General features: G+C 56.4%; 3 protein-coding genes across 5 annotated transcripts in view; all 3 read left to right on the forward strand.

The window, feature by feature from the left end:
- Window positions 1-2851, forward strand: part of IFT81 (intraflagellar transport 81) — a 58656-nt gene extending 55805 nt beyond the window's left edge. Inside the window, exon 15 of the mRNA XM_078882951.1 lies at window positions 2066-2851. Coding sequence (XP_078739077.1) covers window positions 2066-2338 — 273 coding nt within the window. The 3' untranslated portion in view covers window positions 2339-2851. The remainder of the gene's footprint in view (window positions 1-2065) is intronic.
- Window positions 2852-12966: 10115 nt separating this feature from the next.
- On the forward strand, window positions 12967-45840 carry LOC144952568 (1-acyl-sn-glycerol-3-phosphate acyltransferase alpha-like). 3 transcript variants are annotated; one of them, XM_078883035.1, is made up of 7 exons: window positions 12967-13048; window positions 19219-19450; window positions 32814-32947; window positions 33556-33734; window positions 36910-37005; window positions 39629-39701; window positions 43232-45840. In XM_078883035.1, exons 2-7 carry the CDS (start codon window positions 19236-19238, stop codon window positions 43369-43371), a joined length of 837 nt encoding a protein of 278 aa, XP_078739161.1. In that variant the 5' UTR covers window positions 12967-13048; window positions 19219-19235; the 3' UTR covers window positions 43372-45840. The 3 variants fall into 3 exon arrangements, with proteins under 3 accessions (XP_078739161.1, XP_078739160.1, XP_078739158.1); XM_078883034.1 differs by lacking the exon at window positions 12967-13048 and adding an exon at window positions 13072-14264; XM_078883032.1 differs by lacking the exon at window positions 12967-13048 and adding an exon at window positions 14724-14757.
- A 13396-nt stretch (window positions 45841-59236) lies between these two features.
- Window positions 59237-72089, forward strand: part of LOC144952525 (ecotropic viral integration site 5 protein homolog) — a 50716-nt gene continuing 37863 nt past the window's right edge. Inside the window, exons 1-7 of the mRNA XM_078882973.1 lie at window positions 59237-59619; window positions 60890-61398; window positions 61964-62150; window positions 62929-63153; window positions 67179-67253; window positions 68921-69046; window positions 71006-71149. Of these exons, the coding sequence (XP_078739099.1) occupies window positions 59338-59619; window positions 60890-61398; window positions 61964-62150; window positions 62929-63153; window positions 67179-67253; window positions 68921-69046; window positions 71006-71149 (1548 nt within the window). The 5' untranslated portion in view covers window positions 59237-59337. The remainder of the gene's footprint in view (window positions 59620-60889; window positions 61399-61963; window positions 62151-62928; window positions 63154-67178; window positions 67254-68920; window positions 69047-71005; window positions 71150-72089) is intronic.

Here is a 72089-nt window from a genome sequence, read left to right on the forward strand (position 1 = left end):
ACCTACACACACCACACCCCACACACCTACACACACACCTACACACACACACACCTACACACACCACACACCTACACACACACCTACACACCCCACACACCTACACACACACCTACACACACACCTACACACACACCTACACACACACCTACACACACACCTACACACACACCTACACACACACACACCTACACACACACACCTACACACACACCTACACACACCTACACACACACCTACACACACACACACCTACACACACACACCTACACACACACCTACACACACACACCCCTACACACACACACCCCACACACCTACACACACACCTACACACACCCACACCCCCACACACACACCTACACACACCACACACACACCTACACACACACCTACACACACCACACACACACCTACACACACCACACACACACCTACACACACACACACCTACACACACACACCTACACACATACCTACACACCCCACACACATCCCTACACACCCCCTGCACCTACACACATACCACACACCCCACACACACACCTACACACCCCACACACCTACACACATACCTACACACACACCTACACACACCACACCCCACACACACACCTACACACCCCCTGCACCTACACACATACCACACACCCCACACACATACCTACACACCCCACACACCTACACACATACCACACACCCCACACACACCCCACACACACCTACACACCCCCTGCACCTACACACATACCACACACCCCACACACCTACACACACACCTACACACACCACACCCCACACACACACCTACACACCCCCTGCACCTACACACCCCACACACCTACACACATACCTACACACCCCACACACACCCCACACACACCTACACACCCCCTGCACCTACACACATACCACACACCCCACACACACACCTACACACCCCACACACCTACACACATACCACACACCCCACACACACCCCACACACACCTACACACCCCCTGCACCTACACACATACCACACACCCCACACACATACCTACACACCCCCTGCACCTACACACATACCACACACCCCACACACATACCTACACACACCACACCCCACACACACACACCTACACACCCCCACACACCTACACACATACCACACACCCCACACACATACCTACACACCCCACACACCTACACACATACCACACACACCACACCCCACACACACCCCACACACATACCTACACACCCCACACACCTACACACACACCCCACACACCTACACACACACCCCACACACATACCTACACACCCCACACACACACCCCACACACACCAAACACACCTACACACCCCACACACATACCTTGACACACACCTACACACCCCACACACACACCCCACACACCACACACACACACCCCACCCCTACACACACAACGCAAAAGACAAAGGTTCCCCGCGTAGCCCACGTCAGCCTATCAGGGCAAGTGCCGTTAGCTAAGACGCAAACTCTCACTTGTTTCCTATCTACTGCAGCAATCCGTGCGGTTTGGTTCGTTGGGTAATTAAGTGACGTTGAGGTATGAAATAAGATCATAGATGACGACGTTTCGGTCCGTCTTGCGACCACCATCATCACCATCATCACCATTACCATCACCACTACCACCACCATTATTATCACCACCACCACTACCATGACCACCACATCATTACCATCACCATTACCACCATTACCACCATCATCATCACCACCACATCATCATCACCACCACCACCATTACCACCATCATCATCACCACCACATCATCATCACCACCATCATCACCACCACCATCATCACCATCATCATCACACTATCACCACCATCATCATCATCACCACCTCCGCGTACGTGCGACCCCCCCCCCACTCCCCCCCACCCCCCTCCCACCCATCCCCCTTCCCCACCCCCCCTTCCCACCCCCCCTCCCCACCCCCCCCATCCCCCACCCCCGCCACACCTCCCCCCCCCCGTCCCCCCCCCTCACCCCCACCCCCCCCCCACACCTCCCCCCCCCCCCAACAGAAGCTGCGTGAGCTGCAGCGCTCTGTGCGTGAGAGCCACGCGCCCAGCCAGCAGCAGGTGCGCGCCTGGCGCGACACGGAGCGCCTGCTGCTGCACAAGCTGCAGCAGGCGGCACAGGTGCAGCAGGCGGCACAGGTGCAGCAGGCGGCGGCCTCGAGCCCCCAGCAGCAGCAGCGGCGGTGGCGCTCCCCGCCGGGGCCACGGCAAGGCGGGAGGCGAGTAGCGGCGGCGCTAGCGGGGGAGGTCCAGGAGGAGAGGCTGGTGCTGGCCTGAAGGGCGCGGTGTGATGTCGTGTAGCACCGCGCACGTGTGTGTGCGTGTGTGTGTCACACGTGTGTGTGTGTGTGTAGCACCGTGTGTGTGTGTGTGTGTAGCACCGTGTGTGTGTGTGTAGCACCGTGTGTGTGTGTGTGTCACACGTGTGTGTGTGTGTGACACTACACTACACACTACACTATACACCACTACTATACACTATACACTACACTATACACTACACTATACACTACACCACTACTATACACTACACTATACACTACACTAAACACTACACTACACACTACACTACACACTACACTACACTATACACTACACTATACACTACACTAAACACTACACTACACACTACACTACACACTACACTACACACTACACTACACACTACTACTATACACTACACTACACACTACACTACACACTACACTACACACTACACTACACACTACACTACACACTACTACTATACACTACACTATACACTACACCACTATACTAAATAAAGAACTCACGTCTTCACAACACCGTGTTCTTTAGTTTGTTGGCGAGGTTGGCTGGCACGAATCCAGGGCGCGTGACTCCTTGCAGTCACGACAACGTCGCATCTAGAACATTCGTCGCAGCGCCGCGACTCAGAGGCGTTCTTACTCGGCGGTTTGTGAAATTGTGCACGTGGTGAGAGTGGTTGAGGTGATATAAAGGTTGTTGTTGGTGGTGGTGGTGGTGGCTATGGTGGTGGCGGTGGTGGTTGTGGTGGTGGTGGTTGTGGCGGTGGTGGTGATGGTGGTGGTGGCTGTGGTGGCGGTGGCTGTGGCTGTGGTGGCTGTGGTGATGGTGGTGGTGGTTGTGGCGGTGGTGGTGATGGTGGTGGCGGTGGTGGTGATGGTGGTGGCGGTGGCGGTGATGGTGGTGGCGGTGGTTGTGGCGGTAGTGGCTGTGGCGGTGGTGGTGGTGGCGGTGTAGTCATGGTGACAGAAGAACAGGAGGGAGATGATAAGGAGGATTAGGGGGGGTAGTCATGGTGGTTGGAGTGGTGGTGGTGGCGGTGGTGGCGGTGGTGGTGGTGGTGGCGATGGTGGTGGCTGTGGTGGTGGCTGTGGTGATGGTGGTGGCGGTGGTGGCATCACTGACTCTGCCCACGGTGATGACATCCGGACCTTGATCCTTTATTTGAATTTCGATGATGCAGCACTCACTGATTCAATCACCCACCCACTCACCCAGACACTCACTGATTCAATCACCCACCCACTCACCCAGACACTCACTGATTCAATCACCCACCCACTCACCCAGACACTCACTGATTCAATCACCCACCCACTCACCCAGACACTCACTGATTCAATCACCCACCCACTCACCCAGACACTCACTGATTCAATCACCCACCCACTCACCCAGACACTCACTGATTCAATCACCCACCCACTCACCCAGACACTCACTGATTCAATCACCCACCCACTCACCCAGACACTCACTGATTCATTTACCCACCCACTCACCCAGACACTCACTGATTCAATCACCCACCCACTCACCCAGACACTCACTGATTCAATCACCCACCCACTCACCCAGACACTCACTGATTCAATCACCCACCCACTCACCCAGACACTCACTGATTCAATCACCCACCCACTCACCCAGACACTCACTGATTCAATCACCCACCCACTCACCCAGACACTCACTGATTCAATCACCCACCCACTCACCCAGACACTCACTGATTCAATCACCCACCCACTCACCCAGACACTCACTGATTCAATCACCCACCCACTCACCCAGACACTCACTGATTCAATCACCCACCCACTCACCCAGACACTCACTGATTCAATCACCCACCCACTCACCCAGACACTCACTGATTCAATCACCCACCCACTCACCCAGACACTCACTGATTCAATCACCCACCCACTCACCCAGACACTCACTGATTCAATCACCCACCCACTCACCCAGACACTCACTGATTCAATCACCCACCCACTCACCCAGACACTCACTGATTCAATCACCCACCCACTCACCCAGACACTCACTGATTCAATCACCCACCCACTCACCCAGACACTCACTGATTCAATCACCCACCCACTCACCCAGACACTCACTGATTCAATCACCCACCCACTCACCCAGACACTCACTGATTCAATCACCCACCCACTCACCCAGACACTCACTGATTCAATCACCCACCCACTCACCCAGACACTCACTGATTCAATCACCCACCCACTCACCCAGACACTCACTGATTCAATCACCCACCCACTCACCCAGACACTCACTGATTCAATCACCCACCCACTCACCCAGACACTCACTGATTCAATCACCCACCCACTCACCCAGACACTCACTGATTCAATCACCCACCCACTCACCCAGACACTCACTGATTCAATCACCCACCCACTCACCCAGACACTCACTGATTCAATCACCCACCCACTCACCCAGACACTCACTGATTCAATCACCCACCCACTCACCCAGACACTCACTGATTCAATCACCCACCCACTCACCCAGACACTCACTGATTCAATCACCCACCCACTCACCCAGACACTCACTGATTCAATCACCCACCCACTCACCCAGACACTCACTGATTCAATCACCCACCCACTCACCCAGACACTCACTGATTCAATCACCCACCCACTCACCCAGACACTCACTGATTCAATCACCCACCCACTCACCCAGACACTCACTGATTCAATCACCCACCCACTCACCCAGACACTCACTGATTCAATCACCCACCCACTCACCCAGACACTCACTGATTCAATCACCCACCCACTCACCCAGACACTCACTGATTCAATCACCCACCCACTCACCCAGACACTCACTGATTCAATCACCCACCCACTCACCCAGACACTCACTGATTCAATCACCCACCCACTCACCCAGACACTCACTGATTCAATCACCCACCCACTCACCCAGACACTCACTGATTCAATCACCCACCCACTCACCCAGACACTCACTGATTCAATCACCCACCCACTCACCCAGACACTCACTGATTCAATCACCCACCCACTCACCCAGACACTCACTGATTCAATCACCCACCCACTCACCCAGACACTCACTGATTCAATCACCCACCCACTCACCCAGACACTCACTGATTCAATCACCCACCCACTCACCCAGACACTCACTGATTCAATCACCCACCCACTCACCCAGACACTCACTGATTCAATCACCCACCCACTCACCCAGACACTCACTGATTCAATCACCCACCCACTCACCCAGACACTCACTGATTCAATCACCCACCCACTCACCCAGACACTCACTGATTCAATCACCCACCCACTCACCCAGACACTCACTGATTCAATCACCCACCCACTCACCCAGACACTCACTGATTCAATCACCCACCCACTCACCCAGACACTCACTGATTCAATCACTCACCCACTCACCCAGACACTCACTGATTCAATCACCCACCCACTCACCCAGACACTCACTGATTCAATCACCCACCCACTCACCCAGACACTCACTGATTCAATCACCCACCCACTCACCCAGACACTCACTGATTCAATCACCCACCCACTCACCCAGACACTCACTGATTCAATCACCCACCCACTCACCCAGACACTCACTGATTCAATCACCCACCCACTCACCCAGACACTCACTGATTCAATCACCCACCCACTCACCCAGACACTCACTGATTCAATCACCCACCCACTCACCCAGACACTCACTGATTCAATCACCCACCCACTCACCCAGACACTCACTGATTCAATCACCCACCCACTCACCCAGACACTCACTGATTCAATCACCCACCCACTCACCCAGACACTCACTGATTCAATCACCCACCCACTCACCCAGACACTCACTGATTCAATCACCCACCCACTCACCCAGACACTCACTGATTCAATCACCCACCCACTCACCCAGACACTCACTGATTCAATCACCCACCCACTCACCCAGACACTCACTGATTCAATCACCCACCCACTCACCCAGACACTCACTGATTCAATCACCCACCCACTCACCCAGACACTCACTGATTCAATCACCCACCCACTCACCCAGACACTCACTGATTCAATCACCCACCCACTCACCCAGACACTCACTGATTCAATCACCCACCCACTCACCCAGACACTCACTGATTCAATCACCCACCCACTCACCCAGACACTCACTGATTCAATCACCCACCCACTCACCCAGACACTCACTGATTCAATCACCCACCCACTCACCCAGACACTCACTGATTCAATCACCCACCCACTCATCCACCCACTCACCCAGACAGTCACCCACTCATCCACCCAGACACTCACCCAGTCACTCACCCACTCACCCAGACACTCACCCAGTCACTCAGTCACCCACCCACTCACACAGACATTCACCCACTCACTCACCCAGTCACCCACTCACTCACCCACTCACCCAGACACTCACTCACCCACCCACTCATCCACCCACCCAGACACTCACCCAGACACTCACCCACTCACCCAGACACTCATCCACCCACCCAGACACTCACCCAGACATTCACCCACTCACCCAGACACTCACCCAATCACCCACTCACCCAGACACTCACCCAGTCACTCACCCACTCACTCACCCAGTCACTCAACCACTCACTCACCCAGACACTCACCCACTCACCCAGACACTCACCCAGTCACCCACTCACCCAGACACTCACCCAGACATTCACCCACTCACCCAGACACTCACCCACTCACCCACTCACCCAGACACTCACCCAGACACTCACCCACTCACCCAGACACTCACCCAGTCACTCACCCACTCACTCACCCACTCACCCAGACACTCACCCACTTACCCAGACACTCACCCAGACACTCATCCAGACACTCACCCACTCACCCATACACTTACCCAGACACTTACCCAGACACTCACCCAGACACTCACCCACTCACCCATTCACTCACCCACTCACTCAGACACTCACCCAGACACTCACTCACCCACTCAGACACTCACCCAGACATTCACCCACTCACCCAGACACTCACCCAGTCACCCACTCACCCAGACACCCAGACACTTACCCAGACACTCACCCAGACACTCACCCAGACATTCACCCACTCACCCAGACACTCACCCAGTCACTCACCCACTCACTCACCCAGTCACTCAACCACTCACTCACCCAGACACTCACCCCCCCTTCCACTAACCCAGTCACTCAGTCACCCACTCACTCAGTCAATTACCCCTTCAAACCACGGTTCACCACCAGGGTCTGCCCCGTGACCTCCTGCACCTAGCCTGGCACAGTAGGGGAGCACAGCTGGTGGTGCATCTGCCAGCCAACTCAGTCGGTCAACCCACGGGCACCCACTTGGCTCATTGCGTGCGCTGCGGATATTAACAGCACTTGCCCCGACACTCCGTTGAGGCTACGTGGGGGATCTTTGTCTTTGTGATCTTTTTTTTGTATCGCACGGAATAGGCGGTGGTGGTGGTGTGGGTGGTGGTGGTGGTGTGGGTGGTGGTGGTGGTGGTGGTACGGGTGGTGGTGGTATGGGTGGTGGTGGTGCGGGTGGTGGTGGTGGTGGTGGGGGTGGTGCGGGTGGTGGTGGTGCGGGTGGTGGTGGTGGCACGGATGGTGGTGGTGGTACGGATGGTGGTGGTGGTACGGGTGGTGGTGGTGGCACCTGGTACAGCTGTCTGAGTGTCTCTGCGATGTCTCTGAGTCGTCCTCTCTCTCTCTACGAGTCGTCCTCTCCAAGTCACTCTCTGAGTCGTCCTCTCGTCACCCTCCCCATCTCTCCACCTTCCACGCGACCCATTAGCCAACTCCCTCCCCCCATGCCGACCTCGTGGTCGGCCTTGAGGAAGGAATGGAGCTCACGCACTGATGCAAATCTACGTAGCAGGGAGGCAACGTACCGTCCTCCTCAGTCAACAATCTGCACCGTGTCCCGGTACAGAGTCGGGAAGACCTCGACCCTTGGTGTCAAGTTCAAGTTCATGTATTAGGTATATAGCCCCGTGAGCCGTTCGGCTCTTGAATCGGGTGCAACGGCAACAAACAAAAAAACAAAAACGTGAACAAGAAAACATCTTAAAGTGAATATGTGACTGAGTGCAAACAGAAAATCCAAGAAGAGACGGCAAAATATTGCAGAAAAAAACACCGTACACCAACGCTGTGTGCACAAATCCCAGTGGGATGCAAGTCAAACAACAACAACAACCACCACAAGACAACTTAGATTAAGGCGATCAGTCTAACTCTGTACTACAACAACACAAACGTGGCTAAACCAATACACTTTTCGAAATCACCAAAATAAAGCCATGAAAGTCAAACAACAACAACCACAAGACAACTTAGATTAAGGCGATCAGTCTAACTCTGTACTACAACAACACAAACATGGCTAAACCAATACACTTTTCGAAATCACCAAAATAAAGCCATGAAAGCAATGCATTTTCAAGTTCATGTATTAGGTATGTAGCCCTGTGAGCCATTCGGCTCTTGAATCGGGTGCAACCGCAACATACAAAAAACAAAAACGTGCACAAGACAACATCTTAAAGTGACTATGTGACTGAGTGCAAACAGAAAATCCAAGAAAAGACAGCAAAATATTGCAGAACACCCTGGTTCAGCACAACATCAACAACAACCCTCTACAGGGGAGGAGAAAAATTAACCCGTAAAAACAAAGTGTTTCACTATAAATCCTTTATATGCGTGGCATCGGTTTTATTTTATTATTCATTTATGTTTTTTTCTTGAGTAAGAGTTTCATTTTTATCACATTGGTATTTTAAATTAAATATAAAAAAAAAAAATCCTAAAAAGTGGAAAATTTTGGAGAAAACATTTTCACGAAAATAAATTGTCACGCACAACGGAGTCTGTGTGCAAAATGTCAGCTCGATTGGATCACGGGAAGTGGGTTAAAAAAACGACCGAAAGATTTGCGTAAGCAAGCAGATTTGCGTAAGCAAGCAAGCAAGCAAGTGAACTTAATATAAAGGATTTAAAAAGTATTTGATCCCCTGATGATATTGTACGTTGGCCCACTGACAAAGAAATGATCAGTCTATAATTGTCATGGTAGGTTTATTTGAACAGAGACTGAATTACAACAACAGAAATCCAGAAAAACGCATGTCAAAAATGTTATCCATTGATTTGAAAAAAGTGTTTGATCCCCTGATGATTTTGTACGTTGGCCCACTGACAAAGAAATGATCAGTCTATAATTTAAATGGTAGGTTTATTTGAACAGTGAGAGACAATAACAACAACAAAAATCCAGAAAAACGCATGTCAAAAATGTTATAAATTGATTTGAAAAAAGTATTTGATCCCCTGATGATTTTGTACGTTGGCACACTGCCAAAGAAATGATACAATTTCGATTTAAAGCTTTCGTGACTGCAGGGGGTTCATCTTCTTGGTTCTTTCGGTAAAGTCACGTAGAAGGGAAATAATAAAATAATAAAAATAAAACTTCATAAAATAATTCTCACGACGTTTCGGCCACAACGCAAGCAGCCGTCTTCAGGTGGAGACTCTGCCTTCTCGACAGACCTGTTCTCCACCTGAAGACGGCTGCTTGCGTTGTGGCCGAAACGTCGTGAGAATTATTTTATGAAGTTTTATTTTTATTATTTTATTACTTCCCTTCTACGTGACTTTACCGAAAGAACCAAGAAGATGAAAGAAATGATCAGTCTATAATTGTCATGGTAGGTTTATTTGAACAGAGAGAGACTGAATAACAGCAACCAAAAATCCAGAAAAACGCATGTCAAAAATGTTGCAAATTTATTTGCATTTTATAACATTTTTGACAGATTACCTGCCGGATTTCCTCTCTGTTTCGAAGAACAAATTTGACCCAAGGTCTTCGCTCATTTAACCAGCTTCACATTCCTTATTTCCGTACAAATATTGGAGGAAGGGCCTTTGCTGTTGATGCCCCCAGGGTCTGGAAAGCTGTCGCCAATAAACTGCAAACTTGAATCGCTACCTGTGATGTAGATCTTCACTCAAAACTGTTCGAGTGGATCTTCTTGGTTCTTTCGGTAAAGTCACGTAGAATGGAAGCAAAAAAAATAATAAAATAAAACATAATCAAATAATTCTCACGACGTTTCGGCCACAACGCAAGCAGCCGTCATCAGGTGAAGAACAGGTCTGTCGGGGAGACAGCGTCTGAATGAAACAGCACCACGCTTGGAGCGTATATGTAAGCTCGGTTGGAAGGGGGGGGAGGGGAAGGGCGCCTTGACCAAATAATTTGCATATCAAGAGGAATTTACCAAATTTATGGGCATATTTATGGGAAATGCAGGAATGTGATTAGTACCACTTATGCCCGTGCATTATGCAGGGCTTGCAGCATCAAGTGGCCTGAAATCAAATAAAATGTTTTCGTTCCGGGTGATCGCTGTATGATCTGTGTTTTGATTTAACGCGCTGATCTTTAAAGGTGCATTTTAAAAATGTTGACACTCCGACTGATGCTTCTGCTGTTGTGGAGTGACTCGTGCAGCCAGCTGTGGCTTACAGGGTTTTGACGGTACATGTGGTTTATATCGTTTATTGTGAAATGTCAGTCACAGTTCCTGTGATCGCTGTTACATTTGCTTTTATGGCTTTAATTTGGTGATTTCGAAACGTTGTTTGGTTTGGCCACGTTTGCGTTGTTGCAGTACGGAGTTGGACTGATGGCCTTCATCTAAGTTGTCTTGTGGTTGTTGTTGTTGTTTGTGTTGTTGTAGTACAGAGTTAGACTGATCGCCTTAATCTAAGTTGTCTTGTGGTGGTTGTTGTTGTTGTTTGACTTGCATCCCACTGGGATTTTTGCACACAGCGTTGGTGTGCGGTGCTTTTTTTCTGCAATATTTTGCTGTCTTTTTTCGGATTTTCTGTTTGCACTCAGTCACATAGTCACTTTAAGATGTTTTTTGTTCATGTTTTTGTTTTTTGTTTGTTGCGGTTGCACCCGATTCAAGAGCCGAATGGCTCACAGGGCTACATACCTAATACATGAACTTGAAAATTCATTGCTTTCATGGCTTTGTTTTGGTGATTTCGAAAAGTTTTTTGGTTTGGCCACGTTTGTGTTGTTGTAGTACAGAGGTAGACTGATGGCCTTAATCTAAGTTGTCTTGTGGTGGTTGTTGTTGTTGTTTGACTTGCATCCCACTGGGATTTTTGCACACAGCGTTGGTGTGCGGTGATTTTTTGGGGATTTTTGCTCATTTTTTTCCTGGATTTTCAGTTTGCACTCAGTAAGATAGTCACGATTTAAAGCTTTCGTGACTGCAGGGATTCATCTTCTTGGTTCTTTCGGTAAAGTCACGTAGAAGGGAAATAATGAAATATTAAAAATAAAACATTATAAAATATTATGCAGGGATTCATCTTCTTGGTTCTTTCGGTAAAGTCGTCACGTAGAAGGGAAATAATAAAATAATAAAAATAAAAAAATTATAAAATACAATTCTCACGACGTTTCGGCCACAACGCAAGCAGCCGTCCTCAGGTGAAGAACAGGTCTGTCGGAAAGACAGCGTCTGAATGAAACGTCGTGAGAATTATTTTATATTTTATTTTTATTTTATTATTTCCCTTCTATGTGATGACTTTACCGAAAGAACCAAGAAGATGAATCCCTGCAGTCACGAAAGCTTTAAATCGAGAATTACTTTATTATGTTTTATTTTTATTAAGTTTTATTTTTCTTATTTTATTATTTCCCTTCTACGCGACTTTACCGAAAGAACCAAGAAGATGAATCCCTGCAGTCACGAAAGAAGCTTTAAATCGAAATTTAGACCTGTTCTTCACCTGAGGACGGCTGCTTGCGTTGTGGCCGAAACGTCGTGAGAATTGTATTTTATAAAGTTTTATTTTTATTATTTTATTATTTCTCTTCTACGTGATGACTTTACCGAAAGCACCAATAAGATCACACAGTCACCTGACGATGTTTTCTTGTTCATGTTTTTGCTTTGTTGTTTGTTTGATCCGATTCAAGTGCCGATTGACTCACAGGGCTACACCTAATGAATGAAACTTGAACTTGAACAACAGCAATTTTACGTATTCTTAGGTTTTTTTCGGTAAAGTCACGTCGGTAAAACATCAACATTCAAATCGAGAAACAATTTTACGTGTCCTGACTTTTGGGCCACCCCGTACAACAATAGACAACGTTTCGAGCAATGGACCTTCATCGGCACGTAAACAAAACATGAATTGACTGCCCCCTCCCCCCCTCCCCCCCTCCCCCCCCCCTTTGTGGCGACGTTTCGGTCGTTGACCCCCCCCCCCCCGTGACCTCCACGTGACCTCCACAGCGCTCGAGTGTGGTGGGGAGGGGCGGTGGGGGCGTGGTCAGGGTTGGGGGCGTGGTCAGGGGCGTGGTCAGGGGCGTGGCCAGGGGCGGGGTGGGGGGGATTTTTTTATCAATGGGGGGGGGATGATGTCATCGGAATGTGGACTCGGTAGCCAATCGGAAGCGGGCATAAGGGGGGGGGGGTGGGAGTGGGGGAGACCACGTGGGTTCCGCATGTGCGTGTTGTGTGTGTGTGCAGTGTGTGGGTGACAGCGGTGAGCAGGTGAGTGTAGTGTGTGTGTGGTGTGTGTAGTGTGTGTGTAGGTGTGTTGTGTGGTAGTGTGTTGTGTGTGTTGGTGTGTGTGTGCAGTGTGTGGGTGACAGCGGTGAGCAGGTGAGTGTAGTGTGTGTGTGGTGTGTGTAGTGTGTGTGTAGGTGTGTTGTGTGGTAGTGTGTTGTGTGTGTTGGTGTGTGTGTGCAGTGTGTGGGTGACAGCGGTGAGCAGGTGAGTGTAGTGTGTGTGTGTAGTGTGTGTGTAGGTGTGTTGTGTGGTAGTGTGTTGTGTGTGTTGGTGTGTGTGTGCAGTGTGTGGGTGACAGCGGTGAGCAGGTGAGTGTAGTGTGTGTGTGGTGTGTGTAGTGTGTGTGTAGGTGTGTTGTGTGGTAGTGTGTTGTGTGTGTTGGTGTGTGTGTGCAGTGTGTGGGTGACAGCGGTGAGCAGGTGAGTGTAGTGTGTGTGTGGTGTGTGTAGTGTGTGTGTAGGTGTGTTGTGTGGTAGTGTGTTGTGTGTGTTGGTGTGTGTGTGCAGTGTGTGGGTGACAGCGGTGAGCAGGTGAGTGTAGTGTGTGTGTGGTGTGTGTAGTGTGTGTGTAGGTGTGTTGTGTGGTAGTGTGTTGTGTGTGTTGGTGTGTGTGTGCAGTGTGTGGGTGACAGCGGTGAGCAGGTGAGTGTAGTGTGTGTGTGGTGTGTGTAGTGTGTGTGTAGGTGTGTTGTGTGGTAGTGTGTTGTGTGTGTTGGTGTGTGTGTGCAGTGTGTGGGTGACAGCGGTGAGCAGGTGAGTGTAGTGTGTGTGTGGTGTGTGTAGTGTGTGTGTAGGTGTGTTGTGTGGTAGTGTGTTGTGTGTGTTGGTGTGTGTGTGCAGTGTGTGGGTGACAGCGGTGAGCAGGTGAGTGTAGTGTGTGTGTGGTGTGTGTAGTGTGTGTGTAGGTGTGTTGTGTGGTAGTGTGTTGTGTGTGTTGGTGTGTGTGTGCAGTGTGTGGGTGACAGCGGTGAGCAGGTGAGTGTAGTGTGTGTGTGGTGTGTGTAGTGTGTGTGTAGGTGTGTTGTGTGGTAGTGTGTTGTGTGTGTTGGTGTGTGTGTGCAGTGTGTGGGTGACAGCGGTGAGCAGGTGAGTGTAGTGTGTGTGTGGTGTGTGTAGTGTGTGTGTGTAGGTGTGTTGTGTGGTAGTGTGTTGTGTGTGTTGGTGTGTGTGTGCAGTGTGTGGGTGACAGCGGTGAGCAGGTGAGTGTAGTGTGTGTGTGGTGTGTAGTGTGTGTGTAGTGTGTGTGTAGTGTATTGTGTGTTAGTGTGTTGTGTGTGTAGTGTTGTGTGTGCAATGTGTAGTGTGTGTGTAGTGTGTTGTGTGTGCAATGTGTGTGCAGTGTGTGGGTGACAGTGGTGAGCAGGTGAGTGTGGAGTGTGGTGAGTGTGTTATTGTGTTGTGTTAGTGTGTAGTGTGTGTGTAGTGTGGTGTGTGTAGTGTGTGTAGTGTGGTGTGTGTAGTGTGTGTGTGTAGTGTGTGTGTATTCATATTCCTAGGTTTTTTCGGTAGTGTGTGTGTGTAGTGTGTGTAGTGTGGTGTGTGTAGTGTGGTGTGTGTGGTGTGTGTAGTGTGGTGTGTGTAGTGTGTGTGTGTAGTGTGTGTGTGTAGTGTGTGTGTGTAGTGTGTGTGTGTAGTGTGGTGTGTGTAGTGTGTGTGTAGTGTGTGCAGTGTGTGGGTGACAGCGGTGAGCAGGTGAGTGTGTGGTGTGTGTGTAGTGTGTGTTGTGTGTGCAGTGTGTGTAGTGTGTTGTGTGTGTAGTGTGTGGTGTGTGTGTAGTGTGTGTTGTGTGTGCAGTGTGTAGTGTGTTGTGTGTGTTTAGTGTGTTGTGTGTGCAGTGTGTGTAGTGTGTTGTGTGTGCAGTGTGTGTAGTGTGTTGTGTGTGTAGTGTGTGGTGTGTGTGTAGTGTGTGTTGTGTGTGCAGTGTGTGTAGTGTGTTGTGTGTGTTTAGTGTGTAGTGTGTGCAGTGTGTGTAGTGTGTTGTGTGTGTAGTGTGCAGTGTGTGTGCAGTGTGTGTAGTGTGTTGTGTGTGTAGTGTGTGTAGTGTGTTAGTGTGTTGTGTGTGCAGTGTGTTAGTGTGTGTGTGTTAGTGTGTGTGTTAGTGTGTGTGTGTTAGTGTGTGTAGTGTGTGTGTGTTAGTGTGTGTAGTGTGTGTCGTGTTAGTGTGTTGTGTGTGCAGTGTGTGTAGTGTGGTGTGTGTAGTGTGTGTGTGTTAGTGTGTAGCGTGGTGTGTGTTAGTGTGTGGTGTGTGTAGTGTGGTGTGTTGTATGTGTGTTAGTGTGTAGTGTGGTGTGTATAGTGTGTGTGTGTTAGTGTGTAGTATAGTATGTGTGTTAGTGTGGTGTGTGTTAGTGTGTTGTGTGTGGTGTGTGTTAGTGTAGTGTGTGTGCTTTAGTGTGGTGTGAGTGTGTAGGATAGTCGGAGCCATTCCCTGTTCACCTTGGGGTGAGACAGGGATGTCCTCTGGCTCCCACATTATTTAACATCTATTTTGACCGCGTAGTTCGTGAAGCCTTCAATAGCTGTACCGGGGGAATTTCCATCTGGTTGAGATACAATGGGAGGCTGATCGATGCCCGGGTGCGGTCAAGGGATGGCTTCATATTTCTCAACCACGTCATGTATGCCGATGATCTGGTGATTGCCGCTCACTCAGAGGAGGAGTTGGAGGCGCTGCTGCTGAACCTGGAGCGTCCCGCTAAGAGGTGGGGCCTTACCATCAGCCAGAGGTGTGGACTCGAGTCATGTGACTTGGACTCGAGTCAGACTCGAGTCATGAATTTGATGACTTGCGACTCGACTTGGACTTGCATAACAATGACTTTGTCCCACCTATGAGATGTGGACTCGAGTCATGTGACTTGGACTCGAGTCAGACTCGAGTCATGAATTTGATGACTTGCGACTCGACTTGGACTTGCATAACAATGACTTTGTCCCACCTCTGCCATCAGCCCCACCAAAACTAAGCACCTGCCTGGGTATTTTGTACCATCGGACACTCCACCCCCACAACTCCCAATCGGTGATGGGGCAGTAGTGGAGAGAGTGGAGAGTTTCCCATACCTGGGCAGTGTGCTCATGACCGGCTCCGGTTTGACAGCAGAGGTCTTACTCCGAATCAGTCGAGCGGCAATATCTTTTCATCGGTTGTGTAACGCTGTGTGGAAGCTACCTGGTCTGTCGCTCCGCACGAAGCTTCGGGTCTTCTCGGCCACAGTCATTCCTTCCCTTCTCTACGCTTGCGGAACGTGGACCCCCCTAATGGAGCATCTTCGCCGGTTAGAAACATTTAGGCTGGCCTGCCTACGATCCATCCTGGGTTTAACCTGCAGGCTGGATTGTGTGAGGAGCTCACAAATCCTTGAAAGATCTGGACACATTCGGTGAGCTCCTCCGGCAGGCAAGGCTGCGTTGGCTGGGTCATGTAGCCCGCATGCCCAGCCACCGCATGCCTAAACAGCTTTTGTTCGGCCGGATCGAGGGGGCTAAACAGGCACGGCACGGTCTAGAGAAGAGATGGAGTGATGTGGTACAGGAGGACGTGGAGCTGAGTGGACTTGCCGATGACTGGTACCAGCGGTGTCAAGATCGGCCTCTGTGGAGGAGGCTCGTGAAGGACGCTACTGGGCAGTTGGAGGCAGTCGCCCTCCAACAACAACGGAGGGCGGAGGAGCGACGCTCACAACAACGAGCGGAGCGCCGGGTGGCTAAAGCACAGCAAGTTGGCACAGTAGGGGGCACAGGTGGTGCATCTATAAGTCATCTCAGTCAGTCGACCCGTGGCACCTGCTGGGTCTGCCTCGTGACAGCTACTGCCAGCGGGCATTCGACACTTCACGTGGCCTCAAGGTGCACCTAGCCTGGCACAAGCGTCGTGGTGACGTCACCGCCACTTAGTGGCGAATGGCGGTTGTTGTTGTGTGTTAGTGTGCAGTATTGACGATTAACTCGCTCCTAACAGCACTTGCCCCACCAGTCTGTTGGGGCTACACGGGGGACCTTTGTGTGACACCCACCCCCTCTGTGTGTGCCACAGTGCCGGTAGCTTTCACAGGGCTCTGCTGCTGCTCGCTACTAACAGCACTTGCCCCAAATCTGTGACAGGCTATACGGGGGATCTTTATATATGTCGGTCTGTGCACATGTGCAGCACTTGCCCCTACAGTCTGATAGAGGCTACACGGGGGAGCTTTGTCTGTGTCTCATAGCTGCTACCCACTAACAGCACTTGCCCCTACAGCCTGCCAGAGGCTACACGGGGGAGCTTTGTCTGTGTCTCATAGCTGCAACCCATTGACAGCACTTGCCCCTGCTATCTGTTAGAGGCTACACAGGGGACCTTTGTCTTCGTGTGTCGCAATGGTTTGGCTGTGATGGGGTGTGTCTGTGTGTGTGCGTGTTGCAATGTGGGGAGCGGTGGTGCAGCGGTTAGCGCGCTACCCTACAAACCTGGCCCTACCCGGGTTCGATTCCCGCTCACGGCCAACACCACCACGGTGACGATGATCTGAACCGTTCCCTGGGCCTCCCCTAGGTCGACTCGGCCTCACCTGGTGCTGTGTGTGTAGTAAACATCGCCACTGGGGAGACAAAGGCGGCCGGGCGTGGTGCTGGCTACCTACCCCTTGCCCCAGCAGTCTGTTAGAGGCTACACGGGGGAGCTTTGTCTGTGTCTCATAGCTGCTACTCGCTAACAGCACTTGCCTCTGCAGTCTGTTAGAGGCTACACGGTGGAGCTTTGTCTGTGTGTAGCTGCTGCTGCTCGCTACTAACAGCACTTGCCCCAGCAGTCTGTCAGAGGCTACACGGGGGAGCTTTGTCTGTGTGTATCTGCTGCTGCTTGCTACTAACAGCACTTGCCCCAGCAGTCTGTTAGAGGCTACACGGGGGACCTTTGTCTGTCTCATAGCTGCTACTCGCTAACAGCACTTGCCCCTGCAGTCTGTCAGAGGCTACACGGGACAGCTTTGTCTGTGTCTCATAGCTGCTACCCACTGACAGCACTTGCCCCTGCAGTCTGTCAGAGGCTACACGGGGGGACCTTTGTCTTTGTTCCAACGCGACTCACCGTGACCCCGTTCCCCGGGGGGGGGGGGGTCAGCCGGCGTGACACTCTGGGGGGCTCTGGGGGGCTCTGGGGGGCTCTGGGGGGCTCTGGGGGGCTCTGGGGGGCTCCCCCCCCCCCCCCCCACTTCTCGAAACCAACTCAGGCCTGCAGTAAACCAGCGTGGAACCCCAGTGGCCAGTCCCAACCGCTGCGGTCTCGCCCAGGGGCACCCCCATGGGCAGCTGTACCTACGCTGCCGTGTGGGTCTCGCCCAGGGGCACCCCCAGGGGCAGCTGTACCTACGCTGCCGTGTGGGTCTCGCCCAGGGGCACCCCCAGGGGCAGCTGTACCTACGCTGCCGTGTGGGTCTCGCCCAGGGGCACCCCCAGGGGCAGCTGTACCTACGCTGCCGTGTGGGTCTCGCCCAGGGGCACCCCCAGGGGCAGCTGTCCCTACGCTGCCTTGTGGGTCTCGCCCAGGGGCAGCTGTACCTACGCTGCCGTGTGGGTCTCGCCCAGGGGCACCCCCAGGGGCAGCTGTCTGTCAAGGAGGCTGGCCTCGATCCCAAGCCGACCCATGCCTCTCCAACTTGCCCCAGAGCTCCCCGCAGCTGACGAGGGGATGGCTGGCGTTGCGATCGAAGCGTCGTGGGTGATGTTGGTCGCGAAAGCCTCCCCCCCCCTACCTCCACTCACCCCACCCTTCCTCCCCTCCCTCCCCTCCCTCCCTCCCTGCCTCCCCTACCTCCCCTTCCTCCCCCCCTCCTCCCTCCCCCCCTCCCCCCCCCGTCCTCCCTCCCTCCCCTCCCTCCATTCCCTCACCTCCCTCCGTACCTCCCTCCCCTCCCCCTCCTCCCTCCTCTCCCTCACTCACTCCCCTCCCTCCTTCATCCCCACCCCAACCCCACCCACACCACCCCACCCCACCCCACCCCACCCACCCCACCCACCCCACCCACCCCACACCTCCCCACCCCACCCACCCACCCCACCCACCCCACCCACCCCACACCTCCCCACCCACCCCACCCACCCCACCCACCCCACACCTCCCCACCCACCCCACCCCACCCACCCTCCCCACCCCACCCTCCCCACCCCACCCAGCTATCTCAACCACCTCAATGGGCGAGTTCCTCTGGCCGCTGCTATGGGCCCTGCTGTGGGCCCTGTGCGCCTTGCTCGTGGCCCTGGTGGTGCTAGCGGCCGCCTCGCGATGGAGCGGCGGGGCCCTTCAGTACCGTTGCAAGATGCTGCTCTACAGCTCGTGCATGGTGCTCGTCGCATTCTACATGCTGCCCGCCTGTTTCTACCGCGGCAAGAACGTCATCAATCTCAGGTGGGGGGCAGGGGGGGGGCTAGGAGATGTTGACTGCCTCGCCTGGTACGCAGGAGGGCGTGGGTTCGAATCTTTGACCCCTGACACCTGGACATTTGGATCTGCGTCTTTCTCTCTCTCTCCCTATCCCTCTCTCCCTCTCATCATCATCATCATCACGGTGGCTAGGAGATGTTGACTGCCTCGCCTGGTACGCAGGAGGTCGTGGGTTCGATCCCGACCCTGACGACGCCTGTTGCTGCTGCTGTATATTTGGAGTTTGCGTCTCTCTCTCATCATCATCACGGTGGCTAGGGGACATTGACTACCTCGCCAGGTATGCAGGAGGTCGTGGGTTCGATTCCTTGAGCCCTGACGCCTGGACATGGGTCTATGGGTCTCTGTGTGAGTCTATGGGTCTCTGTGTGAGTCTATGGGTCTCTCACACACACACGGACACACAGACACAAACACACACAGACACACACACAGACACACACACAGACACAGACACACACACACACAGACACACACACAGACACACACACACACACAGACACACACACATATACACACACAAACACACACACAGACACACACACAGACACACACACACAAACACACACAAACACACATACACACAGGTGAGATACACACACACAGACACACACACGACAGACAGACACACACACAGACACACACACAGACAGACACACACACACAGACACACAGACACACACAGACACACAGACAGACACACACACAGACAGACACACACACAGACACACACACACAGACACACAGACAGACACCTGCGTGGCGAGGTGAGAGAATCAACCCACGTGTTGCGTAACCCCCCTAACACTCCCGTGACCTTTACAGAGTTCAGTGAAACGTTGTTACCTGCGCGGGGGTGAGAGGTGGGAGGGGGGGGGTGATTAGGGGGGGAGCGGGGAGGGTGGGGCAGTGGGATCTCACAGACTCACACAGAGACCCGTAGACTCACACAGAGACACATAAACTCACACAGAGACCCATAGACTCACACAGAGACCCGTAGACCCACACAGAGACCCGTAGACTTACACAGAGACACATAGACTCACACAGAGACACATAGACTCACACAGAGACACATAGACTCACACAGAGACCCGTAGACCCACACAGAGACCCGTAGACTCACACAGAGACCCATAGACTCACACAGAGACCCATAGACTCACACAGAGACACGTAGACTCACACAGAGACCCATAGACTCACACAGAGACCCATAGACTCACACAGAGACACATAGACTCACACAGAGACACGTAGACTCACACAGAGACACATAGACTCACACAGAGACACATAGACTCACACAGAGACCCATAGACTCACACAGAGACCTATAGACTCACACAGAGACCCGTAGACCCACACAGAGACCCGTAGACTCACACAGAGACCCATAGACTCACACAGAGACACATAGACTCACACAGAGACACATAGACTCACACAGAGACCCATAGACTCATACAGAGACCTATAGACTCACACAGAGACCCGTAGACCCACACAGAGACCCGTAGACTCACACAGAGACCCATAGACTCACACAGAGACCCACAGACTCACACAGAGACCCGTAGACTCACACAGAGACCCATAGACTCACACAGAGACCCACAGACTCACACAGAGACCCGTAGACTCACACAGAGACCCATAGACTCACACAGAGACCCATAGACTCACACAGAGACCCATAGACTCACACAGAGACCCATAGACTCACACAGAGACCCACAGACTCACACAGAGACCCATAGACTCACACAGAGACACATAGACTCACACAGAGACACGTAGACTCATTACACAGAGACCCGTAGACTCACACAGAGACACATAGACTCACACAGAGACACGTAGACACACACAGAGACCCGTAGACTCACACAGAGACCCGTAGACACACACAGAGACCCATAGACTCACACAGAGACCCACAGACTCACACAGAGACCCATAGACTCACACAGAGACACATAGACTCACACAGAGACACGTAGACTCATTACACAGAGACCCATAGACTCACACAGAGACCTATAGACTCACACAGAGACCCGTAGACTCACACAGAGACCCGTAGACTCACATAGAGACCCATAGACTCACACAGAGACCCGTAGACTCACACAGAGACCCATAGACTCACACAGAGACCCATAGACTCACACAGAGACCCGTAGACTCACACAGAGACCCACAGACTCACACAGAGACCCACAGACTCACACAGAGACCCACAGACTCACACAGAGACCCATAGACTCACACAGAGACACACAGACTCACACAGAGACCCGTAGACTCACACAGAGACCCGTAGATTCAAACAGAGACACACAGACTCACACAGAGACCCGTAGACTCACACAGAGACCCATAGACTCACACAGAGACACGTAGACTCACACAGAGACCCATAGACACACACAGAGACCCGTAGACTCACACAGAGACACACAGACTCACACAGAGACCCATAGACTCACACAGAGACACACAGACTCACACAGGTGAGTCTGTGGGTCTCTGTGTGTCTGGGTCTCGGTGTGAGTCTATGGGTCTCTGTGTGGTGAGTCTATGGGTCTCTGTGTGGTGAGTCTATGGGTCTCTGTGTGGTGAGTCTGTGCGTCTCTGTGTGAGTCTATGGGTCTCTGTGTGAGTCTATGGGTCTCTGTGTGGTGAGTATGTGGGTCTGTGTGTGTCTGGGTCTCTGTGTGAGTCTATGGGTCTCTGTGTGGTGACTGTATGGGTCTCTGTGTGGTGAGTCTGTGGGTCTCTGTGTGGTGAGTCTTTGGGTCTCTGTGTGGTGAGTCTGTGGGTCTCTGTGTGGTGAGTCTGTGGGTCTCTGTGTGGTGAGTCTGTGGGTCTGTGTGAGTCTTTGGGTCTCTGTGTGAGTCTATGGGTCTCTCTGTGTGAGTTTATGGGTCTCTGTGTGAGTCTATGGATCTCTGTGTGGTGAGTCTATAGGTCTCTGAGTAATGAGTCTATGGGTCTCTGTGTGAATCTATGGATCTCTGTGAGTCTATGGGTTTCTGTGTGGTCAGTCTATGGGTCTCTGTGTGGTGAGGCTATGGATCTCTGTGTGATGAGTCTATGAGACTCTGTGTGGTGAGTCTGTGGGTCTCTGTGTGGTGAGTCTGTGGGTCTCTGTGTGGTGAGTCTATGGGTCTCTGTGTGGTGAGTCTGTGGGTCTCTGTGTGGTGAGTCTGTGGGTCTCTGTGTGGTGACTGTGTGGGTCTCTGTTTGGTGAGTCTTTGGGTCTCTGTGTGGTGAGTCTGTGGTTCTTTGTGTGGTGAGTGTGTGGGTCTCTGTGTGGTGAGTTTGTGGGTCTCTGTGTGGTGAGTCTATGGGTCTCTGGCTGGTGAGTCTGTGGGTCTCTTTGTGGTGAGTTTGTGGGTCTCTGTGTGGTGAGTCTGTGGATCTCTGTGTGGTGAGTGTGTGGGTCTCTGTGTGGTGAGTCTGTGGGTCTCTGTGTGGTGAGGCTGTGGGTCTCTTTGTGGTGAGTTTGTGGGTCTCTGTGTGGTGAGTGTGTGGGTCTCTTTGTGGTGAGTCTGTGGGTCTCTGTGTGGTGAGTGTGTGGGTCTCTTTGTGGTGAGTTTGTGGGTCTCTGTGTGGTGAGTGTGTGGGTCTCTTTGTGGTGAGTGTGTGGGTCTCTATGTGGTGAGTCTGTGGGTCTCTGTGTGGTGAGGCTGTGGGTCTCTTTGTGGTGAGTTTGTGGGTCTCTGTGTGGTGAGTGTGTGGGTCTCTTTGTGGTGAGTCTGTGGGTCTCTATGTGGTGAGTGTGTGGGTCTCTTTGTGGTGAGTTTGTGGGTCTCTGTGTGGTGAGTGTGTGGGTCTCTTTGTGGTGAGTTTGTGGGTCTCTGTGTGGTGAGTCTGTGGGTCTCTGTGTGGTGAGTCCGTGGGTCTCTGTGTGGTGAGTCTATGGGTCTCTATGTGAGTCTGTGGGTCTCTATGTGAGTCTGTGGGTCTCTATGTGGTGAGTCTATGGGTCTCTGTGTGGTGAGGCTATGGGTCTCTGTGTGGTGAGTCTATGGGTCTCTATGTGAGTCTGTGGGTCTCTGTGTGGTGAGTGTGTGGGTCTCTTTGTGGTGAGTTTGTGGGTCTCTGTGTGGTGAGTGTGTGGGTCTCTTTGTGGTGAGTTTGTGGGTCTCTGTGTGGTGAGTTTGTGGGTCTCTGTGTGGTGAGTCTATGGGTTTCTATGTGAGTCTATGGGTCTCTATGTGAGTCTGTGGGTCTCTATGTGAGTCTATGGGTTCTCTATGTGAGTCTGTGGGTCTCTATGTGAGTCTGTGGGTCTCTATGTGAGTCTGTGGGTCTAAACTAAACTACTTTACTTACCAGGTAAAGCCCCACTGAACTATTTGGCTCATCGTCATCATCATCACGTGGACATTTATATCAGCGGCGTCGTGATGTTGATTCTAAATGTGGAGGGGAAAACCGTGAGACGCGCAGAGAGAGAGAGAGACACGCAGACTCCAAATCTACAGCAGCAGCAGCAGCAGGCGTCGTCAGGGTCGTGATCGAACCCACGACCTCCTGTACACAAGGCGAGGTAGTCAACATCTCCTAGCCACCGTGATGATGATAATGATGAGAGAGAGACGCGGGTGGAGTGGGGGGTGGTGGTGTGAGGGGTGGAGTAGGGGGTGGTGGAGTGGGGGGGTGGTGGGGGGTGGTGGGGGGTGGTGGGGGGTGGTGGGGGGTGGTGGTGTAGGGGTCAAGGGTCGTGTGGTTTAGCACCACGCTGAACCGAGTCGAGTACGCGACTTTCAGCTGAGGCTGACGTCACCACCCAACATCCCCCCACCACCCCCCCCCCTACCCCCCCCCCCCCACCACCCGCCCCACCACCCCCCCACCACCCCCCCCCCCCATCACCACCTCCCCACCACCCCCCCACCACCCCCCCCTACCCCCCCCCCACCACCCGCCCCACCACCCCCCCACCACCCCCCCCCCCATCACCACCTCCCCACCACCCCCCCACCACCCCCCCACCACCCCCCCCCCTACCCCCCCCCACCACCCGCCCCACCACCCCCCCCCTACCCCCCCCCACCACCCGCCCCACCACCCCCCCACCACCCCCCCCCCCATCACCACCTCCCCACCACCCCCCCCACCACCCCCCCCTTACCCCCCCCACCACCCGCCCCACCACCCCCCCCCTACCCCCCCCCACCACCCGCCCCACCACCCCCCCACCACCCCCCCCCCATCACCACCTCCCCACCACCCCCCCACCACCACTCCCCTACCCCCCCACCACCCCCCCACCACTGCCCCACCACCACCCCCCCCACCACTCCCCCACCACCCGCCCCACCACCACCCCCCCCAACACTCCCCTACCCCCACACCACCCCCACCCCACCCCCCCACCACTCCCCCACCACCACCCCCCCCAACACTCCCCTACCCCCCCACCACCCCCCCACCACCGCCCCACCACCACCGCCCCACCACCACCCCCCCCAACACTCCCCCACCACCCGCCCCACCAATCCCCCACACCACCCCACTACCACCCCCGACCACCCCCTACCCCCCCACCACCCCACCACACCACCACCCCACCACCCCCCCACACCACCCCCCCCCTACTTTATAGACTATACTTTGTAGTCTAGACTTGCAGGGTAGGGGTGCAATATGAAATTAATCCCACACTTGTTTTATGGGTGCACTCTGTGAATCTCCACATATAAATAAATAACCCCCCCTCCTCTCCCCCTGCCCCCCCCCCAGAATGTTTTGGGGTGCACTTTGAGATTGTGCCCCTTGGATGTTGACCCGCAGTGACCCCTGTCCCGTTTGGCAACCTCTGCCGCCACCCAATCGGGTGGCACTTTTGGCCCTGTTGGCTGGCACAAGCGTGGCACACGAACACGCACACGTAGATATAGCGTGATACACACACACACACTCATAGCGTGACACACACACACAGACACACACACATACACACACACATAGCGTGACACACGCACACGTAGATATAGCGTGACACACACACACATAGCGTGACACACACACACACACATAGCGTGGCACACACACACATACACACACACATAGCGTGACACACGCACACGTAGATATAGCGTGACACACACACTCAAAGCGTGACACACACACACACACGTATATATAGCGTGACACACACACACATAGCGTGACACACACACACACACATAGCGTGGCACACACACACACATACACACACACATAGCGTGACACACGCACACGTAGATATAGCGTGACACACACACACTCATAGCGTGACACACACACACACACACACGTAGATATAGCGTGACACACACACACATAGCGTGACACACACACACACACATAGCGTGGCACGGGTGTGACACACATACATAGCGTGACACACACACACATAGCGTGACACACACACATACATAGCGTGGCACGGGTGTGACACACATACATAGCGTGACACACACACACACATAGCGTGACACACACACACATAGCGTGACACACACACATAGCGTGGCACGGGTGTGACACACACACATAGCGTGACACACACACACACACATAGCGTGGCACGGGTGTGACACACATACATAGCGTGACACACACACACATAGCGTGACACACACACATACATAGCGTGGCACGGGTGTGACACACACACATAGCGTGACACACACACGCATAGCGTGACACACACACACATAGCGTGGCACGGGTGTGACACACACACATAGCGTGACACACACACACATAGCGTGACACACACACATAGCGTGGCACGGGTGTGACACATACATAGCGTGACACACACACACATACATAGCGTGACACACACACATACATAGCGTGGCACGGGTGTGACACACATACATAGCGTGACACACACACATAGCGTGACACGGGTGTGACACACATACATAGCGTGACACACACACATACATAGCGTGACACACACACATAGCGTGACACACACACATACATAGCGTGGCACGGGTGTGACACACATACATAGCGTGGCACGGGTGTGGCACGGGAGTGACACACACACACAGCGTGACACACACACATAGCGTGGCACGGGTGCGACACACACATAGCGTGACACACGCGTGTGCCATGGAGAGCGTGACACACGCGTGTGCCATGGAGAGCGTGACACACGCGTGTGGCAGCAGCAGCAGCATGAGTGAGTAGTGGTGGTCTGGACTTGTCGGGTTGGCGCTGTTGCGTCTGCAGCGGGTAGGCTGAGCTGCAGTGAATATCCACCCAAGGTGACATTGCATTTGTGTGCGTGTGTCTGTGTGTGTCTGTCTGTGTGTCTGTGTGTGTGTGTCTGTGTGTCTGTGTGTGTCTGTGTGTCTGTGTGTGTCTGTGTGTGTGTGTCTGTCTGTGTGTGTCTGTGTGTGTCTGTGTGTGACTGTCTGTGTGTGTGTCTGTGTGCGTGTGTCTGTGTGTGTGTCTGTCTGTGTGTCTGTGTGTGTCTGTGTGTCTGTCTGTGTGTGTCTGTGTGTGTCTGTGTGTCTGTCTGTGTGTGTGTGTGTCTGTGTGTGTGTCTGTGTGTGTGTCTGGCTGTGTGTGTGTCTGTGTGTGTGTGTGTCTGTGTGTGACTGTGTGTGTCTGTGTGTCTGTCTGTGTGTGTGTGTGTCTGGCTGTGTGTGTGTCTGTGTGTGTGTCTGTGTGTGTGTGTCTGTGTGTGTGTGTCTATGTGTGTGTGTGTCTGTGTGTGACTGTCTGTGTGTGTGTCTGTCTGTGTGTGTCTTTGTGGGGAGCGGTAGTGTAGCGGTTAGCGCTGCGCTATGAACCCGGAGACACGGGTTCAATTCCTGCTCACGGCCAACACCAGTGACGATTATCTGAACCGGTCCTGGGCCTCCCCTAGGTCGACTCAGCCTGAAATGAGTACCTGGTGCGGTGTGTAAACATCGCTAGCACTGGGGAGACAAAGGCGGTCGGGCGTGGTGCTGGCCACCCACCCCCTCGTGTGCCGTTCCGGCCTTCATAGGTGCTCGCTAACAGCACTTGCCCCTACAGTCTGTTAAGGCTACACGGGGGATCTTTGTTTATCTTTGTCTGTGTGTGGGGGGGGTGCCAGACTAGCCGTGCTGGGTCTGTCCCGTGACCTCGTGCACCTAGCCTGGCACAGCAGTCAACCCATGGCACCTGGGTCTGTCCCGTGACCTCGTGCACCTAGCCTGGCACAGCAGCGAACCCATGGCACCTGGGTCTGTCCCGTGACCTCGTGCACCTAGCCTGGCACAGCAGTCAACCCATGGCACCTGGGTCTGTCCCGTGACCTCGTGCACCTAGCCTGGCACAGCAGTCAACCCATGGCACCTGGGTCTGTCCCGTGACCTCGTGCACCTAGCCTGGCACAGCAGTCAACCCATAGCACCAGGGTCTGTCCCGTGACCTCGTGCACCTAGCCTGGCACAGCAGTCAACCCATGGCACCTGGGTCTGTCCCGTGACCTCCTGCACCTAGCCTGGTACAGCAGTCGACCCATGGCACCTGGGTCTGTCCCGTGACCTCCTGCACCTAGCCTGGCACAGCAGTCGACCCATGGCACCTGGGTCTGTCCCGTGACCTCCTGCACCTAGCCTGGCACAGCAGTCAACCAGTGGCACCTGGGTCTGTCCCGTGACCTCCTGCACCTAGCCTGGCACAGCAGTCAACCCGTGGCACCTGCAGGGTCTGTCCCGTGACCTCCTACTCCTGCACCTAGCCTGGCACAGCAGTCAACCCATGGCACCTGCAGGGTCTGTCCCGTGACCTCCTCCTGCACCTAGCCTGGCACAGCAGTCAACCCATGGCACCTGCTGGGTCTGTCCCCTGACCTCCTCCTGCACCTAGCCTGGCACAGCAGTCGACCCGTGGCACCTGCTGGGTCTGTCCCGTGACCTCTTCCTGCACCTAGCCTGGCACAGCAGTCAACCCATAGCACCTGGGTCTGTCCCGTGACCTGCACCTAGCCTGGCACAGCAGTCGACCCATAGCACCTGCAGGGTCTGTCCCGTGACCTCCTGCACCTAGCCTGGCACAGCAGTCAACCCATAGCACCTGGGTCTGTCCCGTGACCTTCTGCACCTAGCCTGGCACAGCAGTCGACCCATGGCACCTGCAGGGTCTGTCCCGTGACCTCCTGCACCTAGCCTGGCACAGCAGTCAACCCATAGCACCTGGGTCTGCCCCATGACCTCCTGCACCTAGCCTGGCACAGCAGTCAACCCGTGGCACCTGCTGGGTCTGTCCCTGATCGCCTGAGGGCTGCACCTAGCCTGGCACAGCAGTCAACCCGTGGCACCTGCTGGGTCTGTCCCGTGACCTTCTCCTCCTGCACCTAGCCTGGCACAGCAGTCAACCCATGGCACCTGCTGGGTCTGTCCCGTGACCTCCTCCTGCACCTAGCCTGGCACAGCAGTCAACCCACGGCACCTGCTGGGTCTGTCCCGTGACCTCCTCCTGCACCTAGCCTGGCACAGCAGTCAACCCATGGCACCTGCAGGGTCTGTCACGTGACCTCCTCCTGCACCTAGCCTGGCACAGCAGTCGACCCGTGGCACCTGCAGGGTCTGTCCCGTGACCTCCTCCTGCACCTAGCCTGGCACAGCAGTCGACCCGTGGCACCTGCAGGGTCTGTCCCGTGACCTCCTCCTGCACCTAGCCTGGCACAGCAGTCGACCCGTGGCACCTGCAGGGTCTGTCCCGTGACCTCCTCCTGCACCTAGCCTGGCACAGCAGTGAACCCGTGACACCACCTGGGTCTGTCCCGTGACCTCCTCCTGCACCTAGCCTGGCACAGCAGTCAACCCATAGCACCTGGGTCTGTCCCGTGACCTCCTCCTCCTGCACCTAGCCTGGCACAGCAGTCAACCCGTGGCACCTGGGTCTGTCCCGTGACCTCCTGCACCTAGCCTGGCACAGCAGTCAACCCATGGCACCTGGGTCTGTCCCGTGACCTCGTGCACCTAGCCTGGCACAGCAGTCAACCCATGGCACCTGGGTCTGTCCCGTGACCTCGTGCACCTAGCCTGGCACAGCAGTCAACCCATAGCACCAGGGTCTGTCCCGTGACCTCGTGCACCTAGCCTGGCACAGCAGTCAACCCATGGCACCTGGGTCTGTCCCGTGACCTCCTGCACCTAGCCTGGCACAGCAGTCGACCCATGGCACCTGGGTCTGTCCCGTGACCTCCTGCACCTAGCCTGGCACAGCAGCGAACCCATGGCACCTGGGTCTGTCCCGTGACCTCCTGCACCTAGCCTGGCACAGCAGTCAACCCGTGGCACCTGGGTCTGTCCCGTGACCTCCTGCACCTAGCCTGGCACAGCAGTCAACCCATGGCACCTGCAGGGTCTGTCCCGTGACCTCCTCCTGCACCTAGCCTGGCACAGCAGTCAACCCATGGCACCTGCTGGGTCTGTCCCCTGACCTCCTCCTGCACCTAGCCTGGCACAGCAGTCGACCCGTGGCACCTGCTGGGTCTGTCCCGTGACCTCTTCCTGCACCTAGCCTGGCACAGCAGTCAACCCGTGGCACCTGGGTCTGTCCCGTGACCTCCTGCACCTAGCCTGGCACAGCAGTCAACCCATAGCACCTGGGTCTGTCCCGTGACCTTCTGCACCTAGCCTGGCACAGCAGTCGACCCATAGCACCTGCAGGGTCTGTCCCGTGACCTCCTGCACCTAGCCTGGCACAGCAGTCAACCCATAGCACCTGGGTCTGTCCCGTGACCTTCTGCACCTAGCCTGGCACAGCAGTCGACCCATGGCACCTGCAGGGTCTGTCCCGTGACCTCCTGCACCTAGCCTGGCACAGCAGTCAACCCATAGCACCTGGGTCTGCCCCATGACCTCCTGCACCTAGCCTGGCACAGCAGTCAACCCGTGGCACCTGCTGGGTCTGTCCCTGATCGCCTGAGGGCTGCACCTAGCCTGGCACAGCAGTCAACCCGTGGCACCTGCTGGGTCTGTCCCGTGACCTTCTCCTCCTGCACCTAGCCTGGCACAGCAGTCAACCCATGGCACCTGCTGGGTCTGTCCCGTGACCTCCTCCTGCACCTAGCCTGGCACAGCAGTCAACCCACGGCACCTGCTGGGTCTGTCCCGTGACCTCCTCCTGCACCTAGCCTGGCACAGCAGTCAACCCATGGCACCTGCAGGGTCTGTCACGTGACCTCCTCCTGCACCTAGCCTGGCACAGCAGTCGACCCGTGGCACCTGCAGGGTCTGTCCCGTGACCTCCTCCTGCACCTAGCCTGGCACAGCAGTCGACCCGTGGCACCTGCAGGGTCTGTCCCGTGACCTCCTCCTGCACCTAGCCTGGCACAGCAGTCGACCCGTGGCACCTGCAGGGTCTGTCCCGTGACCTCCTCCTGCACCTAGCCTGGCACAGCAGTGAACCCGTGACACCACCTGGGTCTGTCCCGTGACCTCCTCCTGCACCTAGCCTGGCACAGCAGTCAACCCATAGCACCTGGGTCTGTCCCGTGACCTCCTCCTCCTGCACCTAGCCTGGCACAGCAGTCAACCCGTGGCACCTGGGTCTGTCCCGTGACCTCCTGCACCTAGCCTGGCACAGCAGTCAACCCATAGCACCTGGGTCTGTCCCGTGACCTTCTGCACCTAGCCTGGCACAGCAGTCGACCCATAGCACCTGCAGGGTCTGTCCCGTGACCTCCTGCACCTAGCCTGGCACAGCAGTCAACCCATAGCACCTGGGTCTGTCCCGTGACCTTCTGCACCTAGCCTGGCACAGCAGTCGACCCATGGCACCTGCAGGGTCTGTCCCGTGACCTCCTGCACCTAGCCTGGCACAGCAGTCAACCCATAGCACCTGGGTCTGCCCCATGACCTCCTGCACCTAGCCTGGCACAGCAGTCAACCCGTGGCACCTGCTGGGTCTGTCCCTGATCGCCTGAGGGCTGCACCTAGCCTGGCACAGCAGTCAACCCGTGGCACCTGCTGGGTCTGTCCCGTGACCTTCTCCTCCTGCACCTAGCCTGGCACAGCAGTCAACCCATGGCACCTGCTGGGTCTGTCCCGTGACCTCCTCCTGCACCTAGCCTGGCACAGCAGTCAACCCACAGCACCTGCTGGGTCTGTCCCGTGACCTCCTCCTGCACCTAGCCTGGCACAGCAGTCAACCCATGGCACCTGCAGGGTCTGTCACGTGACCTCCTCCTGCACCTAGCCTGGCACAGCAGTCGACCCGTGGCACCTGCAGGGTCTGTCCCGTGACCTCCTCCTGCACCTAGCCTGGCACAGCAGTCGACCCGTGGCACCTGCAGGGTCTGTCCCGTGACCTCCTCCTGCACCTAGCCTGGCACAGCAGTCGACCCGTGGCACCTGCAGGGTCTGTCCCGTGACCTCCTCCTGCACCTAGCCTGGCACAGCAGTGAACCCGTGACACCACCTGGGTCTGTCCCGTGACCTCCTCCTGCACCTAGCCTGGCACAGCAGTCAACCCATAGCACCTGGGTCTGTCCCGTGACCTCCTCCTCCTGCACCTAGCCTGGCACAGCAGTCAACCCATGGCACCTGCTGGGTCTGTCCCGTGACCTCCTCCTCCTGCACCTAGCCTGGCACAGCAGTCAACCCGTGGCACCTGCTGGGTCTGTCCCTGATCGCCTGAGGGCTGCACCTAGCCTGGCACCGTGGCGATGTGTGTGTGTGTGGGGGGGAGTCAGGGCACCTCATTCACACCGCGAGAATCTGATGGGCCACAAAGCTCCTTGTCACCGATGTGACCGGGTACCCCCCCTGCCCCCCCCCCTCTTGCCCCCCCCTCCTGCCCCCCCCCTCTCCCCCCCCCTCTTGCCCCTCCCTGTTACCCCTCCCTCTTAATTCCCCCCCTCTTGCCCCCCCCCCTTTTGCCCCCCCCTCTTGCCCCCCCCCTCTTGCCCCCCCCTCTTGCCCCCCCCCCTCTTGCCCCCCCCCCTCTCCCCCCCCCCTCTCCCCCCCCCTCTTGCCCCTCCCTGTTACCCCTCCCTCTTAATTCCCCCCCTCTTGCCCCCCCCCCTTTTGCCCCCCCCTCTTGCCCCCCCCCTCTTGCCCCCCCCTCTTGCCCCCCCCCCTCTTGCCCCCCCCCCTCTCCCCCCCCCTCTCCCCCCCCCTCTTGCCCCTCCCTGTTACCCCTCCCTCTTAATTCCCCCCCTCTTGCCCCCCCCCCTTTTGCCCCCCCCTCTTGCCCCCCCCCTCTTGCCCCCCCCCCTCTCCCCCCCCCTCTTGCCCCTCCCTGTTACCCCTCCCTCTTAATTCCCCCCCCCCTCTTGCCCCCCCCTCTTACCTCCCCCCCCTTCCCCCCCCCCCAGGATCGCGTCACGCCTGGGGCGCCACACCAAGTGGCTGATTGGCGTCACGTACCGCGCGCTGGGCGGGGAGCGCATGGGCGGCTCGGGAGCCTGCGTCATCGTGTCCAACCACCAGAGCTCGCTCGACTTCCTGGGTGAGGGGGTGGGGGGTGAGGGGGGCTGGGGGGGTGGGGGGGTGGGGGGGGTGACGTGGGGGGGGGTGACGTGGGGGGGGGTGACGTGGGGGGGGGTGAGGGGGGGGGTGACGTGGGGGGGGGGGGTGTGACGCGTGTGTGTATGTGTGTGACGCACACGTGTTCGTGTGCTTGACGGTCACGTGTTCGTGTGCTTGAACTGCGCCATGACGTCTGACCCCACCAACTGACCCCACCACCTGACCCCTGACCCCACCACCTGACCCCCAGGCATGATGGAGTTCCTGCCGGAGCATGGTGTGCTGGTGACCAAGCGGGAGATCATGCTGTACACGGCCTCACCATCTGACCCCTGACCCCACCACCTGACCCCTGACCCCACCACCTGACCCCACCACCTGACCCCACCACCTGACCCCTGACCCCACCACCTGACCCCTGACCCCGCCACCTGACCCCCAGGCATGATGGAGTTCCTGCCGGAGCGTGGCGTGCTGGTGGCCAAGCGGGAGATCATGCTCTACACGACCCCACCACCTGACCCCTGACCCCACCACCTGACCCCTGACCCCACCACCTGACCCCTGACCTCGCCACCTGACCCCCAGGCATGATGGAGTTCCTACCGGAGCGTGGCGTGCTGGTGGCCAAGCGGGAGATCATGCTGTACACGGGCCCCTTCGGCCTGGCCTCTTACCTGTGCGGCACCCTCTTCATCGACCGCAGGGACCCCGACCGGGCCAAGGAGGCCGTCGCCAAGTTCGCGCACTCCCTGCTGCCTCAAGACGTACGGGCCCACGCTGACAGAGACTCATAGACTCGTCACGCAGAGACCCATAGACTCATCGACTCACACACAGACTCATAGACTCATTGACTTACACACAGACTCATAGAATCACCACACAGAGACTCATAGACTCATTGACTTACACACAGACTCATAGAATCACCACACAGAGACTCATAGACTCATTGACTTACACACAGACTCATAGAATCACCACACAGAGACTCATAGACTCATTGACTTACACACAGACTCATAGAATCACCACACAGAGACTCATAGACTCATTGACTCACACACAGACTCATAGAATCACCACACAGAGACCCATAGACTCATCACACAGAGACTCATAGACTCATCACACAGAGACTCATAGACTCATCACACAGAGACCCATAGACTCATCACACAGAGACTCATAGACTCATCACACAGAGACCCATAGACTCTTCACACAGAGACCCATAGACTCACCACACAGAGACCCATAGACTCTTCTAACAGAGACTCATAGACTCATTGACTTACCCATGTCTCCCCGTGTCCCCCCCCCCGTGTCTCCCCCCCCCCCCCCGTGTCACCCCCCGTGTCTCCCCCCCCCCCGTGTCTCCCCCCACCCCCCCGTGTCTCCCCCCACCCCCCCGTGTCTCCCCTCCCCGTGTCTCCCCTCCCCGTGTCTCCTCCCCCGTGTCTCCCCCTCCCCCCCGTGTCTCCCCCCCCCCCGTGTCTCCCCTCCCCCCGTGTCTCCCCTCCCCCCGTGTCTCCCCTCCCCGTGTCTCCCCTCCCCGTGTCTCCTCCCCCGTGTCTCCCCCCCCCCCGTGTCTCCCCCCCCGTGTCTCCCCTCCCCGTGTCTCCCCCCCCGTGTCTCCCCTCCCCCCGTGTCTCCCCTCCCCCCGTGTCTCCCCTCCCCGTGTCTCCCCTCCCCGTGTCTCCTCCCCCGTGTCTCCCCCCCCCCGTGTCTCCCCTCCCCGTGTCTCCTCCCCCGTGTCTCCCCTCCCCGTGTCTCCTCCCCCGTGTCTCCCCCCCCCCCGTGTCTCCCCCCCCCGTGTCTCCCCTCCCCCCGTGTCTCCCCTCCCCGTGTCTCCCCTCCCCCCGTGTCTCCCCCCCCCCCCGTGTCTCCCCCCCCCGTGTCTCCCCTCCCCCCGTGTCTCCCCTCCCCGTGTCTCCCCTGCCCGTGTCTCCTCCCCCGTGTCTCCCCTCCCCGTGTCTCCCCGTGTCTCCCCCCCCGTGTCTCCCCCCCCCCCCGTGTCTCCCCTCCCCCCCCCCCCGTGTCTCCCCTCCCCCCGTGTCTCCCCTCCCCGTGTCTCCCCTCCCCGTGTCTCCTCCCCCGTGTCTCCCCCCCCCCCGTGTCTCCCCTCCCCGTGTCTCCCCGTGTCTCCCCCCCCCCCGTGTCTCCCCTCCCCGTGTCTCCCCCCTCCCCCGTGTCTCCCCCCCCCCCGTGTCTCCCCTCCCCCCGTGTCTCCCCTCCCCGTGTCTCCCCTCCCCGTGTCTCCTCCCCCGTGTCTCCCCCCCCCCCGTGTCTCCCCTCCCCGTGTCTCCCCTCCCCCCGTGTCTCCCCTCCCCGTGTCTCCCCTCCCCCCGTGTCTCCCCTCCCCGTGTCTCCCCCCCCCCCGTGTCTCCCCTCCCCCCGTGTCTCCCCTCCCCGTGTCTCCCCTCCCCGTGTCTCCTCCCCCGTGTCTCCCCCCCCCCCGTGTCTCCCCTCCCCATGTCTCCCCGTGTCTCCCCCCCCCCCGTGTCTCCCCTCCCCGTGTCTCCCCCCTCCCCCGTGTCTCCCCCCCCCCCCGTGTCTCCCCTCCCCCCGTGTCTCCCCTCCCCGTGTCTCCCCTCCCCGTGTCTCCTCCCCCGTGTCTCCCCCCCCCCCGTGTTTCCCCCCCCTCCCCGTGTCTCCCCTCCCCGTGTCTCCTCCCCCGTGTCTCCCCCCCCCCCGTGTCTCCCCCCCCCCCGTGTCTCCCCTCCCCGTGTCTCCCCGTGTCTCCCCCCCCCCCCGTGTCTCCCCTCCCCGTGTCTCCTCCCCCGTGTCTCCCCCCTCCCCCGTGTCTCCCCCCCCCCCGTGTCTCCCCTCCCCGTGTCTCCCCGTGTCTCCCCCCCCCCGTGTCTCCCCTCCCCGTGTCTCCTCCCCCGTGTCTCCCCCCCCCCCCCGTGTCTCCCCTCCCCGTGTCTCCTCCCCCGTGTCTCCCCCCCCCCCGTGTCTCCCCTCCCCCCGTGTCTCCCCTCCCCGTGTCTCCCCTCCCCGTGTCTCCCCTCCCCGTGTCTCCTCCCCCGTGTCTCCCCCCTCCCCCGTGTCTCCCCCCCCCCCCGTGTCTCCCCCCCCCCCGTGTCTCCCCTCCCCCCGTGTCTCCCCTCCCCGTGTCTCCCCTCCCCCCGTGTCTCCCCTCCCCGTGTCTCCCCTCCCCGTGTCTCCCCTCCCCGTGTCTCCTCCCCCGTGTCTCCCCCCTCCCCCGTGTCTCCCCCCCCCCCGTGTCTCCCCCCCCCGTGTCTCCCCTCCCCGTGTCTCCTCCCCCGTGTCTCCCCCCCCCCCGTGTCTCCCCTCCCCGTGTCTCCTCCCCCGTGTCTCCCCCCCCCCCGTGTCTCCCCTCCCCCCGTGTCTCCCCTCCCCGTGTCTCCCCTCCCCGTGTCTCCCCTCCCCGTGTCTCCTCCCCCGTGTCTCCCCCCTCCCCCGTGTCTCCCCCCCCCCCGTGTCTCCCCCCCCCCCGTGTCTCCCCTCCCCGTGTCTCCCCTCCCCGTGTCTCCTCCCCCGTGTCTCCCCTCCCCCCGTGTCTCCCCCCCCCGTGTCTCCCCACCCCCCCGTGTCTCCCCCCCCCCGTGTCTCCCCCCCCCCCGTGTCTCCCCCCCCCCGTGTCTCCCCCCCGTGTCTCCCCCCCGTGTTTCCCCCCCCGTGTCTCCCCCCCCCCCGTGTCTCCCCCCCGTGTTTCCCACCCCCGTGTCTCCCCCCCCCCCCGTGTCTCCCCCCCGTGTCTCCCCCCCCCCCCGTGTCTCCCCCCCCCCCCCGTGTCTCCCCCCCCCCCGTGTCTCCCCCCCGTGTTTCCCCCCCCCGTGTCTCCCCCCCCCCTCGTGTCTCCCCCCCCCCGTGTCTCCCCCCCCCCGTGTCTCCCCCCCCCCGTGTCTCCCCCCCCCCCCCGTGTCTCCCCCCCGTGTCTCCCCCCCCCGTGTCTCCGTCCCCGTGTCCCAGCTCCGCCTCTGGATGTTCCCGGAGGGGACCCGTAACCACGGCAACGACCTCCTGCCCTTCAAGCGTGGAGCCTTCCACCTGGCGGTGCAGGGACAGGTAACCAGACCACGCCCCCAACCACAGAGGCCACGCCCTCAACCTCACAGACCACACCCCCAATCACAGACCACGCCCCCAATCACAGACCACGCCCCCAACCACAGACCACGCCCCCAACCGCAGGTCACGCCCCCAACCGCAGGGTACCCGTAACCATGGCGCCTTCCACCTGGCGGTGCAGGGACAGGTAACCAGACCACGCCCCCAACCACAGAGGCCACGCCCCCAATCACAGACCATGCCCCTGCCACAGTTCACGCCCCCAACCACAGAGACCACGCCCCCAACCACAGAGACCACGCCCCCAACCTCACAGACCACGCCCCCCAACCTCACAGACCACGCCCCCAACCTCACAGACCACGCCCCCAACCTCACAGGCCACGCCCCCAACCACACAGACCACGCCCCGAGCCTCACAGACCACGCCCCCAACCTCGCAGACCACGCCCCCAACCTCACAGACCACGCCCCCAACCTCACAGACCACGCCCCCAGCCTCACAGACCACGCCCCCAACCTCGCAGACCACACCCCCAATCACACAGACCACACCCCCAACCTCACAGACCACACCCCCAACCACACAGACCACACCCCCAACCTCACAGACCACGCCCCCAGCCTCACAGACCACGCCCCCAACCTCACAGACCACACCCCCAACCACACAGACCACGCCCCCAACCTCGCAGACCACACCCCCAACCTCGCAGACCACACCCCCAACCACACAGACCACGCCCCCAACCTCGCAGACCACACCCCCAACCACACAGACCACACCCCCAACCACACAGACCACACCCCCAACCTCACAGACCACACCCCCAACCACACAGACCACACCCCCAACCACACAGACCACACCCCCAACCTCACAGACCACACCCCCAGCCTCACAGACCACGCCCCCAACCTCGCAGACCACACCCCCAACCACACAGACCACGCCCCCAACCTCGCAGACCACACCCCCAACCTCGCAGGCCACACCCCCAACCACACAGACCACGCCCCCAACCACACAGACCACGCCCCCAACCACACAGACCACGCCCCCAACCACACAGATCACACCCCCAACCTCGCAGACCACGCCCCCAACCACACAGACCACGCCCCCAACCTCACAGACCATGCCCCCAACCACACAGACCACGCCCCCAACCTCACAGACCACACCCCCAACCTCACAGACCACGCCCCCAACCTCACAGACCACGCCCCCAACCACACAGATCACACCCCCAACCTCACAGACCACACCCCCAACCACACAGACCACGCCCCCAACCTCGTAGACCACACCCCCAATCACACAGACCACGCCCCCAACCTCACAGACCATGCCCCCAACCACACAGACCACGCCCCCAACCTCACAGACCACACCCCCAACCTCACAGACCACACCCCCAACCTCACAGACCACGCCCCCAACCTCACAGACCACGCCCCCAACCTCGTAGACCACACCCCCAATCACACAGACCACACCCCAACCTCACAGACCACGCCCCCAACCTCCCAGACCACGCCCCCCAACCTCACAGACCACGCCCCCAACCTCACAAACCACGCCCCCCAACCTCACAGACCACGCCCCCAACCTCGCAGGCCACACCCCCAATCACACAGACCACACCCCAACCTCACAGACCACGCCCCCAACCTCACAGACCACGCCCCCCAACCTCACAGACCACGCCCCCAACCTCGCAGGCCACACCCCCAACCTAACAGACCACGCCCCCAACCTCGCAGGCCACGCCCCCCAACCTCACAGACCACGCCCCCCAACCTCGCAGGCCACACCCCACAACCTCACAGACCACGCCCCCAACCTCGCAGGCCACGCCCCCCATCCTCACAGACCACGCCCCCAACCTCGCAGGCCACACCCCCAACCGCAAACCACGCCCCTCCCCCCCAACCACACGACAACTGACGATGGGTTGCCGTGACAACTGTGCCGGGCTAGGGGGCCGTGCATAAATGACGTCACGCACCTAGGGGGGGGGTGGGGGGTCAGACATTTGTGACGATGTGTGACGAAGGGAGGGGGGTGGGAGGTTTGAGAAATGTGACGTCACATCAAAATTGCGCAACTTTTATAAATAAATACAGACAACACCTTCTACTTAATTAAATAGACTTTTTTAATAAACGTTTTCTCCTACAACATCAGAGTGCAGCGCCGCGTTAAACACGCACTACAATGACAATAGTTTAAAGCGATTTGAAGCGTGTTTTATTTTATTTTTTTGGGGGGCGGGGCAGAGCTTTGTGACGTCATATTTTACGGGGGGGGGGGGGTCTGACTTTTGTGACGTCATGTGACGAAGGCGGGGGGGGGGTCAAAAAACGTACACAACCGCGTGACGTCATTTATGGACGGGCCCTTACACACACACACACACAGCCATGTGACTGATGACTCAACGACTATTTGCCAAATGTAGCCTTCCTTTGCGCGGCGGTAAATATTTTTTTTTGTTTCATATTTTTTTTGGGGGGGGGGGGGGCGGGCAGAGCTTCGTGACGTCATATTTGAGGGGGGGGGGGGCCTGACTTTTTGTGACGCCGTGTGACGTCATTTATGGACGGCCCCCCCTAGGTTCCCATCGTGCCGGCCGTGTTCTCCAACTACAGCAGCTTCTACAGCAAGGAGAAGCAGATCTTCAAGCCGGGTGCGGTGAAGTATGGTCGAACGAGCCCCCCCCCCACCACCCACCACCCCCACCACCCCCCCCCCCCGGGCCACGAGCAAGGGGAGGTGCCTATAGAGGCAATTTCCCCTGGGGCCCCTGGGGCAATTGTTAATGCCCCTGGGACAATTGTTAGTGCCCCTGGGGCAATTGCTACTGCCCCTAGGACAATTGTTAGTGCCCCTGGGGCAATTGCTACTGCCCCTAGGGCAATTGCTACTGCCCCTGGGGCAATTGCTAGTGCCCCTGGGGCAATTGCTAGTGCCCCTGGGGCAATTGTTAGTGCCTCTGGGACAATTGTTAGTGCCCCTGGGGCAATTGCTAGTGCCCCTAGGACAATTGTTAGTGCCCCTGGGGCAATTGCTAGTGCCCCTAGGACAATTGTTAGTGCCCCTGGGGCAATTGCTAGTGCCCCTAGGACAATTGCTAGTACCCCTGGGGCAATTGCTACTGCCCCTAGGACAATTGTTAGTGCCCCTGGGGCAATTGCTAGTGCCCCTAGGACAATTGTTAGTGCCCCTGGGGCAATTGCTAGTGCCCCTGGGGCAATTGCTAGTGCCCCTGGGGCAATTGCTAGTGCCCCTAGGACAATTGTTAGTGCCCCTGGGGCAATTGCTACTGCCCCTAGGACAATTGTTAGTGCCCCTGGGGCAATTGCTAGTGCCCCTAGGACAATTGCTAGTGCCCCTGGGGCAATTGCTAGTGCCCCTAGGACAATTGTTACTGCCCCTAGGACAATTGTTAGTGCCCCTAGGACAATTGTTAGTGCCCCTGGGGCAATTGCTACTGCCCCTAGGACAATTGCTAGTGCCCCTGGGGCAATTGCTACTGCCCCTAGGACAATTGCTAGTGCCCCTGGGGCAATTGCTACTGCCCCTAGGACAATTGCTAGTGCCCCTGGGGCAATTGCTACTGCCCCTAGGACAATTGTTAGTGCCCCTGGGGCAATTGCTACTGCCCCTAGGACAATTGCTAGTGCCCCTAGGACAATTGCTAGTGCCCCTGGGGCAATTGCTAGTGCCCCTAGGACAATTGCTAGTGCCCCTGGGGCAATTGCTAGTGCCCCTAGGACAATTGCTAGTGCCCCTGGGGCAATTGCTACTGCCCCTAGGACAATTGTTAGTGCCCCTGGGACAATTGTTAGTGCCCCTGGGGCAATTGCTACTGCCCCTAGGACAATTGCTAGTGCCCCTGGGGCAATTGCTAGTGCCCCTAGGACAATTGCTAGTGCCCCTGGGGCAATTGCTAGTGCCCCTAGGACAATTGCTAGTGCCCCTGGGGCAATTGTTAGTGCCCCTGGGGCAATTGCTAGTGCCCCTGGGGCAATTGCTAGTGCCCCTAGGACAATTGCTAGTGCCCCTGGGGCAATTGCTAGTGCCCCTAGGACAATTGCTAGTGCCCCTGGGGCAATTGCTAGTGCCCCTAGGACAATTGCTAGTGCCCCTGGGGCAATTGCTAGTGCCCCTAGGACAATTGCTAGTGCCCCTGGGGCAATTGCTAGTGCCCCTAGGACAATTGTTAGTGCCCCTGGGGCAATTGCTAGTGCCCCTAGGACAATTGCTAGTGCCCCTGGGGCAATTGTTAGTGCCCCTGGGGCAATTGTTAGTGCCCCTAGGACAATTGTTAGTGCCCCTGGGGCAATTGCTAGTGCCCCTAGGACAATTGTTAGTGCCCCTGGGGCAATTGCTACTGCCCCTAGGACAATTGCTAGTGCCCCTGGGGCAATTGTTAGTGCCCCTGGGGCAATTGTTAGTGCCCCTAGGACAATTGTTAGTGCCCCTGGGGCAATTGCTAGTGCCCCTAGGACAATTGTTAGTGCCCCTGGGGCAATTGCTACTGCCCCTAGGACAATTGCTAGTGCCCCTGGGGCAATTGCTACTGCCCCTGGGGCAATTGCTAGTGCCCCTGGGGCAATTGCTAGTGCCCCTGGGGCAATTGCTAGTGCCCCTGGAGCAATTGCTAGTGCCCCTGGGGCAATTGTTAGTGCCCCTGGGGCAATTGCTAGTGCCCCTGGGGCAATTGCTAGTGCCCCTGGGGTAATTGCTAGTGCCCCTGGGGCAATTGCTAGTGCCCCTGGGGCAATTGCTAGTGCCCCTAGGACAATTGCTAGTGCCCCTGGGGCAATTGCTAGTGCCCCTGGGGCAATTGCTAGTGCCCCTGGGGCAATTGCTAGTGCCCCTGGGGCAATTGCTACTGCCCCTGGGGCAATTGTTAGTGCCCCTAGGACAATTGCTACTGCCCCTGGGGCAATTGCTTGTCTGTGTGTCTGTGTCTGAGTGTCTGTGTGTGTGTCCGTGTGTGTGCGTGTGTGTATGTCTGTGTGTGTGTATATGTATGTCTGTGTGTGTGTCTGTGTGCGTCTCTGTATGTATGTCTGTGTGCGTGTGTCTGCGTGTCTGCGTGTCTGCGTGTCTGTGCGTGTGTCTGTGTGTGTGTGTATATGTATGTTTGTGTGCGTCTCTGTGTGTGTGTCTGCGTGCGTGTCTGCGTGCGTGTCTGCGTGCGTGTCTGCGTGCGTGTCTGCGCGCGTGTCTGCGTGCATGTCTGCGTGCGTGTCTGCGCGCGTGTCTGCGCGCGTGTCTGCGCGCGTGTCTGCGCGCGTGTCTGCGCGCGTGTCTGCGCGCGTGTCTGCGCGCGTGTCTGCGTGCGTGTCTGCGCGCGTGTCTGCGCGCGTGTCTGCGTGCGTGTCTGCGTGTGTGTCTGCGTGCGTGTCTGTGTGTCTGCGTGCGCGTCTGCGTGCGTGTCTGCGTGCGTGTCTGCGTGTCTGCGTGCGTGTCTGTGTGTCTGCGTGCGTGTCTGCGTGCGTGTCTGCGTGCGTGTCTGCGTGTGTGTCTGCGTGCGTGTCTGTGTGTCTGCGTGCGTGTCTGCGTGCGTGTCTGCGTGCGTGTCTGCGTGTCTGCGTGCGTGTCTGTGTGTCTGCGTGCGTGTCTGCGTGCGTGTCTGCGTGCGTGTCTGCATGTCTGCGTGCGTGTCTGCGTGCGTGTCTGCGTGCATGTCTGCGTGCGTGTCTGCGCGCGTGTCTGCGTGTGTGTCTGCGTGCGTGTCTTCGTGCGTGTCTGCGTGCGTGTCTGCGCGCGTGTCTGCGCGCGTGTCTGCGTGCGTGTCTGCGTGCGTGTCTGCGTGCGTGTCTGCGTGCGTGTCTGCGCGCGTGTCTGTGCGTGTGTCTGCGTGCGTGTCTGCGTGCGTGTCTGCGCGCGTGTCTGTGTGTGTGTCTGTGTGTGTGTCTGCGTGCGTGTCTGCGTGCGTGTCTGCGTGCGTGTCTGCGCGCGTGTCTGCGCGCGTGTCTGTGTGTGTGTCTGCATGCGTGTCTGCGTGCGTGCGTGTCTGCGCGCGTGTCTGCGCGCGTGTCTGCGTGCGTGTCTGCGCGCGCGTGTCTGCGTGCGTGTCTGCGTGCGTGTCTGCGTGTCTGCGTGCGTGTCTGCGTGCGTGTCTGCGTGTGTGTCTGCGTGCGTGTCTGCGTGCGCGTCTGCGTGCGTGTCTGCGTGCGTGTCTGCGTGCGCGTCTGCGCGTAGGCACCATCACGCTCACCGTGCTGCCCCCCATCTCGACGGAGGGTCTGGGCGCCAGCGACGTGGGGCCGCTGGCTGACCGCGTGCGCGACGCCATGATGGACGTGCTGCGCGCACAAGCCGGCAAGAGCAAGGAGGACTAGCACGGATCGGGGCGGGCGCCGGCTAATGGGCGGGCGGGTGTCGGGTCAAAGGTCAAAGGTCGAGCGCCCGGAGGGAGGGGGAGAGATGCTGCCCCCCCCCCCCCACGCTGACCCCCCCCCCCACACTGCCCCCCCCCACACTGCCCCCACCACGCTGCCCCCCCCCCCCCACACTGCTCCCCCACCGTGAGGGGGCAGGGGGGGGTAACGGAACCGCGGGTAGAGTTGATGAGATCGCAGTGGGGACCAGGCCCAGATAAAAACCGGATTCGTTTGATTACAGGGTTATCAGACCCACAGAGACCCGTAGAGACCCATAGAGACCCACAGAGACCCATAGAGACCCATAGAGACCCATAGAGACCCACAGAGACCCATAGAGACCCACAGAGTCCCACAGAGACCCACAGACACCCACAGACCCCCAGAGACCCATATAGACCCACAGAGACCCCCAGAGACCCCCAGAGACCTACAGAGACCCATAGAGACCCAAAGAGACCCACAGAGACCCACAGAGACCCATATAGACCCATATAGACCCCCAGAGACCCCCAGAGACCTACAGAGACCCATAAAGACTCATAGAGACCCACAGAGACCTACAGAGACCGACAGAGACCCATCGACACCCACAGAGACACCACAGAGACCCACAGAGACCCACAGAGACCCACAGAGACACCACAGAGACCCACAGAGACCCACAGAGACCCACAGACACCCACAGAGACACCACACAGACCCACAGAGACCCACAGAGACCCACAGAGACCCACAGAGACACCACACAGACCCACAGAGACCCACAGAGACCCACAGACACCCACAGAGACCCACAGAGACACCACACAGACCCACAGAGACCCACAGAGACCCACAGAGACCCATAGAGACCCACAGAGACACCACAGAGACACCACACAGACCCACACAGACCCACAGAGACCCACAGAGACCCACAGACACCCACAGAGACCCACAGAGACACCACACAGACCCACAGAGACCCACAGAGACCCACAGAGACCCACAGAGACCCATAGAGACCCACAGAGACACCACAGAGACACCACACAGACCCACAGAGACCCACAGAGACCCACAGACACCCACAGAGACCCACAGAGACACCACACAGACCCACAGAGACCCACAGAGACCCACAGAGACCCACAGAGAACCACAGAGACCCACGGAGACCCATTGAGACCCACAGAGACACCACAGAGACACCACAGAGACACCACACAGACCCACAGAGACCCACAGAGACCCACAGAGACCCATAGAGACCCACAGAGACACCACAGAGACACCACACAGACCCACAGAGACCCACAGAGAAGCAACGTCGCGTATCTGACCTGAACATCACTGCCTGAACGTCACGTATCCGACCTGTGACCTCCTCCCCTTCCCCACCACCCTGTACCGTAATTACATATCAAATAATGATGATGATGCTACCGTTATTATCGATCGATCGATCAGCGTGCATACACCAATGTGCCTTGGGACGAGTTTGTGTTAATCGTGGACTGATGCGGAGGATGGAACGCCCGGAGAGACAGAGAGAGAGAGATGGGGATACGTGGATTTAGATGAATCATCACTGATTTTTTATCCACCAGTGGACAGAACACGGTGATTCGGACGTGAACTTTCAGAGTGGGGGGTGGTGGTGTGGTGTGTGTCTGCGTGGTCGCGATCACGTTTTTTGTTTTTTTTTCTCCCCGGTAAAGTCACGTGGGGAAGGAAACAAATGAAAACAAGTCATGTTCTTGCATCTTTCGGTAAAGTGACGTAGAAGGGAAATAATAATTAAATAATAAGAATATTAAATTATTAAATTATCACGACGTTTCGACCGCAACACAAGCGATCGTCATCGGGTGTGAGATCCACAGTGAAAAAATGTGAAAAAAATTATATAAAAAAAAAATTCTTGCTGTGGATTCCACACCTGATGATGATTGCTTGTGTTGCGTTCGAGAGGTCGCGAGAATTTAATAGTTTTATAATTTTTTTTATTTTATTATTTCCCTTCTACGTCACTTTACCGAAAGAACCAAGAAGATGAAGCTTTAAATGAAAACAACTCAATTAAATCACGACGTTATGGGGGGGGTGGGGTGCCCCCCCTACCTTGGCTCCTCCCCCTACCTTGGCTCCTCCCCCCTACCTTGGCTCCCCCCCCCTACATTGGCTCCTCCCCCCTACATTGGCTCCCCCCCCCATACATTGGCTCCTCCCCCCTACATTGGCTCCCCCCCCCTACCTTGGCTCCTCCCCCCTACATTGGCTCCCCCCCCCATACATTGGCTCCTCCCCCCTACCTTGGCTCCTCCCCCCCTACCTTGGCTCCTCCCCCCTTACCTTGGCTCCTCTCCCCCATATCTTGGCTCCTCCCCCCTACCTTGGCTCCTCCCCCCTACGTTGGCCCCTCCCCCTACCTTAGCTCCTCCCCCTACCTTGGCTCCTCCCCCTACCTTGGCTCCTCCCCCCTACCTTGCCCCCCCCCCCCCGTCTTACCCTATAAATCGAGTTTCTCTATTAGATCTCTCACCTTGGCTCCCCCCCCTACCTTGGCTCCTCCCCCCTACCTTGGCTCCTCCCCCCTACCTTGGCTCCCCCCCCCCCCGTCTTACCCTATAAATCGAGTTTCTCTATTAGATCTCTCACCTTGGCTCCCCCCCCCTACCTTGGCTCCTTCCCCCTACCTTGGCTCCTCCCCCCTACCTTGGCTCCTCCCCCCTACATTGGCCCCTCCCCCTACCTTGGCTCCTCCCCCCTCCCTTGGCCCCTCCCCCTACCTTGGCCCCTCCCCCCTACCATGGCTCCTCCCCCCTACCATGGCTCCTCCCCCCTACCTTGGCCCCTCCCCCCTACCTTGGCCCCTCCCCCTACCTTGGCTCCTCCCCCCTACCTTGGCCCCTCCCCCTACCTTGGCCCCTCCCCCCTACCATGGCTCCTCCCCCCTACCATGGCTCCTCCCCCCTACCTTGGCCCCTCCCCCCTACCTTGGCCCCTCCCCCTACCTTGGCCCCTCCCCCCTACCATGGCTCCTCCCCCCTACCTTGGCTCCTTTCCCCTACCTTGGCCCCTCCCCCTACCTTGGCCCCTCCCCCTACCTTGGCTCCTCCCCCTACCTTGGCCCCTCCTCCTACCTTGGCCCCTCCCCCTACCTTGGCCCCTCCCCCTACCTTGGCTCCCCCCCCCCGTCTTACCCTATAAAGTAGAGTTTCTCTCTTCGCTCTCTTCACTAACTACGCTGATTTTGGCTGTAAAGGTTCCACCTGCAGAAGGACGCTTGTGTTGCCTCCGAAACGTCGCGATTTTAAAAAAAAAAATCATTTATTTTATTTTTGACTTGCCAAAGCGTGTGAATCTTCGCAGTCACGAAAGCTTTCAATCGAGAATGCAATCACGTTGGCTACGTGTACCCCCCCTTTGCAAGTGAGTGGTACGGTCTGGTCTGTAGTTGTTTGGTAACGAGGGCCAAACCAATTGCTGTGGGGGTGGGTGGGGGGAGTATTAGGTCTGCTGGGGCTTGCACTACTGTTGTTGATTGTGTGAATAAAATCGTCGATGTGAGTTGAAATTCTAGTGGAGGATGGGTGAGCGGACGCACATCATCATCATTACCATCATCACCATCATCATCATTACCATCATCATCACCATCATCATTATCAACATCATCTACATCATCACCAATATCGTCAACATCATTTCCATCATCATCACCAACATCATCATCACCATCATCACCAACATGATCATCATCACCAACATCATCATCACCAACCTCATCATCATCACCAACATCATCATCATCATTACCATCATCATCACCATCATCATCAACATCATCACCATCATCACCAACATCATCATCATCACCAACCTCATCATCATCACCAACATCATCATCACCACCAACATTATCATCACCAACATCATCATCATCACCACCAACATCATCATCACCACCACCTCCACCATCACCAAACCCATCACCAACACTAACCACCTCCACCATCACCAACCTCATCATCATCACGATCACCACCTTTACCATCACTACCACCTCCACCATCACCAACCCCATCATCATCACTACCACCACCTGCACCTAGCCTGGCACATCAGCCGAACCCACGACACCCGCCAGTGACCTCCTGCACCTAGCCTGGCACAGCAGTCGACCCCCATGGCACCACATTGGTCCGTCCCGTGACCTCCTCCTGCACCAAGCCTGGCACAGCAGTCAACCCACGGCACCTGCAGGGTCTGTCCCGTGACCTCCTCCTGCACCTAGCCTGGCACAGCAGTCGACCCGTGACACCACCTGGGTCTGTCCCGTGACCTCCTCCTGCACCTAGCCTGGCACAGCAGTCGACCCGTGACACCACCTGGGTCTGTCCCGTGACCTCCTCCTGCACCTAGCCTGGCACAGCAGTCGACCCATGGCACCACCTGAGTCTGTCCCGTGACCTCCTCCTGCACCTAACCTGGCACGGCAGTCAACCCATAGCACCTGGGTCTGTCCCGTGACCTCCTCCTGCACCTAGCCTGGCACAGCAGTCAACCCACGGCACCTGCAGGGTCTGTCCCGTGACCTCCTCATGCACCTAGCCTGGCACAGCAGCAATCAACCCACGGAACCTGCAGGGTCTGTCCCGTGACCTCCTCCTGCACCTAGCCTGGCACATCAGTCGTCACCGGACGAGTGTGGATTGTTGTCGCGTCCGCAGTGAGTGCAGATTGTGGCTGGCCGAGGAAGGAAGTGGAACTCAAAGAGCCCCAGACGTCACGCGGTGTTTGTCAGCAAACACAAGAACGAGGATGTTGTTGTGTATCTAACACGGGGTGAGCAATTCTAAGAACGTCGTGGTAGGCGTGTTAAGTAGTGGTAGTAGGAGGTGGTGGTCGTAAGTTATTGTAATTATAGTTAAGTAATAGCAGTGAAGAGTTGTAGTATAGTAGTAATCAGCAAGTAATTATACATCGTGTTGATGGTGATGTTATTGTGGCCTGCAGTGTGACTGAGTGAGTGGGTGAGTGGGTGGGTGAGAGGGTGAGTGAGCGGGTGAGTGGGTGAGAGGGTGAGTGGGTGAGTGGGTGGGTGAGAGGGTGAGAAGGTGAGTGGGTGAGTGGGTGTGTGAGTGGGTGAGAGGGTGAGAGGGTGAGTGAGCGAGTGGGTGAGTGAGTGAGTGGGTGGGTGGGTGAGTGAGTGAGTGCATGGGTGAGTGAGTGGGTGAGTGAGTGAGTGCATGGGTGAGTGAGTGGGTGAGTGAGTGAGTGAGTGGGTGAGAGAGTGGGTGAGAGGGTGAGTGAGTGGGTGAGTGGGTGAGTGAGTGAGTGAGTGGGTGAGTGAGTGGGTGAGTGAGTGAGTGGGTGAGTGGGTGAGAGGGTGAGTGGGTGGGTGAGTGGGTGAGAGGGTGAGTGAGTGGGTGAGTGGGTGGATGAGAGGGTGAGTGAGTGGGTGAGTGAGTGGGTGAGAGGGTGAGAGGGTGAGTGGGTGAGTGAGTGAGTGGGTGAGTGGGTGGGTGAGTGAGAGGGTGAGTGAGTGGGTGAGTGAGTGGGTGAGTGAGTGGGTGAGTGAGTGAAGGGGTGGGTGAGTGAGTGAGTGGGTGAGTGAGTGGGTGAGAGGGTGAGAGGGTGAGTGGGTGAGTGGGTGGGTGAGAGGGTGAGAGGGTGAGTGAGTGAGTGAGTGAGTGGTGAGTGAGTGGGTGAGTGGGTGAGAGGGTGAGTGAGTGAGTGAGTGAGTGGTGGGGTGAGTGAGTGAGAGGGTGAGTGAGTGAGTGAGTGGTGGAGTGAGTCAGTGAGAGGATGAGTGAGTGAGTGAGTGGGTGAGAGGGTGAGTGAGTGGGTGAGTGGTGGAGTGAGTGAGTGAGAGGGTGAGTGAGTGGGTGAGTGGGTGAGTGGGTGGGTGAGAGGGTGAGTGAGTGGGTGAGTGAGTGGGTGAGTGGGTGAGTGAGAGAGTGAGAGGGTGAGTGGGTGAGTGGGTGGGTGAGAGGGTGAGTGAGTGGGTGAATGAGTGAGTGGGTGAGTGAGTGGGTGAGTGAGAGGGTGAGTGGGTGAGTGAGTGGGTGAGAGGGTGAGTGGGTGGGTGAGAGGGTGAGTGAGTGGGTGAGTGGGTGAGTGAGTGGGTGGGTGAGTGGGTGAGTGGGTGAGAGGGTGAGTGAGTGGGTGAGTGGGTGAGAGGGTGAGTGGGTGGGTGAGTGAGTGGATGAGAGGGTGAGTGGGTGAGTGAGTGGGTGAGTGAGTGAGAGGGTGAGTGGGTGAGTGAGTGGTTGGGTGAGTGAATGAGTGGGTGAGTGGGTGGGTGAGTGAAGGGGTGAGAGGGTGAGTGGGTGGGTGAGTGAGTGAGAGGGTGAGTGAGTGGGTGAGTGGGTGGGTGAGTGAGTGAGTGGGTGAGTGGGTAGGTGAGTGAGTGAGTGGGTGAGTGGGTGGGTGAGTGGGTGGGTGAGTGAGTGGGTGAGTGAGTGGGAGGGGGAGGGTTTGAGAAATGTGACGTCACATCAAAATGCGCAACTTTAAATAAACATAGACAACACGTTCTACTTAATTAAATAGACTTTTTAATAAATGTCTTCTCCTACAACATCAGAGTGCAGCGCCACATTAAACACACACTACAATGACGATATTTTAAAGCGATTTGAAGCATGTTTTATTTTATTTTTTTGGGGGGCGGGGCAGAGCTTTGTGACGTCATATTTTACGGGGGGGGGGGGGGTCTGACTTTTGTGACGTCATGTGACGAAGGCGGGGGGGGGGTCAAAAAACGTACACAACCGCGTGACGTCATTTATGGACGGGCCCTTACACACACACACAGCCATGTGACTGATGACTCACCGACTATTTGCCAAATGTAGCCTTCCTTTGCGCGGCGGTAAATATTTTTTAGGTAAAAAAAAAATAAACAAAAAATATTTGCGGTTGCCACGGCAACCGAACGCAAATCCGCAAGCTTGTCCAGCGAGCGCCTATTTATTTAAATTTTAATTTAAAAAAAAACCTTAACAAGGCCGCTCTGTGTACGCTTTTATTTATTTAACACAAATAAAGCCCCCCTCCCTCCCTCGTGCGTGGTGTTATGGTGTCAGCAAGAAGTTAACGTTACATTATTTAGCAATTAAAATTCACATTTAAATTAATTTCATTTAAATACGCTAACCCGGTGCAAGCGGGATTCGAACCCGCGAGGGCATCAGAGGCGCCCCTCCGCTCACTGCATTGTCGTTAAAACCACCCCGCCCCCTCCCCCCCAAACGTAATGGAACAGTCCAGAACCTCGTATACTTCAACGTGGACGCAACCAACTGGGGCAGGTAAAATAGGGGGGTTTTAAATTGTAATCGCCCAACGACCCCGGAAGCTGCTGTTTACCCCGATCCCTCACTGGTACCGTCGCTCCTGCCTCAGCCGCATCGGCTCTGCCTGGCCGCTACAATAATAAATAAATAACTAACCAATCGTAATCGTGATCATTAAATCGATTATTGATTAGCGCTTCGATCGCCGTCATTGATCATGCGCGTCGCCTCTGCTGCGGCGTTCGACGGAGGCGCTTTCGTTTCGCGTTGATCGCGCGCGCGGCCACAGAGCCCCGCTGCTGCTGCTGCTGCTGATGGTGCTGCTGATGGTGCTGATGGTGATGATGGTGGTGATGGTGGTGGTGATGGTGATGGTGTCAAGGCCGTTACAGCTTGACGATAAGGTGACGATCATCATCAGCAGCATCATCATCAGCAGCAGTGTCATCGGCATCATCAGCAGTGTCATCAGCAGCATCAGCATCATCATCACTGTCATCAGCAGCAGCAGCATCATCAGCAGCAGCATCAGCAGTGTCATCAGTAGCAGCGTCATCATCATGACCAGCAGCAGCAGCAGCAGTGTCATCAGCAGCAGCAGCATCATCAGCAGCAGCAGCAGCAGCGTCATCAGCAGCAGCAGCATCATCAGCAGCAGCAGCAGCAGCATCATCAGCAGTGTCATCAGCAGCAGCGTCATCATCATGACCAGCAGCAGCAGCAGTGTCATCAGCATCATCATCAGCAGCATCGTCATCAGCATCATCATCATCATCACTATCATCATCACTGTCATCATCATCACTGTCATCAGCAGCATCATCAGCAGCATCGTCATCAGCATCATCATCATCACTATCATCACTGTCATCATCACTGTCATCATCATCAGCAGCATCGTCATCAGCATCAGCATCATCACTATCATCATCACTGTCATCATCATCACTGTCATCAGCAGCATCATCAGCAGTGTCATCATCAGCAGCATCAGCATCATCAGCAGCAGCGCCATCATCATCAGCAGTGGCATCGGCAGCAGCATCATCACTGTCATCAGCATCACTGTCACCAACATCATCATCAGCATCATCATCATCAGCAGCGCCGTCATTATCATCAGCATCAGCAGCAGCGCCGTCATCATCATCAGTGTCATCAGCATCATCAGCTTCATCAGCAGCATCAGCATCGACAGTGTCATCAGCAGCAGCATCATCATCATCATCAGCAGTCTCATCAGCAGCCAGTGTCATCAGCACCTTCACCAATCATATCGGCATCATCAGCTTTATCATCAGCAGCAGCATCAGCTTCATCAGCATCATGATCAGCAGCAGCAGCGCCATCAGCACCTTCATTAGTATTTACATCATCACTGTCATCAGCATCAGCAAACATCGTCATCGGCTTCATCAGAATGAGCATCATCATCAGCAGTAGCTTCTTCATTAGTATCAGCATCGCCACTGTCATCATCATCAGCAGCAGTGACATAATTATCAGCAACATCATCATCAGCAACATCGGCATCAGCTTCATCAGAATGAGCATCATCATCAGCAGTAGCTTCTTCATTAGTATCAGCATCGCCACTGTCATCATCATCAGCAGCAGCAGTGACATAATTATCAGCAACATCATCATCAGCAACATCGGCATCAGCTTCATCAGAATGAGCATCATCATCAGCAGTAGCTTCTTCATTAGTATCAGCATCGCCACTGTCATCATCATCAGCAGCAGCAGTGACATAATTATCAGCAACATCATCATCAGCAACATCGCCATCAGCTTCATCAGAATGAGCATCATCATCAGCAGTAGCTTCTTCATTAGTATCAGCATCGCCACTGTCATCATCATCAGCAGCAGTAACGACATCATCATCAGCAGTAGCATTATCAACAACATCAACATCATCATCAGCAACATCGTCATCAGCTTAATCAGAATCATCATCAGCAGCAGTAGTTTCATCATTAGATTCAGCATCGCCACTGTCATCATCATCAGCAACATCATCATCATCAGTAGTAGCATCATCATCAGTAGCAACATCATCAGGATCGTCATCAGCTTAATCAGAATCAGCATCATCATCAGCACTCAATGATGTATTAACGCTTCTGCAATGCCACAAACATCATCATCAGCAGCAGCAGCAACATCATCATCAGCAGCAACATCATCATCATCAGCAGTCAATGATGTATTAACGCATCTGCAATGCCACAAACATCATCAGCAGCAACATCATCATCATCAGCAGTCAATGATGTATTAACGCTGCTGCAATGCCACAAACATCATCATCATCATCAGCAGCAACATCATCATCATCAGCAGTCAATGATGTATTAACGCATCTGCAATGCCACAAACATCATCATCAGCAGCAACATCATCATCAGCACTCAATGATGTATTAACGCTGCTCCAATGCCACACACATCATCATCATCAGCAGCAACATCATCATCAGCACTCAATGCTGTATTAACGCATCTGCAATGCCACAAACATCATCATCAGCAGCAACATCATCATCAGCACTCAATGATGTATTAACGCTGCTCCAATGCCACACACATCATCATCATCATCAGCAGCAGCATCATCATCAGCACTCAATTATGTATTAACGCATCTGCAATGCCACAAACATCATCATCAGCAGCAACATCATCATCAGCACTCAATGATGTATTAACGCATCTGCAATGCCACAAACATCATCACCATCATCATCAGCAGCAAACATCATCATCAGCAGCAACGTCATCAGCTTAATCAGAATCAGCATCATCAGCAGTAGCTTCATTATTAGTATCAGCATCGCCACTGTCATCATCATCATCAGCAGCAGCACTCAATGATATGTATCATAATGTATAGTGTAGTGTGCAGTGTAGTGTATAGTGTAGTATAGTGTAGTGTGTAGTGTATAGTGTAGTGTGTAGTGTATAGTGTAGTGTATGGTGGAGTGTGTATAGTGTATAGTGTAGTGTATAGTGTAGTGTATAGTGTAGTGTATAGTGTAGTGTGTAGTGTATAGTGTATAGTGTAGTGTATAGTGTAGTGTATAGTGTATGGTGTAGTGTATGGTGGAGTGTATAGTGTAGTGTATAGTGTAGTGTATGGTGGAGTGTGTATAGTGTAGTGTAGTAGTGTATAGTGTAGTGTATAGTGTAGTGTATAGTGTAGTGTATAGTAGTGTACAGTGTAGTGTATAGTAGTGTACAGTGTAGTGTGTAGTGTAGTGTATAGTGTAGTGTGTAGTGTAGTGTATAGTAGTGTACAGTGTAGTGTATAGTGTAGTGTATAGTAGTGTACAGTGTAGTGTATAGTAGTGTAGTGTGTAGTGTAGTGTATAGTGTAGTGTACAGTGTAGTGTATAGTGTAGTGTATAGTAGTGTAATCACGATGATCTGAACCCGGTCTCGGTGCCTCCCCTAGGTCGACTCAGCCTCAAATGAGTTACCTGGTGCTGTGTGTGTAGTAAACATCGCCACTGGGGAGACAAAGGCGGCCGGGCGTGGTGGTGCTGGCCACCCACCCCCCTCGTGTGCCCTGTGCCAGCCTTCCTGGGCGCGACTAGCTAACAGCACTTGCCCCGGCAGTCTTAAGCAGGGGGACCTTTCTCTTTGTTTCGGAAGCAATTCTAGATTTGAAGCTTTCCTGACTGCAAGGATTCATATTCTGAGGTTTTTTTTCGGTAAAGTCACTGTGTAGGTAAAAAAAAATTAATAAAATAAAATAAAAAATCACGACGTTTCGAAGGCAACACAAGCTTCCGTCTTCAGGTGGAACCGTCACAGCTCACGATAGCTGTATCAAGTAAAGAGAAATTTCAAGAAAACCGTATTTGTATATATACTGGTTGAGGGTGGGAGGAGCCAAGGTAGGCACCTGGATATTATTTTTATTTTACTTTTATTAATTTTTATTTTTTTAATCCTTTATATTAAGTTCACTTGCGTGCGTACGACCGTGCAAATCTTTCGGTCGTTTTTTTAACCCACTTCCCGTGATCCAATCGAGCTGACATTTTGCACACAGACTCGTTGTGCGTGACAATTTATTTTCGTGAACAAATTTTTCTCCAAAATTTTACACTTTTTAGGAATTTGTTTTTTTGATATTTAATGACCAATTGCTTAATGGTGCAATGCAATCATCTGACCCATAGGTGGCAGCCATCTCAAGCCAGAGGACGAGAGGACTCTAGCCGCCACGCATATAAAGGATTTATAGTGAAAAACTTAGTTTTTACGGGTTAATTTTTTACCTACTTGACTTTACCGAAAACACCTAAGAATTTGGAAGCAATGTTCATTGTGTGCCTTTTGTGTTTGTTATTGGTACTGCATGAACAGAGTGTGTGTGTTGGTGTGTTATTAGTATGGCAAAACAACCCCCTACCTATAGCGATAGGTTTGTACCCTTTCAACTGGTACAACAACTGACACCTTTATACAAGGCATCATGTTTGCAATGACCACAACACAAGCAGTCAAAATGCAAACAAAACGAAACAACTCTGATGATGATAATGATATGCACTGTCCTTGAAGTTGATTGGTCCACACCCGAGACGGCTTTCTTAGAGCCTAGTCTCCATTGGTGTTGGACCAGATGACGCCAAAAGGCGCACAACTCAAAGACAGCGCACTATCAGAGTATTGAGAGCTCAGGGTAAGCATTTACACTATGAGACATCTCCTTTACCAGTGGCAAAATATAGTGATAGGTTTTTACCCTTTCAACTGGTACAAAAACTAACACCTTTATACAAGGCATCATGTTTGCAATGACCACAACACAAGCAGTCAAAATGCAAACAAAAAGAAACAACTCTGATGATGATAATGATATGCACTGTCCTTGAAGTTGACTGGTCCACACCCGAGACAGCTTTTCTTTAGAGCCTAGTCTCCATTGGTGTTGGACCAGATGACGCCAAAAGGCGCACAACTCAAAGACAGCGCACCATCAGAGTATGAGAGCTCTGGGTGAAGCATTTACACTATGAGACATCTCCTTTACCAGTGGCAAAATATAGTGATAGGTTTTTACCCTTTCAACTGGTACAAAAAACTGACACCTTTATACAAGGTCTTCTCTGGGTGATGGTCGCGGGTTGCTGAGGAGATGGAGTCTGCTTCAGTGGCCCGCGATCACAAATCGCTCTTTAGCTCCGTCAAAAAAGTAACCTGCAGCGCCACACCTATCGCCATCACTTGGGGAAAGAAAGGTGATTCGATCTCTGACCCCCAAGGAACAGGTCTTCAGATTTTCTGAGCATTTCTGTGAGGGCTTGGGGGAGGGGAAATCCCTCAGCTTGGAAAACGTCGTGGGGCAATAATGCATGAGGCTGAGCAACCTTTAATTAGTTTAATGAATGGCAAGAGTTTAACTTTAACTCAACCCCGCCGCTCGCTAGGAGATGTTTACTAGCTGGCCTGGTATGCAGGAGGTCGTGGGTTCAATCCCGACTCTGATGACGCCTGGAGTTTGCGTGTCTCTCTCTCATCATCATCATCACGGTGGCTAGGAGATGTTAACTACCTGGCCTGGTGTACAGGAGGTCGTGGGTTCGATCCCGACTCTGACGACGCTTGGAGTTTGCGTGTCTCTCTCTCATCATCATCACGGTGGCTAGGAGATGTTTACTACCTGGCCTGGTGTACAGGAGGTCGTGGGTTCGATCCCGACTCTGACGACGCTTGGAGTTTGCGTGTCTCTCTCATCATCATCATCATCACGGTGGCTATGAGATGTTTACTACCTGGCCTGGTATGCAGGAGGTCGTGGGTTCGATCCCGACTCTGACGATGCCAACCCCAGCCGCAAGCGATGATGAAATTCTCGTTTGCAACTTTCATCAGCAAGCTGAGACTAGGCCACTATGGGTTTGAATGGGGTCCTGGGTGTACACCCACCACCGGAGTGGAAGAATGGCAGGCGCATCTTACAGATGACTAGTCGATGGTCAGTGGGCAGAATCAGCTCCACGGTAGGTCCTGGTGTCAAGGACATGGGCCCGCATCCGCTGTTCCATCACTATGTAGTCAAGCAGATGTTCTTGCTTGGACCCGGCATGCATCCATGATGTTGTGTGGATGCGCCGATGCCGGAACAGCGAGTTGGTAATTACAAGCCCATGGGCTGCACAGAAGTCTAGCAGCCTCCTGCCGTTTTTATTGAGCTGATCTGTCCCATGCCTTCCAATCACTCCTGACCAGGTGCCAGCTTCATGACCAACTCGGGCATTAAAGTCACCCAACAAAATGACTCTGTCCCAAGTGGCCACTTTAGCCAGCACCTGTGACAGGAGGTCATAGAAGGCATCTGACTCATCGGCCTTGCTTGCATCCCTCCACTGATGTTCATCTTCGGTGGGGGCATAAGTAACCACAACCACCACTCCTCGCCTCTGGTTGATGGGAAGGCGAGCCCAAAGTAGCCTGGGGCTTACAGCTTCTCACACCTCACCGTCACGCTCCCACGCCCCCTTCATTCTTTTGTTCAGAAGAAGAGCCACACCCTGTTGTTTGGCAGTCTCCTGCCCCGAGTAGAGGACTGTCCACCCCTCATGGTGGCAGGAGCCAGAGCCGGTCCACCGGACCTCCTGAATACCACAGAGATCCAGGCGGTACCGGTCCAACTCCTGACAGAGGAGTGGCAGCCTCTCCTCCGCAGCGAGCGTTCGAACATTCCACGTGGCCACACGCAATGTTTTTTTTGTCATTTCTGGAGGAGCCCCGAGGGTGAAGATTCAATCTCCTGGCTCCGCCAAAATGGGGTTTGGCCAGGAGACGTCATAGACGCCTGTCACCCCGGGGACCTCCGGCACAAGCTTATTAGTTAGATATTTCAGTCGTGGTTTAGTGGTAGTTAATTGAAGGTGGAGGGGTTACCAGCCCCTCGCACCCGTCCAGAGCCCCAATTTGGCCGCTGTGGTGGTCACAGACGCCTTGAGGGTGATGGTCAATCGAAATTGGCCCTCCCCCCACGACACTGCCCACCACCACAGCGTTGCCGTCCGGCACCAACAAGGAGGTAAGGGGGTTGTTTTGCCGGATTCACACACCGTAACAAAGATCCCCCGTATAGTCTTAACAGACTGTAGGGGCAAGTGCTGTTAGCTAGCAGCACCTATGAAGGCTGCCGGCACTGTGGCACACGAGGGGGTGGGTGGCCAACACCACGCCCGGCCGCCTTTGTCTCCCCAGTGGCGATGAAGACGATGATGACGTTGATGAAGATGATGATGACGACGACGATGACGACGATGATGACGTCGATGATGACGACGATGATGATGATGATGACGACGATGACGACGACGATGACGACGACGATGACGACGATGATGATGATGATGATGATGACGATGACGACGATGATGACGACGATGACGACGATGATGATGATGATGACGATGATGATGACGACGACGATGACGACGATGATGATGATGATGAAGATGTCGATGATGATGATGACGACGATGATGACGACGATGATGATGATGATGACGACGACGATGACGACGACGATGACGACGATGATGATGATGATGATGAAGATGTCGATGATGATGATGATGATGACGACGACAATGATGACGATGACGACAATGATGATGACGATGATGTCTACGATGACGATGACGACGACGACGATGTCTACGATGTCGATGATGATGACGATGACGACGATGATGATGAAGATGTCGATGATGATGGAGATGACGACGATGATGACGACGATGATGACGACGATGACGACGACGATGACGACGATGATGACGACGATGATGACGACGATGATGACGACGATGACGACAATGATGATGATGATGTCTACGATGACGATGACGACGACGACGACGATGATGATGGCGACCCTTGTCTCCTCTCCTCGCAGGTGACGATGTAAAACGACGTCACGTGAACTCTTCGCCCGCCACCAATCTCCCGCCCTGACCCCCGACCCCCCGACCCCCTGACCCCCGACTCCCTGACCCCCGACCCCCTCCTGCGGCCTCCTGACAACGACAGTAGAGAGCTCCACCAACATCGCACCAACACCACTAACACCACCACCACTAACACCACCACCACTAACACCACCACCACCACCACCACCACTAACACCACCACCACTACCACCACCACCACCACTAATACCACCACCGCACCAGCACTAACAATACCACCACCATCTCCACCATCACCACCACCACCACTACCACCGCCACTAACACCACCACCACCACCACTACCACCACCACTACCACTGCCACTAACAACACACCACTAACACCACCACTACCACCAATACCACCACCACTACCAGCACCGCCACTAACACCACCATCACCACCACCACTACCACCGCCACCACGAACACCACTAACACCACCACCACTAACACCACCACTACTACCACCACTAACACCACCACCGCACCATCACTAACAATACCACCACCACCACTACCACCGCCACTAACAACACACCACTAATACCACCACTGCACCAGCACTAACAATACCACCACCATCTCCACCACCACCACTACCACCGCCACTACCGCCACCGCCCGGTCCTAGCGCGGTGTCTCCATGGCGACCGGGCTGGTGTCTCCATCCCGTGGCGCCGGCTCTCCGCTGAGGCCGTCACGCATCAACACCACGGCGCCACGCGCCACCACCGTCACCGCCACCACCGCCGCCACCACCAACGCCACCACCACCGCCACCACCAACGCCACCACCGTCACCGCCACCACCGCCGCCACCACCAACGCCACCAGCGCCACCACCGCCACCACCAACGCCACCAGCGCCACCACCACCGCCACCACCAGCGCCACCACCGCCACTACCGCCCAGCCCGGCAGCCAGGTCAGTAGCAGCCGATGAAGATGACGACACCACCACAACCACCGTCACCACTGCCACCACTATCACCACCGCTACCGATCACCGCCACTATCACCGCCACCGCCACCACCACCACCACTGCTGCCACTGTCACCACTGTGCCCGCCACCACCACCACCACCACCGCCATCATCACCACCGCCACCAACATCGCCATCACCACCACCGCCACCACTATCACCACTGCCACCACTATCACCGCCACCCCCATAATCGCCATCACTGCCACCGCCACCACCGCCGCCACCACCGCCACCACCACCACCACCGCCGCCACCACCACCACCACCGCCGCCACCACCACCACCACCGCCACCACCGCCACCACCACCACCACCACCGGTTCGCCAGAGCGAGTGAATGCCGGGTTTTTGGACGAGCGGAGGAAGCGGACGGCACGGGGCCACGCGGGCCTGGGTCACCTGGCGGAGCTCCCAGGTCACCTGGCGGAGCTCCCAGGTCACCTGGCGGAGCTCCCAGGTCACCTGGCGGAGCTCCCAGGTCACCTGGCGGAGCTCCCAGGTCACCTGACGGAGCTCCCAGGTCACCTGGCGGAGCTCCCAGGTCACCTGGCGGAGCTCCCAGGTCACCTGGCGGAGCTCCCAGGTCACCTGGCGGAGCTCCCAGGTCACCTGGCGGAGCTCCCAGGTCACCTGACGGAGCTCCCAGGTCACCTGACGGAGCTCCCAGGTCACCTGACGGAGCTCCCAGGTCACCTGGCGGAGCTCCCAGGTCACCTGGCGGAGCTCCCAGGTCACCTGACGGAGCTCCCAGGTCACCTGGCGGAGCTCCCAGGTCACCTGGCGGAGCTCCCAGGTCACCTGGCGGAGCTCCCAGGTCACCTGACGGAGCTTCCAGGTCACCTGACGGAGCTCCCAGGTCACCTGACGGAGCTCCCAGGTCACCTGACGGAGCTCCCAGGTCACCTGACGGAGCTCCCAGGTCACCTGGCGGAGCTCCCAGGTCACCTGGCGGAGCTCCCAGGTCACCTGACGGAGCTCCAGGCCTGGGTCACCTGACGGAGCTTTCAGGTCACCTGGCGGAGCTCCAGGCCTGGGTCACCTGACGGAGCTCCACCTGAGCTCGACTTTGTCTCCTTCCCACTCGCCCCCCCCCACCCCCCCCCACCCCCCCCCGCCCCCCCCCCACCCCCCCCACCCCCCCCGCCCCCTCTACCCCACCCCCCACCCCCCCCACCACCCCCCCACACCCCCCCCCGCCCCCTCCTCAGCTGCGACTCGCGAAGAAGGAAGTGGAGGTGGAGGAGCCAAACACTCCGAGCGACACTCAAAACACTCAAAACACTCCAAACACTCCAGACGACACCCCAAACACTCTGGCCGACATTCAAAACACTCTAGACGACACCCCAAACACTCCTGGTGACACCCCAAACATTCCGGCCGACACTCAAAACACTCCTGGTAACACCCCAAACACTCCAGACAACACTCGAAACACTCCAGACAACACTCAAAACACTCGAAACACTCCGGACGACACCCCAAACGCTCTGGGCGACACTCAAAACACTCCTGGTGACACCCCAAACACTCCTGGTGACACCCCAAACGCTCTGGGCGACACCCCAAACACTCCAGAAAACACTCGAAACACTCGAAACACTCCTGGTGACACCCCAAACACTCCGGACACTCCCGGCGTGGGCGACCCTCCGACCCCGGAGGCGCTGAGCCCGGACGACGAACAACTCCTCGCCAAACTGGAGGAGCAGAACCGGTGAGTGTGGTGAGTGTGGTGTGTGTGGTGTGTGTGGTGTGTGTGTGTGTGTGTGGTGAGTGTGTGTGGTGTGTGTGTGGTGTGTGTGGTGTGTGTGTGGTGTGTGTGGTGTGTGTGGTGTGTGTGTGTGGTGTGTGTGGTGTGTGTGTGTGTGTGGTGTGTGTGTGTGTGTGTGGTGAGTGTGTGTGGTGTGTGTGTGGTGTGTGTGGTGTGTGTGTGGTGTGTGTGGTGTGTGTGGTGTGTGTGTGTGGTGTGTGTGTGGTGGTGTGTGTGTGGTGTGGTGTGTGTGTGTGGTGTGTGTGGTGTGTGTGTGGTGTGTGTGTGTGTGTGGTGTGTGTGGTGTGTGTGGTGTGTGTGTGGTGTGTGTGGTGTGTGTGGTGTGTGTGTGGTGTGTGTGGTGTGTGTGTGGTGTGTGTGGTGTGTGTGTGGTGTGTGTGTGTGTGTGTGGTGTGTGTGTGGTGTGTGTGGTGTGTGTGTGTGTGGTGTGTGTGTGTGGTGTGTGTGTGGTGTGTCTCCCTACATCTCCCCCCATCTCCCCATCTCCCCCTCCTCCTCCCCTCCCCAGGCTGCTGGAGTCAGACAGCCGCTCGCTGTCGTTTGGCGGCTCGCGCAGGAACAGCGGCTCCTCCCTCGTCTCGTCGTCGTCGGCGTCCAGCGGCCTGGGCCACATGGAGGAGGACGCGTGGTCCGTGTGGGGACACCTCGTCAACGAGTGGGAGGAGGTGTCACGCAAGCGCGACAAGCACGTCAAGGCGAGCCACGGCGCACACGCGTGTGTGTGGTGTGTGTGTGGTGTGTGTGTGTGGTGTGTGTGTGGTGTGTGTGTGGTGTGTGTGTGTGTGGTGTGTGTGTGGTGTGTGTGTGGTGTGTGTGGACACGACGAGGCCGACACCACCGACGCCACCGACACCGCCGACGACACCGCCGACGACACCACCGACACCACCGACACCACCGACACCACCGACACCACCGACACAACCGACACCACCGACACCACCGCCACCGCCACTTGCCTGGATCTCCCATGTCTCCCCACGGCGGTGGTGGTGATGGTGGCGACGGTGGTGGTTGCCGTGACGGTGACGGCGGCGACGGTGATGGTAACGCCAGTGACGGTGACGTTGAAGGTGATGGTAACGACGTTGACGGTAACGACGGTGACGGTGATGGCGGTGACGGTGACAGTGTTGACGGTGATGGTAACGAAGGTGACGGTGTTGACGTTGATGGTAACGACGGTGATGGTGATGGCGGTGACGGTGACGGTGTTGATGGTGATGGTAACGACGGTGACGGTGTTGATGGTGATGGTAACGACGGTGATGGTGATGGTGACGGTGACGGTGACGGTGGTGACGGCGGTGACGTTGATGGTAATGGCGGTGACGGTAACGGTGACGGCGGTAACGGTGACGTTGATGGCGGTGATGGTAACGTTGACGGTAACGGTAACGGTGACGGCGGTAACGGCGTTAACGGTAACGACGGTAACGTTGGTAACGTTGTGCGCGTGTGTTCTCCCCGCAGGAGCTGGTGCGCAAGGGCATCCCGCACCACTTCCGCGGCATCGCCTGGCAGCTGATTTGCGGCGCTCAGAACCTGCCGGTCAAGCGTCAGTACTCGGAGCTGCTGAAGCTCACGTCGCCGTGCCAACGGCTCATCCGCAGGGACATTGCACGCACGTTCCCCGAGCACGAACTCTTCCGTGAGAAGGACAGCATGGGCCAGGAGGTGCTGTTCAATGTCATGAAGGTGGGTGGGTGGGTGGGGGGGTGAGTGGGTGGGTGGGTGAGTGGGTGAGTGGGTGAGTGGGTGAGAGGGTGAGAGGGTGAGTGGGTGGGTGGGTGAGTGAGAGGGTGGGTGGGTGGGGGGGTGGGTGGGTGGGTGAGTGGGTGCGTGGGTGGGTGAGTGGGTGGGTGAGTGGGTGGGTGGGTGGGTGGGGGGGTGGGTGGGTGGGTGGGTGAGTGAGTGGGTGGGTGGGTGGGTAAGTGGGTGGGTGGGTGGGTAGGTGAGTGAGTGGGTGGGTGGGTGGGTGAGTGGGGGAGCTCTTCCGTGAGGACAGCATGGGCCAGGAGGTGCTGTTCAATGTCATGAAGGTGGGTGGGTGAGTGGGTGGGTGAGTGGGTGGGTGGGTGAGCGAGTGGGTGGGTGAGTGGGTGAGTGGGTGGGTGGGTGGGTGAGTGAGTGAGTGGGTGGGTGGGTGGGTGAGTGGGTGGGTGAGTGGGTGGGTGGGTGGGTGGGTGGGTGAGTGGGTGGGTGAGTGGGTGGGTGGGTGGGTGGGTGAGTGGGTGGGTGGGTGAGTGGGTGGGTGGGTGGGTGAGTGAGTGAGGGAGCTCTTCCGGGAGAAGGACAGCATGGGCCAGGAGGTGCTGTTCAATGTCATGAAGGTGGGTGGGTGGGTGAGTGGGTGGGTGGGTGAGTGGGTGGGTGGGTGGGTGAGTGGGTGGGTGGGTGGGTGGGTGAGTGGGTGGGTGGGTGGGTGAGTGAGTGAGTGAGTGGGTGGGTGGGTGAGTGGGTGGGTGAGTGGGTGGGTGGGTGGGTGAGTGTGTGAGTGGGTGGGTGGGTCGGTGGGTGAGTGAGTGAGGGAGCTCTTCCGGGAGAAGGACAGCATGGGCCAGGAGGTGCTGTTCAATGTCATGAAGGTGGGTGGGTGGGTGGGGGGGTGAGTGGGTGAGTGGGTGGGTGGGTGAGTGGGTGGGTGGGTGAGTGGGTGAGAGGGTGGGTGAGTGGGTGGGTGAGTGAGAGGGTGGGTGAGTGGGTGGGTGGGTGGGTGGGTGGGTGAGGGGGTGGGTGGGTGAGGGGGTGGGTGGGTGAGGGGGTGGGTGAGTGAGTGAGTGGGTGAGTGAGTGGGTGGGTGGGTGGGTGGGTGGATGGGTGGGTGGGTGAGTGGGTGGGTGGGTGGGTGGGTGAGTGGGTGGGTGGGTGGGTGAGTGAGTGAGTGAGTGAGTGGGTGGGTGGGTGGGTGGGTGGGGTGAGTGAGTGAGTGAGTGGGTGAGTGAGTGAGTGGGTGAGTGGGTGAGTGAGTGAGTGAGTGGGTTAGTGGGTGAGTGGGTGAGTGAGTGGGTGAGTGAGTGAGTGTGTGGTTGGGTGGGTGAGTGGGTGAGTGAGTGAGTGAGTGGGTGAGTGAGTGAGTGGGTGAGTGGGTGAGTGAGTGAGTGAGTGGGTTAGTGGGTGAGTGGGTGAGTGAGTGAGTGAGTGAGTGTGTGAGTGAGTGAGTGAGTGGGTGAGTGAGTGAGTGTGTGGTTGGGTGAGTGAATGAGTGAGTGAGTGAGTGGGTGAGTGAGTGAGTGAGTGGGTGAGTGGGTGGGTGAGTGAGTGAGTGGGAGAGTGGGTGGGTGGGTGAGTGAGTGAGTGGGTGGGTGGGTGAGTGAGTGGGTGGGTGGGTGAGTGAGTGAGTGGGTGGGTGAGTGAGTGAGTGGGTGGGTGAGTGGGTGAGTGAATGAGTGGGTGAGTGAGTGAGTGGGTGGGTGGGTGAGTGAGTGAGTGGGTGGGTGGGTGAGTGAGTGGGTGGGTGGGTGGGGTGGGTGAGTGAGTGAGTGAGTGGGTGGGTGAGTGAGTGGGTGGGTGAGTGGGTGAGTGAATGAGTGGGTGAGTGAGTGAGTGGGTGGGTGGGTGAGTGAGTGGGTGGGTGGGTGGGTGAGTGGGTGGGTGGGTGGGTGAGCGGGTGGGTGGGTCAGTGGGTGAGTGGGTGGGTGGGTGGGTGAGAGGGTGGGTGAGTGAGTGAGTGAGTGGGTGGGTGGGTGAGTGGGTGAGTGGGTGGGTGGGTGGGTGGTTGGGTGGGTGAGTGGGTGGGTGAGTGAGTGAGTGAGTGGGTGAATGGGTGGGTGGGTGAGTGGGTGGGTGGGTGGGTGAGTGAGTGGGTGGGTGGGTGGTTGGGTGGGTGAGTGGGTGGGTGAGTGAGTGAGTGAGTGGGTGAATGGGTGGGTGGGTGAGTGGGTGGGTGGGTGGGTGGGTGGGTGGGTGAGTGAGTGGGTGGGTGGGTGGGTGGATGGGTGGTTGGGTGGGTGAGTGAGTGGGTGGGTGGGTGAGTGGGTGGGTGGGTGGGGGGGGTGAGTGGGTGGGTGGGTGAGTGAGTGAGTGAGTGAGGGTGTGGCTGGGTGAGTGGGTGGGTGAGTGAGTGAGTGGGTGAGTGAGTGGGTGGGTGGGTGGGTGGGGTGAGTGGGTGAGTGAGTGGGTGGGTGGTTGGGTGGGTGAGTGAGTGGGTGGGTGAGTGGGTGGGTGGGTGGGGGGGGGTGAGTGGGTGGGTGGGTGAGTGAGTAAGTGAGGGTGTGGCTGGGTGAGTGGGTGGGTGGGTGGGTGGGTGGGTGAGTGAGTGGGTGGGTGGGTGGGTGGGTGGATGGGTGGTTGGGTGGGTGAGTGAGTGGGTGGGTGAGTGGGTGGGTGGGGGGGTGAGTGGGTGGGTGGGTGAGTGAGTGAGTGAGGGTGTGGCTGGGTGAGTGGGTGGGTGAGTGAGTGAGTGAGTGGGTGAGTGAGTGGGTGGGTGGGTGGGTGAGTGAGTGGGTGAGTGAGTGGGTGGGTGGTTGGGTGGGTGAGTGAGTGGGTGGGTGAGTGGGTGGGTGGGTGAGTGAATGAGTGAGTGAGTGAGTGAGTGGGTGAGTGGGTGAGTGAGTGAGTGAGTGAGTGTGTGGGTGAGTGAGTGAATGAGTGAGTGAGTGAGTGGGTGAGTGAGTGAGTGTGTGGGTGGGTGAGTGAATGAGTGAGTGAGTGAGTGGGTGAGTGAGTGAGTGGGTGAGTGGGTGGGTGGGTGGGTGAGTCAGTGAGTGGGTGGGTGAGTGAGTGAGTGAGTGGGTGAGTGAGTGAGTGGGTGAGTGAGTGAGTGAGTGGGTGAGTGAGTGAGTGGGTGAGTGGGTGAGTGAGTGAGTGGGTTAGTGGGTGAGTGGGTGAGTGAGTGAGTGTGTGAGTGAGTGAGTGAGTGGGTGAGTGAGTGAGTGTGTGGTTGGGTGAGTGAATGAGTGAGTGAGTGAGTGGGTGAGTGAGTGAGTGAGTGGGTGAGTGGTGGGTGAGTGAGTGAGTGAGTGGGAGAGTGGGTGGGTGGGTGAGTGAGTGAGTGGGTGGGTGGGTGGGTGAGTGAGTGGGTGGGTGGGTGGGTGGGTGAGTGAGTGAGTGAGTGGGTGGGTGAGTGAGTGAGTGGGTGGGTGAGTGGGTGAGTGAATGAGTGGGTGAGTGAGTGAGTGGGTGAGTGAGTGAGTGAGTGGGTGAGTGAATAAGTGAGTGGGTGAGTGGGTGAGTGAGTGAGTGGGTGGGTGAGTGGGTGAGTGAATGAGTGGGTGAGTGAGTGAGTGAGTGGGTGGGTGGGTGAGTGAGTGAGTGGGTGAGTGAGTGAGTGGGTGAGTGAGAAAGTAAGTGAGTGGGTGAGTGGGTGAGTGAGTGGGTGAGTGGGTGAGTGGGTGAGTGAGTGTGTGAGTGGGTGAGTGAATGAGTGAATGAGTGTGTGAGTGAGTGAGTGAGTGTGTGAGTGGGTGAGTGAATGAGTGAGTGAATGAGTGAGTGGGTGGGTGAGTGAATGAGTGAATGAGTGAGTGGGTGGGTGAGTGAGTGAGTGAGTGGGTGAGTCGCCCTTCATCGGCACCGCTGCTACTCGTGCTAGCAGCACTTGCTCCAAGGCTATGAGGGGGGGGGGGAGTCCTTTGTCTTTTCAACCACCCATTGTTATCTTCCACCACCCATTGTTATCTTCCACCACCCATTGTTTTCTTCCACCACCCATTGTTATCTTCCACCACGTTGTTGTTGTTGTTGTTGTCGTCGTTGTTGTTGTTGTTGTTGTCGTGGTGCAGGCCTACTCCCTCGTGGACCCCGAGGTGGGCTACTGCCAGGGCAGCGCCTTCATCGTGGGTCTCCTGCTCATGCAGGTGACGCCTTGACACGGTCACGTGGGGGGTGGGGGGGGGGGGCGGGGGGGGTCATGTGGGGGGGGTCATGGGGGGGGGGTGGGGGGGGGTCAGGGGGGGGGGTGGGGGGGGTCATGGGGGTCTTGGTGGGTCGCTGGGTGGGGGGGTGGGGGGCCTTGGTGGGTCACGTGGGTGGGGGGGGTGGGAGGGTGGGGGTGGAGGGGGGCCTTGGTGGGTCGCTGGGTGGGGGGGTGGGGGGCCATGGTGAGTCACGTGGGTGGGGGGGGTGGGGGGGTGGGCCTTGGTGGGTCGCTGGGTGGGGGGGTGGGGGGCCTTGGTGGGTCACGTGGGTGGGGGTGGTGGGGGGGGGGGTGGAGGGGGGCTTTGGTGGGTCACGTGGGTGGGGGGGGTGGGGGGGTGGGGGGGGCCTTGGTGGGTCACATGGGTGGGGGGGTGGGGGCCTTGGTGGGTCACATGGGTGGGGGGGTGGTGTGGGGGGTGGGTGGGGGGGTCTTGGTGGGTGGCTGGGCTGGGTGGTGGCCACCGGTGACACTTCCTGCTTTCTTTGGCTGACGTCGCAACTTTGATTCTTGTTTTTTCGGCTTTCGTTGAAGCCGCTTCCGGCACCGCTCCCTCACGCGCGCGATTCATGACATCACTTCCTGCCCCACCCCCCTTCCCCGTGTGCGATCGATTAAGTCACTTCCTGCCCCCCCTCCACCGCACTCCCTTCGCGCGATTGATGACATCACTTCCTGCCCGCTCGCCCACTCCGCGAGCGATTGATGACATCACTTCCTGCCCGCTCGCCCCCTCCCGCGCGCAATTGATGACATCACTTCCTGCCCGCTCGCCCCCACCGTTCTCCCCTCGCGCGATTGATGACATCACTTCCTGCCCACTCGCCCCCTCCGCGCGCGATTGATGACATCACTTCCTGCCCTCGCCCTCTCCGCGCGTGATTGATGACATCACTTCCTGCCCGCTCGCCCCCTCCGCGCGCGATTGATGACATCACTTCCTGCCCGCTCGCCCCCTCTGCGCGCGATTGATGACATCACTTCCTGCCCGCTCGCCCCCTCCCCGCACGATTGATGACATCACTTCCTGCCCGCCCGCCCCCTCCGCGCGCGATTGATGACATCACTTCCAGCCCGCTCGCCCCCTCCGCGCGCGATTGATGACATCACTTCCTGCCCTCTCGCGATTGATGACATCACTTCCTGCCCACTCGCCCCATCCGCGCGCGATTGATGACATCACTTCCTGCCCGCTCGCCCTCTCCGCGCGCGATTGATGACATCACTTCCTGCCCGCTCGCCCCCTCCGCGCGCGATTGATGACATCACTTCCTGCCCGCTCGCCCTCTCCGCGCGCGATTGATGACATCACTTCCTGCCCTCTCGCGATTGATGACATCACTTCCTGCCCGCTCGCCCCCTTCCGCGCGTGATTGACGACATCACTTCCTCCTGCCCGCTCATTGATGACATCGCTTCCTGCCCTCTCGCGATTGACGACATCACTTCCTGCCCGCTCGCAATTGACGACATCACTTCTTGCCCGCTCGCCCCCTCCGCGCGCGATTGATGACATCACTTCCTGCCCGCTCATTGATGACATCGCTTCCTGCCCTCTCGCGATTGACGACATCACTTCCTGCCGCTCTTGCCCACCTGCGAACGCAGATGCCGGAGGAAGACGCGTTCTGCGTGTTTGTGCGCCTCATGCAAGGGTACCGCCTCCGTGAGCTCTTCAAGCCCAGCATGGCCGAGCTGGGCCTCTGCATCTACCAGTTTGAGTGCATGATACAGGTGCGGCGACCGCTAGCAACAACGACAGCAAACGAAACAACGCTGGGGACATCCCTGGGGCCTCCTTTGCCAGTACCAAAATGTACTAATAGGGGGGTTTTCCCCCTTTTTTTGGCAACAAAACTGACACCTACATTTCGATTGAAAGCTTCTTTCGTGACTGCAGCAGGGATTCATCTTGTTGGTTCTTTCGGTAAAGTCGCCCACGTAGAAGGGAAATAACAAAATAATAAAAATAAAACATTTAATAATTCTCACGACGTTTCGGCCACAACGCAAGCAGCCGTCCTCAGGTGAAGAACAGGTCTGTCGGACGCTGTCTTTCCGACAGACCTGTTCTTCTGAACACCACCAAGCCTGGCAGCGTATATTTAAGTATATATTTAAGTATATACGCTGCCAAGCGTGGTGGTGTTTCATTCAGACGCTGTCTTTCCGACAGACCTGTTCTTCACCTGAGGACGGCTGCTTGCGTTGTGGCCGAAACGTCGTGACAATTGCATTTTATTAAGTTTTATTTCTATCATTTCATTATTTCCCTTCTACGTGATGACTTTACCGAAAGAACCAAGAAGATGAACACTGGGGACATTTAAAAAATATACACACACACACACCAGGTGCAAGACCCGCTGAGCTGATCCGTAGCTATTTCGAAAGAAGCGAGAGCCGGTCCCGTCGCGAATGGGCGGCGGGGGGGTGAAAACCGGAGCTCCCGTGGGAAACGCACACGCGAGCGAGGGGGCAACGCTCGATCCCCACACGACGCAGCGGGTGCCAAATCGTCGCCCGCTAACCGTTTGGGCTGCGTCGACGCGAAACCTCGCCGATTGCCGTTGACGACGACACGGACCCCCCCTACGCCAGCGGTCGGGAACCTGTGGCTCGCGAGCCATATATGGCGATCGATGACATCACTTCCTGTCCGCTCGCCCCCTCCACGCGCACGATTGATGACATCACTTCCTGTCCTCTCGCGATTTGACGACATCACTTCCTGGCTCTTCCAGTGACGGCATATGGCTCCCAAACAATTTTGAGTTGGGGAAAAAAAAACAAAACAAGTAAACCCGTAAAAACGAAGTTTTTCACTATAAATCCTTTATATGCGTGGCGGCTAGAGTCCTCTCGTCCTCTGGCTTGAGATGGCTGCCACCTATGGGGCCAGATGATTGTCTGCCAGTATTAAGCAATTGGTAATTCAATATTTAATTTGTTTTCCCTAAACAGTGTAACATTTTTCACGAAAATTAATTGTCTCGCACAACGAGTCTGTGTGGAAAATGTCAGCTCGATTGGATCACGGGAAGTGGGTTAAAAAACGACCGAAAGATTTGCACGGTCGTAAGCAGGCAAGCAAGCAAGCACGCAAGCAAGCACGCAAGCGAACTTAATATAAAGGATTTAAAAAAATCAGTTTCGAACTGATTTTTCAAATACTTGTGATATTTGCTCAATAATAGCGTGTCATTTTAAAGTAAACAGAAATTAGTTTTGAAGATACATTTTACGGGTCACGCCTGCAACGTAGCTCAACCTCGCCACGTTTTGAACCAGACTACAAGGCCATCAGCAAAACCACGCAGCGCCAGAAGTCGCATTAAAAGTAAGACGTGTTCATCTTCTTGGTTCTTTCGGTAAAGTCACGTAGAAGAGAAATAATACAATAATAAAAATAAAACACAATAGAATTATTTTATTATGTTTTATTTTTATTATTTTATTACTTCCCTTCTACGTGACTTTACCGAAAGAACCAAGAAGATGAATCCCTGCAGTCACGAAAGCTTTAAATCGAAATTTAACACGTATTTAATTCATTAGACGTTAAAATTATGGCTCTCAATGAAATATATTTAGAAATATTTCGCTTTTATGGCTCTCCCAGGCACAAAGGTTCCCGACCCCTGTCAGCTATGCGCTGAGTGGAGTGTATTGTGCCGTCTTTGCCCCCGACAGGAGACCTTGCCCGACCTGTACACGCACTTCCAAGCGCAGAGTTTCCACACCACCATGTACGCCTCCTCCTGGTTCCTCACCATCTTCCTCACCACCTTCCCGCTACCCGTCGCGACGCGCATCTTCGACGTCTTCGTCGCAGAGGTGGGGGCGGTGGTGGCGGTGGAGGTGGTGATGGTGGTGGTGGTGATGGTGGTGATGGTGGTGGTGGTGATGGTTCTGATGATGGTGGTGGTGATGGTTCTGATGATGGTGGTGATACTGGTGATTGTGGTGGTGGTGATGGTTTTGATATTGGTGGTGGTGGTGATGGTGGTGATGGTGGTGGTGTTGATGGTTCTGATGATGGTGGTGATTGTGGTGGTGGTGGTGATGGCGGTGGTGGTGGTGGTGGTGGTGGTGGTGATGGTTCTGATGATGATGGTGATGGTGGTGGTGGTGGTGATGATGATGGTGGTGATGGTGGTGGTGGTGATGGTGATGGTGGTGGTCGTGATGGTTCTGATGATGGTAGTGGTGATTGTTCTGATGATGGTGGTGATACTGGTGATCGTGGTGGTGATGGTGGTGGTGATGGTTCTGATGATGGTGGTGATGGTGGTGGTGGTGATGGTGGTGGTGATGATGGTGGTGATGGTGGTGGTGTTGATGGTTCTGATGATGGTGGTGGTGGTGATTGTGGTGGTGGTGGTGATGGCGGTGGTGGTGGTGGTGGTGGTGATGGTTCTGATGATGATGATGATGGTGATGGTGGTGGTGGTGGTGATGATGATGGTGGTGGTGATGGTGGTGGTGATGGTGATGGTGGTGGTCGTGATGGTTCTGATGATGGTGGTGGTGATGGTTCTGATGATGGTGGTAATACTGGTGATTGTGGTGGTGGTGATGGTTTTGATATTGGTGGTGATGTTGGTGGTGATGGTGGTGGTGATGGTTCTGATGATGGTGGTGATACTGGTGATTGTGGTGGTGGTGGTGATGGTTCTGATGATGGTGGTGATGGTGGTGATGATGGTTCTGATGATGGTGGTGGTGATGGTTCTGATGATGATGGTGATGGTGGTGGTGGTGATGATGATGGTGG

This window comes from Lampetra fluviatilis, chromosome 68 (genome assembly GCF_964198595.1).
Source record: "Lampetra fluviatilis chromosome 68, kcLamFluv1.1, whole genome shotgun sequence".
Classification (NCBI taxonomy): Eukaryota; Metazoa; Chordata; class Hyperoartia; order Petromyzontiformes; family Petromyzontidae; genus Lampetra; species Lampetra fluviatilis.

Excerpts from the sequence above, each read along its gene's own strand:
- LOC144952568 (XM_078883035.1), top strand. The coding sequence starts at position 19,236 with ATGGGCGAGTTCCTCTGGCCGCTGCTATGGGCCCTGCTGTGGGCCCTG. Across the intron at positions 32,948-33,555 it reads GAGCTCGCTCGACTTCCTGG|GCATGATGGAGTTCCTACCG; the intron begins GTGAGGGGGTGG and ends CCTGACCCCCAG. Across the intron at positions 39,702-43,231 it reads GAAGCAGATCTTCAAGCCGG|GCACCATCACGCTCACCGTG; the intron begins GTGCGGTGAAGT and ends GTCTGCGCGTAG.